General features: G+C 38.4%; 2 protein-coding genes and 1 pseudogene across 2 annotated transcripts; 2 read left to right on the top strand and 1 right to left on the bottom strand.

The window, feature by feature from the left end:
• LOC133773583 (aldo-keto reductase family 1 member C3-like) overlaps positions 1 to 13900 on the top strand; it is a 22244-nt pseudogene extending 8344 nt beyond the window's left edge.
• Positions 13901 to 34611: 20711 nt separating this feature from the next.
• On the top strand, positions 34612 to 59911 carry LOC133773582 (prostaglandin-E(2) 9-reductase-like). Its single transcript, XM_062211006.1, has 9 exons — positions 34612 to 34769; positions 36700 to 36867; positions 48512 to 48628; positions 50211 to 50288; positions 50706 to 50828; positions 52949 to 53058; positions 53325 to 53490; positions 57473 to 57555; positions 59653 to 59911. The coding sequence occupies exons 1-9, from the start codon at positions 34635 to 34637 to the stop codon at positions 59693 to 59695; spliced, it is 1023 nt and encodes a 340-aa protein (XP_062066990.1). The 5' UTR covers positions 34612 to 34634; the 3' UTR covers positions 59696 to 59911.
• An 11404-nt stretch (positions 59912 to 71315) lies between these two features.
• LOC133773892 (mitochondrial import receptor subunit TOM7 homolog) lies at positions 71316 to 71546 on the bottom strand. Its single transcript, XM_062211437.1, has one exon. It carries the CDS (start codon positions 71544 to 71546, stop codon positions 71379 to 71381), a length of 168 nt encoding a protein of 55 aa, XP_062067421.1. The 3' UTR covers positions 71316 to 71378.
• Between the last annotated feature and the right edge of the window lie 543 nt (positions 71547 to 72089).

Here is a 72089-nt window from a genome sequence, read left to right as displayed (position 1 = left end):
GTCAGGTAACAATTGAGCATCACAATGAAAGAGAGAGATCTTGCGACCCTATTAGATAGCATGTGGAAAAATAGTAATTATTAATACACATAATAGAGGAGCAAGGGAGAATGTAATGTATTATTCACTACTTCATATGCAGTGCACATTGCAAATATAACTACGTCAAATGTTGCTCCACATATTTGTTGGAAATTTGTATTCCAACATTGCATACAATGGGTATACTGCTATCATGTGAAGAACTGAATATGGTGATGTACTAAAATTACTGCTTCTATTCTAGCCTGGGTATGAGATTTCTCCAACTGATGAAAATGGAAAAGTAGTATTTGACATTGTGGATCTTTGTGCCACTTGGGAGGTGAGTACTTGGAGGAATGAGTAGAGAGGAAATAGGAAAAGGGAACACTGTGTCACAATTAATCTTAAGAGAATGAGATATTCATTCATGGATGTATATAATGTTGATGTGTTGAAGTATAGGGTAGGAAGATAATACTGGGAAGGAACAGAAAGAAAAAAGAAGAATTAGTGGTAGTGAAGGCAGGCTTATTTTTCTGTGTATTACAATAACCCCTCTGGTTTCCTAAGAAGGATGCAGAATTAATTGTCTTGCTGTCAGTGTGTTCATTTATGCTCTTTTTCAGTTTTTCTCTTTGGTGTCAATCTATGTCCATTAGCTGCATTATAAACTCTTCACAATGTTCCTTTTAACTGTGTCACATGCCTTTATAATATTCTAGCCATTTGTAGAAATATTTATTCACAGTATTTCCCTCTAGGCCATGGAAAAGTGCAAGGATGCAGGATTGGCCAAGTCCATCGGGGTGTCCAACTTCAACCGCAGGCAGTTGGAGATGATTCTGAACAAGCCAGGGCTCAAGTACAAGCCTGTCTGCAACCAGGTGAGGAATCAGCCTCCTCTCCTTCTGTCTGCATTCCCTTCTTCCTGTATTTCTGGCAATAGTCCATCTGTTTTCCACTTTTTTCAGCTTACTGTGTGAAATAGAAGATTCTGCAGGCTTAGTCTCTGTAAGCAAAGAAGGAAGTGCCCTAAGTTACCTCTATGTTTGTCATTGTCCTAGCAGAAATGCAAGGAGAATTTATGCAGCAATATGTATAAGAATAAGGTGGTGGGGTGAATGGCAACAAGGATCAAGAAAGGCAGCAGTCAATCATAGAAGGAACTTTATATGGGAAAGAACTCCATGAACTCCATGAAGACTTGTAATTGGTAGTAGATAAAGACAAGTTGAATGTAAAATACGTGGTAAAGGTTTGTTTGGTGTTCAGCTACCTGAATTCTTCTTTTGGTATCTTTTCTTTCAGGTGTTTTGAACAGAGACCTAGTAAAGGAAAAAAAATAACTGAAAACCATGAATATAATTTGGGGAAGAGGGAGGGAGTTAGCCATTTATGTTGATAGTGTTGTGGCCCATAACAACGTTCAGTAAATTTTAATAGAACTTAAGCTTATCTATCCCTGAGTCCATTTTAGTCTGCATCTCCTCTCTTTTTTTGCCACCAAATCAGCTGTTTAACCACATCTACTCTATGCCTGATTCCATGTTCTAATTTAGCATCTAACAATCTACAGTCACAGAGTAAAGACCTTTAACTGGAAAATATGATTTATAATTCAGATAATGATGCAGCACTCTGATTTTCAAGTCAAAATCTTATAAAATTAATATGACTTTCAATATTATTTTTACTCTAAAATTTTTTATTTGAAGTTTCAAACATTCAAGATATTTGATAATGCAGATTCCATATTTTCCTACCCAAATGTAAATTGGTGACATTTTTATGTGTCTAATGTTAATAGATATATAACAATATGTCATAATACATATGTGCAATATTTTGCTGATCCTCTTGATACTATGGGGTAATAATTACTATTCATCTACACAGACCTCAGAAATAATTTCTATGATGACTATACTATGCCATATAGTTATAGTTTCACAATAGAATTAAAAATTAGGTAAAAATTTTTCCTTTACATCATTTAACCTTGGTCCATATTATAATTTTTCATTGTTTTTTTCAAATATCTTTGAAAGTGCAATAAAATTGTAATTCATAAATAGAAATTCATCATGTTTCACATGCTGGTTTTTTTCCTAGAATGATTGGCACTCTTTTCTTCCTGTGTTATCTAAACAGATTTTATCAGATGTTCTGTTTTTCTCAGATTGTTGTCTTATAATAATGGATCATCTGTTTCCTTAACTTTCTATAAATACGATGTGTTTGAGTGCTTTATTATATTGATTACATATTTTTCAAAAAATATTTCATTGTGATTAACAATAATCAAGTGATAATAATCAACAGAGAATGTGATATTCCTTAACCAATTTTTACGTAGTAGATGAGTAGTCATGGATAATTTTTGTCTTAACTGGTGATTAAACTCTTGTTTTTAAATAATTATTTGCATTTAGCCTACATTTTTTTTGCTTTTCTTACTTGACATTTGCATCTTAAGTCTGTTCAAACTATAATTTTTCCTATAAGACAGAGGTAACTTTAACATCTTCCCTTTAATAAGAAAGAAGTTAATGTAATAACCACAGTCATTGGGGGCAAATTTTTATATGCCCTCCCTCTCTCTTCCCCTTTTTGTATTTTGATAACTATGGACTCAGGGATTTTTACTTACTATTTGTGTTAGAATTATTTTTACTCTTTATTCTTTAGGTACTGAAATCTACCCAAATGTTATGAGTGACATTCCAACTATACTGATTTGTTAGTCCCTCGGAGATGCCCTAATGAGACTTTGACAAATGTTTGCTTTTTGGCATATTCAATGCCAAGGCTCAACGAATGATCCTTATCCCAGAAAAGACGATTGCTTGTCATAGAAACAGTTTTTTCGCTACCCAAGATCTGGACACATAATTGCTTTTCAGCAATGCCATATTTTCACATTTCCACAAGACAAATTATTAAATTTATTGATTTAAAAATTCTTAACTGGGGGCCAGCTCTGTGGTGCAGCATGATAAGCCCAAGCTAGTGACACCTGAATCCCATATTGGAGTGCTGGTGGAATTACGGCAGTACCATTTCCAATCCAGCTCCCTGCTAATGTGCCTGGAAAAGTACTAGATACCTAGAACTAAATCCAACTTTGGCCTTTCCCCCATTTAGGAGACCCAGATGGAGTTTTTGGCTCCAGGCTTCAGCATGGCTCAACCCTAAATGTTATGGTCATTTCAGGGAGTGAACCAGCAGTTGGGTGATCTCTCTCTCTCTCTCTCTCTCTGTTTCTCTCTCTCTCTCTCTCTCTCTCTCTGTTTCTCACTCTCCATCTATATCTATCTCTATCTTTCTATCTCTCTACCTTTCTAATAAAATAAATAAACATTTAAACGAAATAAAAAATCCTTATGTAGTGATATTTCCAATTTAAATTTCATGCTGCATTACTTTTACAATTTCCCTTAAAATTAACATTGACCTTTTATGTAGTCATACTTGTCAATCTGTGCATTCACAGGTGGAATGCCATCCCTATCTCAACCAGAGCAAACTGCTGGAATTCTGCAAGTCCAAAGACATTGTCCTGGTTGCCTACAGTGCCCTGGGATCACAAAGAGATCCTAAATGGTAAGAGAAAAACTGACAATTTTATCTAAATTATCATTATTGATGAAATATTATTAGTTTTGCAGAGTTAACTATCAACTGGCTCAAGGAAAGGGTGGAATTTGCATTTCAAGCAGGGTCTCAGATGATATAGTTTTGGTGGCCCAAAGACACATTTGAAAAACACTTTGGAATGGGTTCCCTGATCTGTTTTTTGATGCCTCTGACAATCTGAAAACTTAGCCTCAGGAGTTCAGCTTTTCTAAATTTCCTTCCAGGGTGGACCAGAACTCCAGTTCTCTTGGAAGATCCAGTTGTTTGTGACTTGGCAAAAAAGCACAAGCGAACTCCAGCCCAGATTGCCCTCCGCTACCAGCTGCAGCGTGGGGTTGTGGTCCTGGCAAAGTTACACTGAGAAGCGGATCAAAGAGAACATGCAGGTGATGAACATGGGGGGCTGTAGGCACCATGGATCCTACACAGTATCTTTCACTGTGTGCTTCTTAGCAAGATGTCAAGACATCTTTAGGCCAAGTCTATTTCCCTGGTTTTGATGATGCATTTGAGATTTGTATATATTTCTGACACATCAAGGCTAGGTAGAATTAATAGTTGAACAGAAGCCGGTGCCGCCGTAGCTCAATAGGCTAATCCTCCGCCTGTGGCACTGGCACACCAGCTGCTAGTCCCGGTTGGGGCGCTGGATTCTGTCCCGGTTGCTCCTCTTCCAGTCCAGCTCTCTGTTGTGGCCTGGGAGGGCAGTGGAGGATGGCCCAAGTGCTTGGGCCCTGCACCCGCATGGGAGACCAGGAGAAGCACCTGGCTCCTGCCTTGGGATCAGCTTGGTGCGCCGGCCTCAGCGCCGGCTGCAGCGGCCATTGGAGGGTGAACCAACGGAAAAGGAAGACCTTTCTCTCTCTCTCTCTCTCACTGTCCACTCTGCCTGTCAAAAAAAAAAAATAGTTGAACAGAAAACAGAGAATAGTGTTTCAGCATTACATTGGAAATACACTCTGCAGTCTATTGCAAAGAGACATCTTGTCTTCCTTTGCTGAAATTAGGGCATCAGATTAGGTGATTTTTGATTTATAAGTTATCATCATTTTATTTTGCAATTCTCCTAATTTGTCTTGTGAAGCAGATATTCAAGTCTTTGTTTAAATAGATCATGTATCTATTTTCAACTGAGACCTTATTTTACCAATAGCTACTGCATTTATAAAACAAATACCTATTACATAAAAGATTATGTAAAATTATTTTTTGTCTTAAAATATTATGGTTGGTAAATTAGCATGGGCTCACCCTGAACACATCCAAGTTGTGTTATATGTTGGGCTCTCTCCTGTACTTGTAAAGAATAATCTCATGCATTTTCACCCCAGGTTCTAGTCCCAGTCAGGGCACCAGATTCTGTCCTGGTTGCCCCTCTTTTTTTTTTAATTTAATGAACATAAATTTCCAAAGTACAGCTTATGGATTACAATAGCTTCCCCCTCCCATAACTTCCCTCCCACCCGCAACCCTCCCATCTCCCACCCCCTTTCCTCTTCCATTCACATCAAGATTAATTTTCAGTTATCTTTATATACAGAAGATCAATTTAGCATATATTAAGGAAAGATTTCAACAGTTTGCACCCACACAGAAACACAAAGTGTAAAATACTATTTGAGTACTAGTTATAGCATTAATTAAACACCTAAGAATAATTGTGTATTAATTACAGAGTTCAACCAATAGTTTTAAGTAGAACATAAAAAATACTAAAAGGGTAAAGTATTAAGTTCTTTTTTTCTTTTTTTTTTGTTTGTTATATAGTTATTATTATTTTTATTTAATAAATTTGAATTTACAAAGTGCAACTTTTGTATTGTTGTGGCTCCCCCCCACAACTCCCTCCCTCCTGTGGCCCTCCCCTCTCCCACACCCTCTCCTATCCCGCCCTTCATCGAGTTTCATTTTCAATTACCTTCATATACTGAAGATCAACTTAGTATATACTAAGCAAGGATTTCAACAAGCTGCACTCACACAACTGCACAAGGTATAGGGTATTGTTCGACTAGTAGTGGTTTTTGTTTTTTTTTTTTTTTTTTTTTTTAGTTTTTTTGACAGGCAGAGTGGACAGTGAGAGAGAGAGACAGAGAGAAAGGTCTTCCTTTTTGCCGTTGGTTCACCCTCCAATGGCCGCCGCGGTTGGCGCGCTGCGACCGGCGCACTGCGCTGATCCGATGGCAGGAGCCAGGTGCTTCTCCTGGTCTTCCATGGGGTGCAGGGCCCAAGCACTTGGGCCATCCTCCACTGCACTCCCTGGCCACAGCAGAGAGCTGGCCTGGAAGAGGGGCAACCTGGACAGAATCCGGTGCCCCGACCGGGACTAGAACCCGGTGTGCCGGCGCCGCAAGGCTGAGGATTAGCCTAGTGAGCCGCGGTGCCGGCCCGACTAGTAGTGTTTTTAAGTTTCATAGTAAAACACATTAAGGACAGAGATCCTACGTGGGGAGCATGTACCCAGTGACTCCCGTTGTTGATTTAACAATTGACACTCTTATTTATGACGTCAGCAATCATCCAAGGCTCTTGCTATGAGCTGTCTAGGCTATGGAAGCCCCTTGAGTTCACCGACTCTGAACTTGTTTAGTCAAGGCCGTATCACAGTGGAGGTTCCTTCCTCCCTTCAGAGAAAGGTGCCTCTCTCCTTGATGGCCTGTTCCTTCTGCTGAGGTCTTGTTCACCAGGGTCTTTCATTTAGATTGTTTTTTGCCACCGTGTCATGGCTTTCCATGCCTGTGAGACTCTCATGGACCTTTTAGCCAGATCCGAATGTCCCAAGGGTTGATTCTGAGGCAGGAGTGCTGTTTTGGGCGTTTGCCGTTCTATGAGTCTGCTGTGTGTCCTGCTTCCCCCGCAGGATCATTCTCTCCCTTTTAATTCTATCCTTCATTATTTGCTTACACTGGTCTTATTTGTGAAATCTCTTCAACACGTACCCTATCTTTTTGATTGGTTGTCTATTTATACTTATCACTTTACCAAGTGTGCTGGCAATGGTACCTGCCTCCTTGGTAAGATTGAGTTGAAATCCCCTGGCACATTTCTAGTTCCACCATTGGAAGTAAGTCCGAGTGAGCATGTGCCAACCTATATATCTCCTCCCTCTCTTATTCCCACTCCTATGTTTACCGGTTGCCCCTCTTCCAGGCCAGCTCTCTGCTATGGCCAGGGAGTGCAGTGGAGGATGGCCCAAGTGCTTGGGTCCTGCACCCGCATGGGAGACCAGGAGAAGCACCTGGCTCCTGCCTTCGGATCGACACGGTGCGCCGGCCGCAGCGCGCCAGCCGCAGCGGTCATTGGGGGGTGAACCAGAGGAAGAGGAAGACCTTTCTCTCTGTCTCTCTCACTGTCCACTCTGCCTGTCAAAAAAACAAAATTTCTTATTTATTTGAAAGACAGAGCTACATAGAGGCAGTGTTGTGAAGTTTCAATATGTCAAGTAATGCTTTTATATTGTTGTCACTATTTATTACTTATTCCCTCTTTAATTTCTATTGTTCTTGATATTTTATTTTTCATTTTAATGAAGTACTAACAAAAAGAAAATATGCTAAGTCAATGCTTATTGATTGCTGTTTTGTTTGAAATCTTGATATTTTGGTAAACATTTCAGGAGTTTTCAGATTGACAGTATAAAAATATACAAATTTCTACTCTAACAGGTTTTCGAATTTCAGTTGTCTTCAGAGGACATGAAAGCTCTAGATGGCCTGAATAGAAATCTTCGCTATGCTAATACTGAATTGTAAGTGGTTTTGCTACAGGCATTGCCTTCATTTATTTCCTGACGTGGAATGTAGGATAGGTATTAGCTTCTATTCTCCAACTTACACTGTGGGGCTCCCTTGTGTAACCTAATTAAATGTCTGCAAAATGATGGCTACTGCCTCTTCCCCCAATCTTTCTCAATTCATATCATATTGAAGGTATTTCCAATAAATCTGTGGTCATAAGCAGAAATCTTTTTTAATTAGCATATTGGTTTATTTCGTTAGGCATGAATATTTGTCTTCAAAGAATTTATAGACTTATATTTGAATAAATCACAACATGCAATTCACATCCTAATTTTTATAAATCATTGGTATGTGCTTGGTATATTTTCAGTTCAAAATTGTCTTGGATCTTCGAGAATTTGGAAAATCTTAGCTTACAATGTTCATCATGTGAATTGCCTCCTATTTGTGGTAGTTGCCTCTGTGACCTCACTCTCTTCCTTTAAATTATTTAGCTACTTATAATTACAGAAAGTAGTTTCATCTATACTTTTAAAGGAAATAAGTACTATTTTCAGAGGTCTTGAAAGTTTATTTATAAACATGTTTTCTTGGGAGAGAAAACAGATGAATGAGTGTTACCATAATGAAGTAAAATTTATTTGGTGATGAATTTCAATACACCACCATTGATAATGGAATCATAAGAAAAAGTAACCCAATGCCACTCCAATGTCTTTGGGTAATGCCATGACAAATACCCAATGGTCCATAAGTATTCGTGATATTCATTACAAATATTACTTCAGGAATGGATCAAAACAAGCTTTATTTGAGACAGTACTTGGTTTTCAGAATACTCTTATTAAAGCTTTTGGTCTATAAAACCTAGATATCTTCCTAATAATAAGTATAGACAGTAATATATATTTAATACATGTGATATTATTTTTAAAGATTTATTTATTTATTTGAAAGTCAGAGTTGCACAGAAAGAAGGAGAGGCAGAGAGAGAGAGAGAGGTCTTCCACATATGTGATATTATTAAAAAAGTACAAACAAGTCAACTTGAGACTTCCAAAGGCAGAAATAGTTATCCCTCCATATGGAGTTGTCTCTGACATACTTGCAAGTTAATGTTTTAGTAGTTTGAAATCTCTCTCTGTCTTTTCATAGTGTTTGATAATGATGCAAACATTAGATTTATCTTGAGGGAGTTTGGCCTTAAAGGTTCATTAAAAACACTTGGATATGATTTTTCTGAAGTATGGTGATCTTGATGCAGAGAATTAAGTCTTAAAGCTAGATTGAAAGCCAAAGAATGAGAATTGAGTCAAAGCACATGAGGGGGAAGAATTTACAGCAAACAATAGAGCTTTACTGCTTTACTCTCCTTTTGTGCTCTAAGGTTATAGAATCTAAGCAAAAATACACTATAAATCAGGATAACAAAAGAGAAAATGAAGTATACATCAGAGAAGTAATGCAAGCATACAGAGTGTCAAATTATAAGTCTTACTGTATTTAAGTATTTTAATAAACATTGATTATTCTCTCTGTATTTTCAGTAGTTCAGAAGACATGCAAATATGCAGATTACATAGAAAGCCTTTAGACATTAAGTCTGTCTTATCAATGATATTCTTTTCATTTCATAATTGAATATACTCTACTATGCATGATAGTCAATGAGTAAATAATTAAAGAGTTAATAAAAAAAAACATAGCTTACTTCCTAGCAACTTGAGAACGTCACCTGAAATATATGTTAGTACTGAATGGTGTATGACTGTGTCCTTATTCAAAAACAGAGAAAATATGTTTCTATTATCTTTGAGAAACTTATAAATGACAACATGCGTTTCACCTTGCATTACTGAAAGACTCAGTTAAGTCAAAGGAATATGTTTGAATTTCTTATTTTACATGTTCTGTATGTTAAGCTGCACATAAAGGTATATAACTTGAAAAAAACATTGGGTATGACTATATTTACAATAAAGTATTACTCATAAGTATATGTCACATTAAAAACCAGAAAGAATATCATCTTTTTCTAAGATGGTTGTTTCACAAAAATCACTTCTTTAGTATATTGAAAATTTGTTTATTGAATTTAAATTGTGCATTTTTCTCATTTTATAATGGCTGAACACCCAAATTATCCGTTTTCTGATGAACATGGAGGCTTTTTTCGACTTCTGCCATAATCAACTGCATATGGATCATGACACAGGAGACGGCTCAGATACTGGTCATTGGCATGTCTCTTCTGCTTAATCTATGCTGCTTAGCAGCACATCCTCAGTTATAACTACTTCCTTAGGGCATGAAGCATTGACAGTCAATTTTTATCACTTTCAAACAAAATTTTAGATGTTGTTTTATTAAAGATTCTTATTTACCACTGACTTGATTATTTCCATGGTTTGTTTCATTCTGATTCCTTAATACCTAAAAGTGATTTTCTTAGAAATTTGGACACCTGTGGTGAGATATGATAGCAGCTAGTCCATAGATGTGACTGGAAAAGAGGTGAAGAATTGTCAGGCTGTAGGACAGTTTAGCAAAGGTTTCCAGTGGTTGTTTCTCTAGTGCATCCAGGAAAGAGAAAACTCACTGCATAGAGCACAGAGGTGAGTCAATACTGCAAGGATGACTGATGGTCCAGGGTTGCCCTTCCAGCAGTTTGTGGTTCAGAGCTATAGGGTACATGTGGGTATTCGGATCCTTGGGGTAGGGTTAGGCACAGGGGTTGGGGGGTGGGAGGAAAAGTGATTATTAGTCAGGTATGAGGAAGATTGAGAAAGAGGAAGATGAGCACATATCTGTTTGGAAATATTGGCAACAATCTTTTGATGAAAATATCTGCAGCTAGAAGGCAACTTTTGACATAATTGATCAGAGACAAGGCTAAGGCTTAGGGGTGGACTTATATGGGTTTCCCTAGAGAAATGTTAAAATTTCTGGTGATGTACTGGTGTAAGAATATCAGAGAGAGAATAACAAAGGAAGGAGGGGGAAGAGTTGGAGCATAGGCTGGAGGGTGGGAAGGGTGGGAAGTATCACTATATTCTAAATCTGTATATATGAATCACTTGAAGATTTTTTACCTTAAATAAAAAAGAAAAAACAACAAAGAAATAATCAAATGATAAGATACTCCAGGGTACTGACTCCATATTTCTCAAAATTTTTAGGATTTAAAATAAATTTGAATTCTTCCATTTTAGCCCTTTAAAAGCCATGAACATAAAACTAAGCAAAACAAAAAATATAAAACACAAAACATTCCAAAACTATTAAACATATCAAATATATGTTAAAATGCCAAAATATACATAGAATCAACTAGGTTTACAAATTCTTTTGAAAAGAGTATATGTGACATAGCAAAAGGTTTTAAAATGTGTTCACTGTGTCCTTTTAGGATTTCAATGAGTTTCTAATAGGTTCAATATAGCTTGTACATACAATTTTAAGAATATGGTGATAATCTTTCCCTCTCTCCATCACCCTCTCCCTGTGTACCCTCCCTTCATCTTGCTTTCTTGCTTCTTTTTTTAAAAATTTTCATCCATTTAAATTTGAAAAGAAACATTAACAGCATGGTGTAAAATGACGCCATTCCCAGATCAGAACTGGGCATCGAGACCGGAAAGATGAGAATATTCCATCTTGTGGTTCACTCTCCACATGGTTGCCATCTTTGGTCAAGGATGGAACCAGGAGCCAGGAGCTTCTTCTGGTTCTCACACATGGGTAACACAGGCCCAGGCACTTGGACCTTCATCTGCTGCTTTTCCCAGGCCAAATGTAGGGGTTGCTTGTTTAGAAGTGGAGCAGCCGGGACAGGAACTGGTGCCCATATGTGGTGCCAGCATTGTGGCTTTACCCACTATGCCACAGTGCTGGCCTGTATAACATTCTTAACCAGTGATTTAACAAAAGTATAAAACAAAGTTTTACAAAGTCATTGCATTTTGAAATTAATTTCATTTCCTTTTTAGAAACTTATTTAACTTTAAAGAAGCATCCAAGAATGATACATCTTTCACAAGCATTTAGACAATTATAACTCAAGAGACATAAGAATGTTGTCCACTTAATATATTAAAAGAAAGTAAGTTCTTGAGAATGAGTTTGATCATTAAGGAAAAATCTTAGAAAACAAGCAATGGAGTTGGACATTTAGGCATAACTAAAACTTATTAGACAAAAGAATATCTTCCACTTAATACACTAAAATGAAATAAATCTTTGAGAATAACTTTTACTGTTAACTCTCATAATACAACTCTTTGAGGGCAGAGGTCCTGCCTGAGAAGTTAGTGAACAGTGACTCCTGTTGTTAATTTAATAATTAACACTCTTATGTATGATGTCAGTGATCACCCCAGGCTCTTGGCATGAACTGCCTAGGCCTTTTGAATCCACAAACTCCATCAGGATTTAGATAATGGAATAAGCAAAGTGGAAGTTCTCCCTTGTGAAAAAAGCACCTCCTTCTTTGAGGAACACTTCTTTCCCTTTGATTTCTTTTTATAACCTAATGGCCCTGGCTAAAACTTCCAGGACTATATTAAATAGCAATGGTGAGAATAGGCATCCTTATCTAGTTCCAGATCTTAGAGAGGATACTTCCAGCTTTCCCCATTCAATAGGATGCTGGCTGTGGATTTATCATAAATTGCTGTGATTGTGTTGAGGAATGTTCCTTCTATACCCAATTTACTTAGAGTTTTCATCATAAAAGGATGTTGTATTTATTTTTTTTTTTTTGACAGGCAGAGTTAGTGAGAGAGAGAGAGACAGAGAGGAAGTCTTCCTTTTTCCGTTGGTTCACCCCCCCAAATGGTCTCCAAGGCCAGCATGCTGCGGTTGGCACGCTGCAACGATCTAAAGTCAGGAGCCATGTGCTTCCTCCTGGTCTTCCATGCGGGTGCAGGGCCCAAGCACTTGGGCCATCCTCCACTGCCTTCCCGGGCCATAGCAGAAAGCTGGATTGGAAGAGGAGCAACAGGGACAGAATCCAGCACCCCAACCGGGACTAGAACCCAGAGCGCTGGTGCCACAGGCGGAGGATTAGCCAAGTGAGCCACAGTACCACGTTTTCTCTACATCTATTGAGATAACCATACAGTTTTTGTTCTTCAGTTTGTTAATGTGATGTATCACCTTTATTGATTTGTGAATGTTGAACCAACCCTGAATACCAGGGATAAATCCCACTTGGTCAGGATGAGTGATCTTTCCAATGTGTTGTTGGATTTGAATGGCTGATATTTTGTTGAGGATTTTTGCAACTGTGTTCATCAGGGATATGGATCTATAGTTCTCTTTCTCTGTTGTATCTCTTTCTGGCTTAGGAGTTAAGATGATGCAGACTTAATAGATGGAGTTTGGGAGGATTCTCTCCCTTTCAATTATTTTGAATAACTTGAGAAGAATTGGTATTGGTTCTTCTTTTAATGTCTGGTAGAATTCAGCAATGAAGTCATTCAAGCTTGGGCTTCTTTGTTGCGGGGGAGGGGTGCTTACAGATACAATTTCTGTCTTGTATTTTGTTTTGTTTAGATTTTCTATGTCTCATGACTCAATCTTTGTAGATTCTATGTGCCTAGGAATTATCCATTTCTTCTAGGTTTCCCAATTTGATGGCATACAGCTCTTTGGCATGATTCCTGATTATTCTTTTTTTTTATTTTTTAAAGATTTTATTTATTTATTTGATAGGTAGAGTTACAGACAGTGAGAGAGAGACAGAGAGAAAGGTCTTTCTTCCATTGGCTCACTCCCCAAATGGCAGCAACGGCTGGAGCTACGCCCATCCGAAGCCAGGAACCAGGTGCTTCTTCCTGGTCTTCCATGCAGGTGCAGGGGCCCAAGCACTTGGGCCATCCTCCACTGCCTTCCTGGGCCACAGCAGAGAGCTGGACTGAAAGAGGAGCAACCGGGACTAGAACTGGTGCCCATATGGGATGCCGGCACTGCAGGTGGAGGATTAACCTAGTGCGCCACGGCACCGGCCCCCGATGACTCTTTTTATTTCGTAGTATCTGCTATATTTCCTTTTACTTCTCTGTTTATATTGACTTAGGTCTTCTTCTTCTTTTTTTTGATTTGTTGGCCCAATGGTGTCTCAATTTTGCTTATTTTTTCAAAAAACCTGCTCTTCATTTCACTAATCTTTTATTTTTAAAATTTTGTTTATTTCATTTTTGTTTATTTTTTCTTGAATTGTAATTATTTCTTTCTCCTACTAATTTTGGATTTAGATTTTTTTTTTCTAGGTACTTGAGATGCACTGAGAGCTCATTTATTTGGTACCTTTCCAATTTCTTTATTTAGGCACCAATTACATTAAACTTCCCTCTTAACACAGCTGTGTATTTTCTTATCTATTTGAAAGTTTGATTTTCAAGTCTTCTGAATCTTGTACATATGTGGCCCTATTGTTTTTAAATAATGTCAGTTTTGTTCTGTAGTTAACTTTGAGATATTTTTTTCTGTTGGGTTGTTTAGTTTCAATAAATCATAACTAGTAATGTACTTCGGTTTATTTTCACTCATTATTTATTATTGATTATTTCAGTATTTTATTTGATGTCTCAAAATAATTGGAACTATTCAGGACTTTCCACAATGACAAATGTGCACTATAAAACAATAAGATCTGAAACCAAAGAAAGATGTCTACTTTCAGCAGTCATAGTCAACATAGTCCTAAAAGTTTGAGCCTATTAATATGAAAGAGAAAATCTAAAATTCATAAGGAAACACAAAAGATCCCTAGTGCCCAAAGCAATCTTAAGCTAAGGAAACAAAGCCAGAGAATCACAATGGCAGATTTTAAGACATTCTGTAGAGCTATTGTAACTCAAATAGCATGGTACTGGCATAAAAACAAATAAATCAAGGGAACAGAAAAAAAAAAAAAAAACTTATCTTTGACCAAGGTACAAAAGCACTTCCTGGAGAAAGGACAGTATCTTCAACAAGTGATATTCAGAATTTCTACATGAAGATGAAGAAGTTGGAAACCAAAGGCCTACCTTACACCCTATATAAGATACAACTCAAAATGCATCAAATATATAAATGTAGGACCTAAAACTATGACACTAGTAGAGGATTCCGTATTAAAAACACTACAGGACATTGTAATAGACAAAAAAATTTTGAAGTCCTCAAAACCACAGGAAACAAAAGAAAAAACAGACAAATGGATTATATTAAACTAAAAAGCTTCTTCATAACAAATGAAATACTTATCAGATTAAAGAAGCAATTGAAAAATATTACAAACTATACATCAATGAAGTGTTAATATGCAGAATATGTAAGTTCAGAAAATTTGACAACTATAAAGCAATCAAGTTAAGAAATAGAAAAATGATCTGAAATCCAAATGAAACAACAGAGGAGGAAATGCTCACTATTTTTAGTTATCAGGAAATGCAAAAGAAAAAAAATGAGTTATCATCGCACTCCAGTTAAACAGGTATGATCATAAAGTCAAGAAATAACAAATATTGCAGAGGACTTGGATACAAAGCAACTTTAGTACATTGTTAGTAGGAACGCAATTAGTATGGCCATTTTGGAGAACAGAATGAAATTTCATCAAAATACCTAACATAGATCTACCGACTACCCAGCTTTCCCACTTCAAAGCAAATTACGTCAGCATATGAAAGAGATACCTTCACTATCATGTTTATTGTAGCACTATCCACAAGAGCAGAGATATGGAATCACTAAATGTCAATAAATGAATGGATAAGAATGTGGTATTAGGCACAATGTAATTTTATTCAGTGAAATAAAGAATGAAATACTGACACATGTAAAAAAATGTTTGGTTTTGGTAATCATTGTGCTAAGTGAAATAGGCCAGACACAGAAATATACATATTATTTGTTTTCTTTTATATGTGGAAATATATATGTATAAATATGTGGATAAAAAAAGCTTTCAAAAAGTTGTCACAAAATTATACCTTTATATAATAATATACACTTCTTTTCTTACATTATGATTTAAGTCATAAGCTTTACTTTATGTGGTATTAGTACATCCACCCTGATTTTAGAAAAGTAGTTTGTATGTAGTTGTATGTAATGTTTATATATGAAGCAAATATAGTAAAATGTTAAAATTGTTGAAACTATGTAAGCCCTGTGATGTTTTCTTTGTACTTTTCTGTATTATTTGAGATGTGTTTATAAAAAAAGGAAGAAGTTGGAATATTACCTCCTACAACACATAAAGTCAAAATGCATCAAAGACATAAATATAAGGCTAAAAGCATAAAAGTCTTGCTAAAAGTCTTGTGACATTGGATTTAGCCATTATTTTATGGATGTAAAATCAAGAGCAACAGTAACCACACAAAACATGTGAATTGTTCTTGTTGAAAATTTAAAACTATTGTGTCAAGGGAAAGTAGAGATGGTGTGGAGAGAGAGCAAACCACAGAATGGGTAAAAATATTCACAAGTCACATTTCTGAAAAAATTGAATACAATGAAATTCTGGGTGATTCTCAAAACATAAATTTTATCTCAAACTATCTTGGATCCACACACAGTACATTGCTTTCTTTCTGTTAATTGTGTTTATTTTATTCGAATTAAGGTCTCCTTTATTAGCTTTTTTGATGCAAAATTTGAATTGTATCTCTGGTATCTTTTTTTTTTTTTAATTCACCTCCGGTTTCTACATTAGACAGATGTACTTCTACTAACATTCTTCTTTGAATGTTTTCTGAAGTCTTTGGATTTGGCCTACTTGAAAATACTGCTTTTGTCAAAATGTCTCCTAAAATGGCCAAGATGTAAAGCAATCATATCAGGCAATTCATTGCTTCTGTTACTCTTCTGTTTATTTGACTCATGTTCTGTGGATAGAATTAAAAAATCCTGAAGCAAGTTGTGGGCAGTACGGGCTCCGCTGCTGTGTGAAAGTGGCCAAGGCGACACTGTTGTTTCCCTGAGATATTCTACATTCCTAATCATTACACTCTAGTCTTCCTATGCTATTATGCTCCACAAGAAAGAAGACTTCCAAAAGGAATGATCTTTCTACATTCACACTTACAGTCTTTAAGGGTTGGAAATGAACTGGAAGACTAATTTACACCACAGAGTGAGTGAAAGCATCAGATGTGAAGAGGAATAAAATGTTGTCAAGATAAAAATATCTTAATCACAAAAGGAGTTTATACTGATATACAAGAAGTTACTCCATTTCACATTATAAAACAAAGCCTCAAAGCAATTCTTTCACATCCATGCATTCTAATAAATGCTGGGACTTTATCCAATTTGTATTCAGTGTGAGAAATTGCATCTCTTTCTGTAGCAAATAGCTCCATTGTTCTTGCTCTGATAGCTGGAGAACCATTGTCTCCATATTATGCATATTTCGATCCAGAAATTCAGACAAGAAAGAAGGAAGAACAATTCTTTGCCTTTTGGAATTGTGCTAATTAAAATTTGAGCTGTATACATGGAGAGTATTGGTAGAAGAGTCAATTGTCTCACAGATATTGAATGAGCACCCTTTGTTGACCCCACTACTTATCATTTGCTGTTTTCACTTTGATATTCATTGTCCCAAATGTTTGCCTCTATTCAGGCTACACACATCTATGAATATCAGCTAGGTGCCCATGGGAAAAGAGATGGTTTCTACTTTTGAGGACAAAAAATTTATATGGTGATATTAGAACAATGAATTTATAGATCATACCATAATACAGATCATATATCATAATTTGTAAATTACCGGATAATCTATAAATGGAAGAATTGATGGATTCTTTATTTAATTCTGCTGGGAGAAATGACTCTACTATCTAAAGATTATTTTCTTACTTTCCAGACTATAGAATTTTTTTTCCAGACAAATACTGACTGCATTACAGAAATTTTTGTTATTCACAACAGAAACACATCATAATTGTCAAGTATACTGAAATTTAGTTAAACTGGTCACAAACCTTGGTGATTCCTTATGACAAGATCATGATTTTCCTATCTGGAGCACCTTGCTTTGTCCTTCCTTTCAACAATGCTCATATAGGGCTTTCCAAGTATAGATCAGTATAGCTCAGTAGATCTGAGAGAAGCTGCTTATAACTCACAATCCAGCAAACACCTGCTTTCATATCACATTTCTACCATAGCTAAAGAAAAAATGTCATTTTAAGTAATTTAGAAGTAACTGTGTCTTAGAGAAGAAAGAAAAAGAAAAGACTAATAGAGACTTTAATCATCTTTTCCTTTCACCGATAGTTAAAATAATAGCCACCATCCCTTCTTAATTATGAAAATGCGACCACGACTCAGATCTGTGACAGAAAATAGAAAAATAGAAGTAAATATAATACTTGTCTCCCTCACTCAAAGGTATTTATTATGTTTATAGTAGTGATGACATCAATGCTCTTAGGTAACAGCTTGATTACTATTCATTACACAGAATACTCACAAACTCTCTCTGAAATGAGTTTAACTATCAGATTATTTTATAGATAAGGGAACTGATAATTTGTGTGATAATTTGTTGTGATAATTTCTTCTTCATTTTCTTTTCTGATTGCCACAAAGCCACCTGCACTTTGAGGCGCTTGCTCATCTTGTCTTCCTACCCTGCAAACTTGTTTTTCCCTTACTCTGACAATCGTTGTAGTAGACAGATAAATTTTGGTATTGGCTCCAAGAGAAATCTTCTTGTGTTATGTTTGCATTATAGAGAAATGGGGTATATACTAGGAAGAAATAAGATTTTTGGACCTCCAGCTTTCTACCTTTTCCTAAAACCACCTCATGGGTCAAGTGTCCCACCAATTCTAAGAGTATCTATTGACTTCCACAGTCACATAAAAGAAGAACTAAAATATTTTGATACATTGCACAATTACTGGTGTAGTTCTTCTCTTATGTCACAATATTCTCTTCATCAACATATAAAGACCTTGTTGAGAGTCACCAACCTGGAGGTTCTAAGGGTCACTCAATTCCTGTATTGGAGATCATGCAGTATTTGGTGACCACAGAGATGACCTGGAATTGATGGTGTTCTGGACTTGCCCCAGGGTTCATTAATATAGACCATAACTTGATGGAACTGAAATCAAGATCATATTAGTTAGTAGCTAAAGAATGCCTTTCTTGAAGCGTTCTCTGATTGTGGACATTTTTGCAAGTCATCTCCTGACTTTTCTTTCCTAGAATTTATTTTTCTAGCCTTGATGTATATTAAAACAATTAAGTTTATTTTTCTGAGCAGTATTTCCTAGGGAGAATACATGTGGTTTTGGGTGCAAAGCTCCTTTCTCCTTTTAAGTTGTTAGACCTAATATCATACACATAATCTTCATCAATTAAGGAAAGTAAAACTAGACCCATGTAGGTAGTATTATGGTGTAGTTCTCTCTCTCTCTCTCTCTCTCTCTGTCTCTCTCTCTTTTAATTTTTTGCCAGGCAAAGTTAGACAGTGAGAGAGAGAGAGACAGAGAGAGAGTTATAGACAGTGAAGAGAGAGACAGAGAGAAAGGTCTTCCTTCCATTGGTTCACTCCCCTAATGACCGCTACGGCTGGCGCTGCGCCGATCCAAAGCCAGAAGCCGGGTACCTCCTCTGGGTCTCCCATGCGGGTACAGGGACCCAAGCATTTGGGCCATCCTCCGCTGCCCTCCCAGGCCACAGCAGAGAGCTGGACTGGAAGAGGAGTAACTGGGACTAGTACCCGGCACCCCAACTGGGACTAGAACCTGGGGTGCCAGTGCCGCAGGCGGAGGATTAGCCTAGTGAGCCAAGGTGCCGGCCAAGTGCAGTTCTCTTAATTGGTGATTTGGGTCACATCCCAAATAGTGTTTTGTTTCTCTGTTTTAGAATGTGATACTCAGAATGTTTTATGACCAGCACAAAGATTGGAATAAGAAAGTGGATAGTTTGCATTCCCAGATAATTATTTATAATAGTAAATAATTTGGCCGGTGCCGCAGTTCACTAGGCTAACCCTCCACCTGCGGCGCAGGCACCTGGGTTCTAGTCTCAGTTGGGGCGCTGGATTCTGTCCTTGTTGCTCCTTTTCCAGGCCAGCTCTCTGCTGTGGCCCTGGAAGGCAGTGGAGGATGGTCCAAGTGCTTGGAACCTGCACCTCAGTGGAAGACCGGGAGGAAGCACTTGGCTCCTAGCTTCGGATCAGCGCAGCGCACCGGCCGTAGCGGCCATTTGGGAAGTGAAGCAATGGAAGGAAGATCTTTCTCTCTGTCTCTCTCTCACTGTCTAACTCTGCCTGGTAAAAAAAAATAGTAAATAATTTATAAAGAGAAAAATAGTTAATGCATTATAAATAGGGTCTACTAAGTATTATTTTATGCTTTCCAAGAGAAACCATAAATCATTTTTTAAAGATTTTTATTTATTTATTTATTTGAGAGGTAGAGTTACAGACAGAGAGAGGGAGAAACAGAGAGAAAGGTCTTCCTTCCACTGATGCGCTCCCCTACTGGCCGCAATGGCCGAAGCTTAGCCTATCCGAAGGCAGGAGTCAGAAGCCTCTTCCATGTCTCCCAAGTGGATGCAGGGGGCCCAAGGACTTGGGCCATCTTCTGCTTTCCCAGGCCATAGAAGAGAAGAGGAGCAGCTGGGACTAGAACTGGCACCCATGTGGGATGCCAGCATTGCAGGCAGAAGATTAACCCACTGTGCCATAGTGTCAACCCCAGAGACACCATAAATCTTAAATAAAGTCTTTAAAAGTTATTTCCAAGTTCAAAAACTATAGAACTACTGACTTCAAATCAGCCTTGAATATTGGTTCACTTTTTCAAACAAATTTGTTTCTTTTTTAAAAAGAAGATTTATTTATGGCCGGCGCCGTGGCTTAACAGGCTAATCCTCTGCCTTGTGGCGCCGGCACACCGGGTTCTAGTCCCGGTCGGGGCGCCAGATTCTGTCCCAGTTGCCCCTCTTCCAGGCCAGCTCTCTGCTATGGCCCGGGAAGGCAGTGGAGGATGGCCCAAGTGCTTGGGCCCTGCACCCGCATGGGAGACCAGGAGAAGCACCTGGCTCCTGCCATCGGATCAGCGCGGTACGCCGGCCGCAGCGTGCTGGCCGCGGCGGCCATTGGAGGGTGAACGAATGGCAAAGGAAGACCTTTCTCTCTGTCTCTCTCTCTCTCTCACTATCCACTCTGCCTGTCAAAAAAAAAAAAATTATTTATTTCAAGGGCAGAGTTATAGAGAGGCAGAGAGAGAGAGAGAGAGAGGTCTTCCATCCACAGGTTTACACTACAAATGACCGCAATAGCCAGAGCTGGGCCCATCCGAAGCCAGGAACCAAGGGCTTCTTCTAGGTCTTCCCCATGGTTACAAGGACCCAAGCACTTGGACCATCTTCTACTGCTTTTACAAGCCTCAGCAGAGAGCTGGATCGGAAGTGGAGCAGCTGGGATTCGAACCAGCACCCAAATGGGATGCTGGCACTCCAGGCAGCAGCTTTATCCACTATGCCACAGGATCAGCCACCAAAATTTGTTTCTAGTTGACAAATAACAGCTGGATTTGTCATAATATAAAATGTGGCATGTTGATCCAGGCCTATGTTCTAACAAGATTCAGTCATGTGAATTAGTATATCCATACTTCTGTAGCTTTTTATTCATAAAGAGACCAAAAAGTACAGAATCTAGGGTCCATAGGCCACTTGAGGCAAACAGGGAAAAACTGACTGGTCTGCACTGGGATAATAAGAGTTGTTTGTGGATTTGGCTCCAGTGTGATCCTGACCTGGTGGATACCAGGGCTTGGGAGGGGTGAGGTGGCATATAACCTGGTTTATCTGAAGCTACTCAAGAGGCCAGGATCTAGGGTCGGATCTCTACCCACTATTTTCTCTCAGTTTGATAAACTTCACTCTGACCATGACTGTGCTGTATTGACTTCACCTTCACAAACATGCTGGTCCTGTGCATATGACAAACTAGAGAAAAAGCAAGACCTTTTACAAGTTAGTAAATAAGACACTCAGAACTACTTGGAAAGCTCTTAAAGCTTAATAATAGTTTAGCTTTACTACAGTTCAAATGAAATTAGATCTTGAATAGAACTCAGCTTTAGATAAAAAGATCTGTAAAAATAAAAGCAAGGGTTTGTTTGGTAGCCTATTAATCTGTCCTCTATTGTTGATACAAGGCCAACCTCATCAAACATAGGACTTAAATTATATCACATAAATTTAGACAACTAATTTTGACTAGATGCCAAAAATATACAAGAGGAAAAGGGTAATGATTTCAATAAATAGTGTTGGCCAAATGAAACCACAAAACTAATAGAAGAAAACATAAAAGAATCACTTAAATACATTGGTATAGAAGTGATGTTTTGGACTACACACTGAAAGTACAGAGAAAAAATACATGACACATATGCTTATATAAAACTCAGGAATTCTGTATAGTAAAATAAACAATAAATAGAGTGAAAAGACATCTGACAGAATGAGAAAATATTTAAAGCTTCTTTTCCAACAAATGATTATATCCTGAATATACTGGGAACTCAAAAACACTCAACAACAAAAAAACCATTCCAGTTATAAATGAACAAAGGATCTGAATAGAGAGATCTCAGAAGAAGAAAGGCAAAAGATCAACAAATTTAAGAAGAAAAAAAAAAAAACTGACTCCTAACCGTTTTTCCAGGCTAGTTCCTCATTCACATTCTTGGCCAGCACTCCTTGAAGGAAACTATTCCTCAGTTGCTTGCAGTCCTTATCTTTGAGCTGCTGGTAGGGAGCCTCTGAAGTATTGGTTGTCTTTGGAATATGTTCCTTATTTTACTAACTAAACACAATGTTTTTTCCTATTCTCTAATGATTAGAGAGAAAAACTGGTAAATATCTGTTCTCTCTCTCTTCACAGAAATATCAATGAAATAGCTGTTACTATTTTCCACTACCAATCTACATGCTTCTATAAAAATCATTTTTGTCCTAATGAGTCAAAAACAACCAAACCATACAGTAGGTCCATTGGTAGGTAATGATCTTTAGAGAAACCAACAGTCTGTTGTTTTTCAGAAAACTATGAAAATGTAGTGCCTTTGCTTTCTGCCCTGTGGACATAGGTATAACTGAGTGTAAGTTGCTAAGCAGTATCATGGATTAACCAGAAGAGATGTCTCTCCCATGCGGATGCCCACATAGAAGTATCTGGTAAGAATCATGACAAAAGTCTTCATGCTAATGTTCATCAGAAAATGGATGGAATGTGTTTCCAGAAACAGTAAAATTTGAAGGAAATGTATACAATCTATGCTCAATGACTCCATTTGTAGGATAGTAAAAAAGTTAGTTCTAAGAAGCTATTAGTAGGATGGAAATGACTACAGAAATTTTCCTACTAATTGTAGAAATTTTCTTCCTTAGTTTTGCAACTATGAATTTATAATAAACATTTATTGATAATAATTAAATTATTCAAATTATATTCTGTTGCAGAACATTTATACAAAGCACAAATAGTCAAGGATTCAAACATAATCCTCTCCCTCAGCTAAAATTATCAACTTTGAAGCTTGAGGAGCACTGATTATGGAGGGTGAGTGGGAAGAAACATTTATTAAGCAAAAAGAGAAAGAAAACTTTATTGAAACAATGGAAACCACCTGCAGCGGAAAGGGCTACTGTACAGGAATCCATTGGGGGAGGTTGCCTCATGGTTTATCCTTTGGGCTAGGGGAAGTTTGCACAGGCTTTTGCACTCAGATCAGTTAGTCAGCAGTCACCTTCTCTTGCAGGGGAGTTGGTATTGAGCTCGATGGGTCCAGCTGTAACCACATCCTTTTATATTATTTTATTTTTTTTAGCTTTTTAATCTTGTTTCTAATAATGAGGCATTTAAACTCAAGGATGAACTTCTGTATGTTAGCCTTGCATTTTCTTATGTACATCAGTCTTGAGTCTCCCTCTGGGGGTCAGACTTGAGTCACTGGAGCACTTTGTCTCCTGCTACTTCATTCAGACCTCAGCTAAGTGTCTTCTATATCAGTAACAGGATAACTACAAATTTTTTTTTTTAGCACAAATGACTTTTAATTGTCTGTTCAGTTTTCACATTACCATTATTGTAGTATTTCTATACATGTTTTTAAAGATCTGTTTATTTATTTGAAAGGCCAAGTTACAAAAGCAGAGGCAGAGAGAGAGGTATTTCATCTCCTGGTTCACTTCCCAAAGGGCTGCAATGGCCAGAGCTGTGCCGATCTGAAGCCAGGAGCCAGGAGCTTCTTTGGGGTCTCTCACATGGGTACAGGGGCCCAGAGACTTGGATCATCTTCCATTGTTCTCCCAGGCCATAGCAGAGAGCAGGATGGGAAGTGGAGCAGCAGGGACTCGAACTAGTGCCAATGTAGCATACTGGCATTGCAGGTGATGGCTTTACTTGCTATGCCACAGTGCTGGCACCGAAATATCTCCTTTTCTAAAACCTCTTCATCCTGAGCATTCAATCCTCCACATTTCAGAAAAACTCCAGAGGTTCTCAAGTGTTACAGACCAGGAATCTAGAATATCCCCAAGGTCATAATTTCCCTCTATGACAAAGGGTGAGGCCTAAGTCACACAAACCTATTGAAATGCTGAGAAGAGGTAAAAAGCAAATGAAGTATTTCTAAAGAAATCATTTTTTATAATTCTCTTCCACTGTAAGAATCTCCTGAACTTTCAAATAAAAGTCTTAATTCTACTGTGCACATAAAGCAGAGTCATGCTGACAGCAGCAGTGGAATAGTTCTGATAACACACATGGCTTAGCTTCTGAGTCATTGGGAAATAAGTCAATACAGAGGTCAACAACCAACTGAAATTTTCAGGGATCTTTCCAAGGCTGATCAGATCAACCTAGGGTAAAGGAAAGTGGAGCAGAGATAAAGACAATAGAGAATGAAATTTGGTAGTAACACTTCAGTCATATTTTTTTCACCTAATAGAGAGGTATTTTGCTAAAGTTTTCAAACTGCTACTTCTAGTTAAAAACAAACAAACAAACAAAAAACCCACAAAAACAAAAAAACACAAAAAACAACATACTTCTTGATTTCTTTTGCCCTAACCCATCTAGCCTGTTCATATCTAATTCCTCCACCTTTTACATGGAGGATATATTATCCCAACACATCAAACGTATAATTGAATCTATGTTCTTTCTTATACATATTGTCATAGAATTTCACTACTATAACTAAAATACCTCACTTAAGCCTGAAAAAGGCTTATTTTGTCCTAGAGTTTGGAGATTCACAATCTAAGAATGACTGTCCATTTATCAGAAGCTGATGGCAGAATATGGAAAGAGGATCATAGCAGGAGTCAGGAAGCCAAGTGACAGGAATTATGGTCATCCTACAAATACATGTGTTTGTCTTTAAAAAATCATGATTCAATCATGCATCATGACATTCCATCTTGGTAACATTATTCAGTGAAATTACTTCTCAAACACTCCAGCTTCAGATCCCATAATGAGACTAAAGCTCCACCCTAATCTGTTGACTGTTAGCATTAACCCATTCACCCTTTTTTTTAAAGATTTATTTATTTATTTGAAAGTCAGAGTTACACAGAAAAAGAAGGAGAGGCAGAAAGAGAGGTCTTCCATCCACTGGTTCACTCCCCAATTGGCCACAATGGCTGGAGCTACACCAATCTGAAGTCAGGAGCCAGGAGCTTCTTCCAGATCTCCCAGGTGGGTGCAGGGGTCCAAAGACTTGAGCCATCTTCTACTGCTTTCCCAGACCATAGCAGAGAGCTGGATGGAAAGTGGAACAGACAGTCCCCAACCGGCACCCATATGGGATGCGAGTGCTGCAGGCGGTGGCTTTACCCGCTGTGCCACAGCACAGGTCCAAAACTCATTCACTCTTGACATAAGACTGCAAGATTTAAATATCTACATTAATCTGGAAATCCAAATACCATATTTTATGCATATATATACATATATATACCCATTATATGGTTGGGTTTATAATTTAGGCATAATAATAATATTAATAATAATAGAACAATCAGAATACTACAGAAGTAAAATGTTTTGAATACGTTTTTTTTTTTAATTTATTTGACAGGTATAGATAGTGAGAGAGAGACAGAGGGAAAGGTCTTCCTTCTGTTGGTTCACTCCTCAAATGGCCGCTATGGCCGGCACTGCGCTGATCTGAAGCCAGGAGCCAGGTGCTTCTTCCTGGTCTTCCATGCAGGTGCAGGGGCCCAAGCACTTGGGCCATCCTCCACTGCCTTCCTGGGCCACAGCAGAGAGCTGGACTGGAAGAGGAGCAACCAGGACTAGAACCCAGCGCCCATATGGGATGCTGGCACCACAGGCAGAGGATTAACCAAGTGAGCCATGGCGCCGGCCCCTTGTATACAGTTTTATCTCAAAATATCTTGGGCAATTAAGCTGACTCTATGTGGAAATCATAAATTTGGACACCCTAAAGATGAGGATGCTCTCATTTTTCTCAGTTTTGTACTCAGTTTTAAGACAATAAGAGGATACCTAAAATGTGGCACTAAGAGCACAATTAAAAACCACTGACTGAATCATACAATTTTCATCTCCATAAAATTACATTAAATAAAGATGAACATAACTACAGTGTATACCTGATATTTTTGATGTGTCAGAGCATCATCTGCAATCCTTCTTCAGACAGTCAGTCTAACCTTCTCTTCATAATGTTACAAATCAATGAATCGGTATTTCAGAATTCTGCTCTATGGCTTATAAAACTAGTTTATACCTTTGTCAAGCCAATTGTTAAGAATGTGATACTACTAAAAATGTATTTTTACAAAAAAGGATAAAGTGACAGCTATAAACAATAATAAAAAGAAATAAAAACAAGACTGCATTTTTTTACATATTCACTAATACTCTATTCATTATCCTTATGATTTTTGGCCTAAATTAAAAATGATCACTTTGGGGACCAGTGTTGAGGTGCAGTGGGTTTAAACCTCCACCTGTTACAAAGGCATCCAATATTAGCACAGCTGGAGACAACCTGTTTTTTCTGATTTCGCTCTTTGCTAATGTGCCTAAGAAAGCAGTGGAAGATGGGTCGATTGCTTGGTCAACTGCCAACCATATGTGAGACCTAGAAGAAGTTCCAGGCTCCTGACTTTGGATTATCCAACCCTGACGCTTACGGCCAGTGCACAAGTAGATCGAAATTCTGTGTGTCTTTCTGTTTCTGTCTCTGTTTCTCTGTTTCTCTCAGTATATTCTCTCTTCCTTTATGTCTGTGACTCTGCTTTCAAACAAATAAAACATATGCTAAATCAATTTATAATTTGTATGGATGTGAAAAGTTTCATGGGCCATAGACAGTGTGCCTTCTGTGTTTAATGGGTAAGTGGTGCCTAAATGAAGTCCCTCAGTCAAAAGTAGTAAGAGTGTGAGAAGTTAGAAGGGCTAAGAGGGAGTTAGGAAAGGGCCTTGTGGAAAGGAACCAGGTATTTGTAGAAAACCTGGCATCTGCTGATTAGACAAAAGACATTGTCTCAAGAACGAAAAGATTGATAAGGAACACAATGGGTGCCCTACCCATATGAGAAACTAAGTTCTGACATCATACCAGAACATACCACAGAGCAGTGTGTCTCAATGTTTCGCAATCCATCAGGTAGACATAAACTGCCCTAACTGGCCAACGGTATGTCTCAACTGTCACATCTCCCTCTAGATGGACATGGAAACATTTGTTAGGAACCATGACCACTTTGTAAGAGACAGAAAAAAATAAAGCTGACCCTTGATGTATTGAAATTATGTGGAAGAATTGATCAATTGATATACACCCCCATATATGCTCCCAGAACCCAAATCTTGATGGACCTCTGCCTTGGGAATCCATCTTGATAAGCAGGAGCCTCTGTTTCTCAATAAAATCTACTGCCACTTGCCTTGCTCAACCCCTTTATTGTCTGCATGGTAATACATCATCATCATGAGACAAAGAACTGACTCCAAACTGCTGTAAAACAAACATAAGTGGAGTGGATTTGCAATAAGGCAAACAGCAATATTCATGATGGTGTTTCTTGAGTACTACTCATATTTCTCTTGGATCAGGGGTAGAACTCAATAAAGCATTGACTTTCTGGTCTATAGGAAAGCTCTTGTTTCACACCTCTGTCCAGAATCAAGCCAGTATTCCTTGTTTAGGGCATCTTGGCTTTCATGTGAACCTTCTTGCTACAGAGTACCAACAAACAAGTTACAAGTCAGTTAATATTGTACTTAGGCATAGAAGAAATTTCTGTTGAGACTTTAATTTTTTTATTACTGTCCTATGCAAGCAATTCAAGGTCCAAAACCTTAAAGAGAGATAAGAATGACATTGAGTTTTTCTCAGTGGAAGCTGTTTCCTACCTGAGAATATCAAGATTTGATAGAGTGGACAATAAGGAAAGACCTTTGTCATCATCACCTGGGTGCACTTTGCCTGATAACTCTTACCTTATTTCTGCCGTTTATTTTCTACCCCTTTACTACTCTACTCCACTTCAAGAAAGATAAACAACTCAAACATCTGAAATCTTTCTAAGTGAATTCCTTGAGATATAAAAACAAATACAAACCAATCGTCCTTTTCAAATTTGGGGACCCTTGGATAATAATGAGCTAAGTGCACAAAGTGAGTAGTAATGTGCCTTGTTCAAATTTGAATCAACGTTTCCTTCCCCTCAGGCCCCAGGAACTAGATTTACCCTCAAAGAGCAACAGGATTAAACAGACTTCTTCAGAAACAGGCCCTTTCAGAATTCAATGAAATTTGGAAAATCTTCCTCATCATGCTATCAACTCATTTATTTTGTCGCCTTTTTCTTTTATCACTTACTCTTCTATATAAAAGATAATTCCCCTACACTTTATCCTTAATTTGCTTGAAGATTCTAAGCTTATGGGGTTTCCTTGTGGCAGTGGCAATTCTGAATAAAGTTTGACTTTCTAATACCTTTTTTTTTTTAATATTTGCCAAGACATACTCTTTTATACAGAATCTTCTAATAGGACAGTGCAATGTTCTCCCATAAAGTGTATTAAAGGAGATGATCATTATTTCATCCAGTAGACAATATCATAAATGTAATTAGTACTCTATCTCAATTTTTTAAAAAGTTTTATTTATGTATTTAAAAAGCAGAGTTACAAAGACAAATTGAGATACAGAGAGAAAAGCTTAACATGTTTTGCCACTATGCTGGTCCCTTATATCTGTATCTATCCATCCCACGAATGGTAGACTCTCAATTGATTGTTCTACTTCTTAATGCCTGCAATCCGTAAATATTATTTTGGAAAAATACTTTTGAGATAGTTAAGAGTATTCTGATGAAGAAGTTAAGCTGGATTATGTATGTGAACTCCAAATTCAATGACAAGATTTCTATCAGAGTGATGACAACGAGATTTAACAGACAGCAACATGAACAAGGTCATGCGTGTTTCACTGCTGTGGCTACTTGTCAAGGAACCGGCACAGCCACCAGAAGTTGAAAGAGGCTTAAAATGGTTGCTCTCATAGTGTTCTTCAAATGAGCATGCCTTGCCAGATTGCTGACTTGGAGACAATAAATTCCTGTTGCAAGCCATCAAATTTGGAGAATTTACCAGAAAGGCAGCAATGAGGAACAAAATATAACAGTCATGAAAAATTTACTGACTTGAATTTAAAAATAAAAGTTAAGAGAAGGTATTTCACATGGCACATAAGCTGCTCTTTGGGATGCCTATCTCTCATACGCAGAGCCTGGGTTTAAGTTCTTGAAAATCACCTCAGGTTCCCTTCTTGGGTTTGTTTTCTTTTATAGTGCCGACAGAAAATTTCAGTGAAATAAGAGATGGAAGAAAAGCACAGCTCATTGCTGGAGGTTGTAGACATCATAAAGTGAATTGCATGGTGTGCTTTGTGTGCACAAAATGATTCTCAACTTCATCCAAGCCACTCAAGCAGAGACTTAGATGTACTATATCATGTGCAAGTAGACCAAGAGATCAGGATTAATTCAAGGCTTAAATCCAAAGAGTGATCAAATATTCAGAGACTAAGAGAGAGGAGAGGCTAATATCCAGGAGATTAAATATTGTCAAATTAGGAGATATCAGAATTCAGAATAATATTTCATTCATAAACTTCTGTAAAAGTCCAGTTATGAATAAAAAATGACACAAAAAAGGCACAAAATTGATTCTGCAACATTGGACAAGGGCTGTTTGTCACAGAGTTTGAAATGTCATAGATCTGCTTGGATATTGCATTGTAATCAAACTGTCAGTGGCAGATCAGCTCCAATTTTAAAAAACATTTTCTCAATAAGAAAAATGAATAAGAAAAAATCAACAATAAGAAAACATTAAATATAGACTATTTGGAAAGAATACATAGAAGATTTTAAAATCATGCCTAGTCCTGTTTTTCAGAAATAATGCCTTTAGCAATGTGCTATATGGCTATCTTTTTAATGCATATTCTATGACAATATGAGATTACTTATTGTGATACAGTTTATACTCTTTACACTTAACAAGCGGAAATCCTCAATCTTACACTAAAACATTGTTGGTTAATATGTATTCTACTTTTACTTGTTTTAGAATATATAATTTTTAATATATCAAAGTTTAACCAAGTACTGTAAAATTCATAATTATTGAATATATTCTCACATTTTATAGAGTATTATTGAATGAGGTAATAAATCATTCAAAAATTTTTGCATTTTGCTATACTTAATAATAGTTTTCTAAAGTTATACAATATGTGAAAAATACCATGAATTCTAAGCCTTTCTTTGAATATCGTAGAGTGACATCTAACATCTGTTAATTCTTTACCCACCACTAAGCAGCATAATGTCACATGTCACATGGCAGTTTTCTTTTTTAAAAAAGATTTATTTATTTATTTATTTGAAAGTCAGAGTTAGAGAGAGAAGGAAAGGAAGAGAGAAGTCTTCCATCCATTGGTTCACTCCCCAATTGGCTGCAATGCCCAGAGCTGCACTGATCTGAAGCCAGGAGCCAGGAGCTTCTTCCAGGTCTCCCATGCAGGTGCAGGGGCCCAAGGACTTGGGCCATCTTCTACTGCATTCTCGGGTCATAGCAGAGAGCTGGATCAGAAATGGAGCAGCAAGAATTCGAACTGGCACCTATATGGGATGCTGGCCCTGCAGGCAATGGCTTTACCCGCTATGCCACAACACCAGTCCCCAGCAGTTTTTAGTCTTGCTTTTCATTATTGTTCCTAGGATTGTATGTCAACACATTTGTGCATTCTTATTATGAGGCAAAGAATGAAGCTACAGAAAATATTTTGCCAATGGTAAAGTTAATAATGTTTTCTTTTGATTATTTAAAAAACATCTAAATTTTTGCATATATACACACAGTATTTTCTTGAAAAAAGATATTCAAATGGTTCAAGGAATTCCTGACAATTATCAAAATGTGAAGGAAAGAAGAATGTATTATCATTTACATGGTGTGATTTAGTTAAGCCATTGGTTCTGGAATCTTATCCAAGACTATTGTGCTTAGGCCAATGTCTTGTAGTGTTTCCTCCTAAGTTTTCCTCAAGTAACAACCTGATAGTGGTTAAAAAAAAATAGATATGTAGACCAATGGAACAGAAATTGAATTTCCACATACAAAAATTTGAAACAAGACCCCTACCTTATACTCCATAAAAGACTCAACTCTCAGGGATCTAAACTTAAGACTTTTGAATGTAATTATTTTACCTTTATTTGTGATTGAAAGTGAGAGCTTTGCTCTGTTTAGTACTCTGGGTTGGCAGTTTTTTCTTTCTTTCTTTTAGAACTGCAGTGATATCTCTACATTCTTTCCTGACTTATAGAGTTGCTGTTGAGAAATCTATTGTCAAAGTATGAGAATTCCTTTTAAAAATGACCTAGCATTCCTCTCTTACAAATTTTTAGCATACTCTGTTTATGTTTTACTTTTGAGTTTGACTATAATTTGTGATTGTGAGGCTCTTTCCTAATTGTGATTTTATATGCTTCTTGTATTTAGATCTCATCTTTCTCTAAATTGGAAATTTTTTTCTGCTAATATTTCATTGACTAAATTTCTTAACCATTTCATTATTTTGGGTATTGCTAAGACTCATTTGAGTATCCCATATATCTTAAACAGTGTTTCCTTCTTTCTACTTCTTTCTAATTTTTTCTTTTTTTTCCTTACTGAGATATTTCAAAAGACATGCCTTCTAGATCAGTTATTTTTTCTGCTGCTTCATTGTGTCTGTTGTTTTAATTTTTTATTTGACTTATTGTGTATTTCATTTTTTATTTTTTAATTTTCAGTATCTGTATCTCTGCTGAATTTCTAATCCATGTCATTGCTGATTTCCTAATTTCATTTAACTGATTCTTTGTATTTTTGAGTAACCTTAATATCATTCTTTAGAATTCTTTTTCAGGCTTTTTATCAATCTCTGTTCTCTCCAGTTCAGTATTCATGTATTATTGTGTTCCTTTTGAGGAATCATATTCTTTCTGGGTACACATTTCTTGTGTTTCCACTTGAATTTTGTGCATCTGGGGAATCACTTGTTTTTATCACATCTGTAGAATGGCTTTTTTTAAAGTTTTTTTAAAGCTTATATTTAATAAATATAAATTTCAAAAGTACAACTTTTGGATTATAGTGGTCTTTCCCCCCATAACCTCCCTACCACCTGCAACCATCCCATCTCCCACTCCCTCTCCCATCCCACCCCTCATAAAGATTCATTTTTAACTATCTTTATATACAGAAGATTAACTTAGTATATACTAAGTAAACAGTTTGCACCCACACAAATACATAAAGTATAAAGTACTGTTTGAATACTAGTTTTACTGTTAATTCACATAGTACAACACATTAAGGACAGAGATCCTACATGGGGAGTAAGTGCACAGTGACTCCTGTTGTTGATTTAACAATTGACACTCTTGTTTATGGCATCGGTAATCACCGGAGGCTCTTGTCCTGAGCTGCCAAAGCTATGGAAGCCTCTTGAGTTCACCAACTCTGACCTTATTTAGACAAGGCCATAATCAAAGTGGAAGTTCTCTCCTCCCTTCAGAGAAAGGTACTGCCTTCTTTGATGGCCCGTTCTTTTTGCTGGGATCTCACTCACAGAGATCTTTCATTTAGGTCATTTTTTTTTTTTGCCACAGTGTCTTGGCTTTCCATGCCTGATAAACTCTCATGGGCTTTTTAGCCAGATCCAAATGCCTTAAGGGCTGATTCTGAGGCCAGAGTGCTATTTAAGACATCTGCCATAGAATGGCTTTTGTTGGTTGAAGATTTCAATCCTGGAGATGTACCTCTGCATTAGATTTGGTAGAGTGCTTTATCATTAGTTCCAGTTAGATTTTCTAGTATAGTTTTCCTATGCCTTTATTCACTCAATGGATGGTACCTGTATTTGGGATCTGAGCTTTTCATGCAGCTCATTGTTGTTACTGAGATTCCTGTTATGCAGGTCTCTATAAGTCTCTTGAAGGAAGGGTTGGTATGATGAGCTACTCAGGTGTTGGGATCAGGCCTTGCTAGTGTTATGGGTCTGGCATTGGAGTTGTAAGACCAAACCTGGCTGTAGCAGCTGGATTGGCATAGGGAATACTAATTGTTGCATACATCCTGATGCATGGTGTGTGGTAATGCTGAGTGGAAGAGGTGGTATAATCCCTGCCCAAGAGAGTGTAACAGTGATTTTGACTTTGTAACAGAGGGATAAGCTGTCCTAGGCTATTGCCTGTATGCTGTTTAGGCTCAGCACAAACAGCTCCTTTGAAAGTCCCTGGGAAGTATGCCTGGGTGCAGCCAGGCAGCTCTAGCCAAAGTTCATGGGTGAAACAATCAATAGTCCAGAGTTCTACCTGATAAAGGAGTGGTGGAGCACCTCTGGCTAGCGTCAGTTGAGGGAGGGGATGTTGAAGCTTACTGGTTTGTTGAGTCACTTCTCCCACCCAGATGTGAACACTACTCAGAGCACTGAATCACTGCGTATTGCACCCTCTGATCCCACTGAGAGCTCTGTCCTGTGTGTGCCGGGAGCTCTGAACCTTTCTATTCAGATTGGGCAGGTACATGTGTACCCAGCACAACTTGCAATTTTTCATGTGGTTGAAGGTGGGAAATATGTGGGCAAGAGTAAGATCCACAATTATGATGGAGCATTTCTTCTTATATTCAGAGTCCTAGGGGCTGCCTATCCAAGCTGCTCTGCACCTACTGTCCACCGAAGTGGAGAGGGCTGTATTGGACTGGTTCTGTGGCCACCACCATTCTGTTGGACCCAGTTGGACCCAGTTGGACCCATGAGGCTCACTTGGCCCTGTTAGAATGCAGCAATGACTTTCTTGATTGGATTTGTAGCAAGTCAGGACTGTGGAATTCTTTGCAGTCAGGGTCCATGGTTCCTTTGCTGCTTAGGGTTGCAGTAGTGCCTTCTTACTTTTTAAAATTTTCCCTTCAAAATGGCCTTACCAACCCGAGACAGATGAGGTAGGAGCTGTAACCACTTATGACAGCACACTGGCATTGAGTCTGTACTCTTCCTCTTCTGGATTTTGTAGATTCTGTGCTGTTCCTTCACTATATTACTTGCTTTCTTAGCTCATAGGAAGGTGGTTTGTTATGTGAATATCTGTTGAAATTGGTGTTTGTGGAGGTCAATCACTGGCGTTTTCTCTGCAGCTAACATCTTGTTGCTACCTCTTCAGTTTTAACTTCTGATCATTCATTGAGGGTAAATGTTGGAAAATTGCTCAGTATTCATTTGTTTAATTCCCTGCATGTGTTTTGTGTGTGTAGTGTAGGACAACTAATTGTTTTGAACAATGCATGATTAGAAGGGATTTCCTCATGAAAAAATAAATAAGAAAATAGATGTCAGATAGCTTGTTGTCTAAAAAATACAATAGGTGTTTGATCAATATCTTGCAATTTTTTAATAATATGTGAGAGATCTAATGGGAAAATTTATAGATTTAATTGTATCTTTTTATCTGCAATAAAAAAATTCTCTTTCCTATAAAAGAGTGAACTGTTTCCAAGTGTTTGTTTAAATGAGGAGTATTGCTTTAAATTCACTCCTCTCATAATTTATTGGCCTTTAGACAGGCAGTTTAGTGTTTGGACTTCCTGTTAACCCCATGAAGGCAGCAGATATAAACAGAGTGCACTTGGCCAGCAGAGTGAAAGCAATGGATCCCAAACATCAGCGTGTGGCATTAAATGATGGTCACTCCATTCCTGTACTGGGATTTGGAACCTATGCACCAGATGAGGTAATCTGATTTGCTTTGTACAAACAGGACAAAAGAAGATAGATCTTGGGTGGGCGGAAGGTGACCTCGATTTTAAAGTCAGCCAGTTCCTGTGTTACTACAGTTTTCACTTTAGTCTCCAGTTCTCCAGGCTAGAGCTATTTCATGCAGAATAATGAATTTATTCACACTTTGTTCTGCCTGAGAGTGAGCTCCTGTTGTCCCTTGCAGTTAATCTTGGGTACTCGTTTGGCTTTCGGTTTCAGTTTATTCACTTTGGTAACGAAAACCAATCCTCAACAAGACTGCTTGTTAACTTGCCTGCCTGGTATTTGATTGCAGTTGTATTGGTTGCTCTGCTTTTTTTCTTTTCTTTTTTTTTTTTTAATTTTTTTTTGACAGGCAGAGTGGACAGTGAGAGAGAGAGAGAGACAGAGAGAAAGGTCTTCCTTTACCATTGGTTCACCCTCCAATGGCCGCTGCGGCTGGTGCTTCCCGCTGATCTGAAGCCAGGAGGCAGGTGCTTCCTCTTGGTCTCCCATGCAGGTGCAGGGCCCAAGCACTTGGGCCATCCTCCACTGCACTCCCGGGCCACAGCAGAGAGCTGGCCTAGAAGAGGGGCAACCGGGACAGAATCCGGCACCCCGACCGGGACTAGAACCCGGTGTGCTGGCACCGCAGGCAGAGGATTAGCCTATTGCGCCTTGGTGCCGGCCTCTGCTTTTTTCTTAAATCAAGAAAAATTTCCACTTCCCCAGAAATAATGTAGCAAGGAAAGGAAATGCACAGAACATGAAAGAGAACAATGCTCTTCTGCCCAAGGGTTAACCTAAGCAGCACGCAATAATTATAGGACTTGGGTAAAGCACAATTTTCCTTTATACTAGCCTCACTTCTGAGAAATTTGCCTGCCTGAAAATACAATGTCATGTTAGGGGAAAACCAGAATCTAATAAAAGCAGGGGTAAATTCTTCACTCTTGTTAACAAACACAGAACTTAAAGGAATATGGTGTATGGTCATATTCAATTAAACTGAACATCATGAAGGGAATTTCACACACTGATATTATCCTCTGATTATGTAATTGTATGACAAGAAACTGTTTACCCCAAATTTGAACTTCTATTTAATTCTTATATAAAATGTAAGGAAATCAATGAGGAATATTTTGAAGACACGTGCCAAGACTTAGTTACTTTTCAGAGTGAGGTGGCATGAGGAGAGAGAAGGATCAAGGACACCAGGCAAAGTTTTTGCCTTTGTAAATGTCTCATTGTCCTCACACCTAGGAAAATCATTGGGCTGGTTTCAGGAGAGGGCAGCAGGATCTAGTGTCTATGCATTGTTATTGCATTGATTAATGTCAGCCTCACAATTTCTTCAAATAAATGGAAAAGAGTTTGTTTCATTTACTTGCTGTCCATTTTACTAACTGCCTATTTTCAATCTTGCCCCTAATTGGTATCAGGGAACACATATTTGCCCTATTCTCTAACATATTTGGGGGGATAATTGCTGGAGTGTCCTTGCTTTTTGTTTAGGGACTAGAAAATATGTATGGGCTAGTGGAGGAGATCTCTGCAACACAATCTCCATGAAGAATCTTAGGAATGGAGACTAACTAAACAGCTTTCTTTACAGATACTTTTGCAAAGATTTTCAAATTCAGTTTTTACAGAATTGAATGTGTTCTGTTATTTCACTGGGAGAGGATGATTAGAAGCTTGTCCTCATTTTTTCTATATTTTATCCCACTTAATTTCCTCCAGTGAACTTTGCTTTGTGAATTCACTGTATAGATAGCAACCTCAATTCCCAAATGCAGACTTACTCAAGACATGAGAAAAAAAAAAAAAAAAAAACTTGATTGTTGTGCGAATTACTGATGATGCCTGAACTAATTCTAATCACATGGATCTCCAAATAACACTTTTGGTTGCTTTTCTAGGTTCCAAAGAGTGAAGCTGGGGAGGCCACCAAAATAGCTATAGATGTTGGTTTCCGCCATATTGATACTGCTCATGCATACCAAAATGAAGAGGAAGTGGGTCTGGGCATCCAGAGCAAGATTGCAGATGGCACTGTGAAGAGAGAAGATGTATTCTGCACGACAAAGGTATTGAATATTTGACGTGTAAGTGTGTCAATTAGTGAAATGTGGTCTGTGTGAATGTAATCATGATTTGGTAATTAGCTGTTAATAAGTAGTTATTTCTCTACTTAAATCACACATTTCTTTTTTATTACTTCTTAAATTTAATTTTGGGTTTTAACAATTTAACCATTTTTCCTAAATCACCTCATATGTAGATACATGCATACACATATACACTATTTTTTTCTTGAAAATGATAATAAAAATATTACCAGATGTGGGATTCATAGAAAAGATCACGTAATGAAGAAAACAGGGTATATTGTCATGTAGATGCTAAAATTCAGTGATGTCATGTAATGTTGTGTGTATTTATCTATACATTAACCACCACGTGAAAGAGAAACCTGTGGCAGATGTCTTTCTGTGTTGAGCTTATTTCACTTTGTATATGAACTTCAATTTCATCAATTTTGTTGCAGTGTCAGAATTTTAATATTCTTTATGGTTAAGTAAATTTTTCATCATTTCTATAAACTACAGTTTGTTTATCTAGTCCTGAGTTCAGTCCAGTCCTGACATTTATGTTGACTATTATTTTTTGCTCTTGTGAATTGGGCTGCTATAACATGTGAGTGCCAATATGTTTTTCATATGCTGATTTTACTTTCCTAAGATATGTTTCCAGAAGTGTGACAGCTGACTCAAATGGTGGATCCATTTTAGTTTTTTGAAGAATATCCATATTATTTTCCATAATAGTTGTAATAATTTCATTCCCACAAATTAAAGTATCCCTTTCTACACAACTTTTCCAGCTTTTTATTACTATTATTTTTAATTTGTTAATAGCCATTCTAACTGTAGTGAGATAATAATTCATTGTAACTTTTATTTCCATGATGTCCAGGGAATTTGAATTTTTTGTGTGTGTCATTTGGCCATTTATTTTTCCTCTTTAAAAAATATTTATTCAAATGCTTTGAGTATTTCTTTTTTTTAAACTTTTATTTAATAAATATAAATTTCCAGTGTACAGCTTATGGATTACAATGGCTTCCCCCTCCCATAACTTCACTCCCACCCGCAACCCTCCCCTCTCCTGCCCCCTCTCACCTTCCATTCACCTCAAGATTCATTTTCAATTCTCATTATATGCAGAAGATCAATTTAGTATACATTAAGTAAAGATTTCAACAGTTTGCACCCACATAGAAACACAAAGTGAAACATACTGTTTGAGTAATAGTTATAGCATTAAATCACAATGTACACCACATTAAGGACAGAGATCCCACATGAGGAGCAAGTGCACAGTGACTCCTGTTGTTGACCCAACACATTGACACTCTAGTTTATGGCACCAGTAACCACCCTAGGCTCTCGTCATGAGTTGCCAAGGCTATGGAAGCCTTCCAAGTTTGCCGACTATGATCATATTTAGACAAGGTCATAAAAGACAGAGTGAGGATAGTAACCAGTGATCCTAAGAGTGGCATTTACCAGGTCTGAACAAGTATACAGCATTAAGTGGGGAAGAGGACCATCAGGACACACAGGTTGGGAGTAGAGCCATTGGTGGTAGAGTAGAGGTCATGATTACAAAGGAATGAGGCCCAAGTGCGCTAGACAGGGTCTAGAACAAAGGACAGAGTCATTATTAGAGGAGCTAAGAAAGGTGCTGTCTAAGCTACAATTGAGTTTTCTGATTGAGAGGCAAATAGAACCTGACAGAAGGGGCTTGATAATAATCTGGTGGGCTTTAGGCCTTGTAAGTTAAGAGGCCCAGACCTATCTATCTGTTCACATGGGGTACATCCTAAGGGAGGTGTGAACCTCCTAGGGGAAGGCACTCTGTTGACTTTCATTACTTGGCTGGCCTGGGAGGAGAGCTGGTCAGGTAAAGGCAGGTGGCATCTCTAACAAGAAATTTACAGTCTGCCTGCAATGTTGCTGACCCTACTTGATCATACCCTCAGCTGTGGTGGTCACTTTGGAAGTTGGGCTGAGTGAAGGGCTTTTCAGCTTAGAGCCAATAAGATCTGTGGCTCTGACCTGGGCATCCTTCGACTCCAGGGCAGGTCCATTTCCAGTGATCCAACTCTTGGCAGAGCTGCCAGGGCTCTTCACAAGCTGACTTCTGCTGAAGCCCAGGCTTACCACATTGAAAGCCACTGCAGTGGACTGGCCTGTTGGGTCTCCTTGAGGGCAGATCACTGTACAGATCAGCCATTAATAGGCCTGCCACCCATTGCTTCTGATGCCTAGCTTTCTTTTCCTCCTGGTTTGTGTTAAAGCAGACCAGAGGATGCAAGTCAAGGGAGTGCCCGTGTCCCATCTCTAATCTTTGGTGGCCTGAACTACAAGTCTATAGTCACAGGCATGTTCTGTAGTAGTTTTTCTAAGGTAGACAATGCCCATGAGGAAAATTATATTCTCACTTTAAAATTTTCTTTCCCTTTGGTCTGAAAGGGAGGTTTTTTCTACTTACTCTTTACTTCGCTGATGGCGAAGTAAATCTAGCTATGAGATTATTATTTAAGTTCTTATTTTGGCTATGCTATTACAGAAAAATGTTAACCATCTCTTTTATAAGGTCTAGAGATTAAATTTTGTGTCCTACATATTCCTTCATGATAGAATTAGTTTCCTACCTTGAAGAGAATAGAGAAATGAAAGAACAAGTCGGGCTTAGAATAGAGAAATGAGGGAGCAAGTCCTAGATGGCTTGCTGACAATAGCAATATTACATGAATACTTAGCAAACAGTTTCAACCATTAGATAACAACTTAGGAAAACATTTACCAGAAGGTCCAATGCCTTCTATATATTTTAAGAATCATGTATTTGAAAACACCTCTTAAATATCTAACATGGTGTAGTTTGTTTAGCCAGTAAACTTAAGCACAACCATCTAAAATGATTTTAGTTTCTTTCTACCAACAAGTTTAAAATATATGATATACAGATTCAGGTCACACAAATTAAAATGTATCTTTGATTAATTTTAGCGGCTTAAATTTATGGACAATCTTATCTATAAGCCAATTAAAATAAAACTCAATAAAATACTCCCATGTGGACATACAATATGTACACACATATAACATAGCATAATAGACCAATATAGCAATTTTAATAATAGCTTTTAAAATCTTTAACTCTTTTTGTAGATTGCCAATTGATTTGAATTGCTTTTTGTTTTTAGTAACCTCAGTTAACCATACTTTCTCTCAGTTGGTACTGTTAATACATTATTGGCTTCAGCTGTTCACAGAGCCATCCCAAAGTACTGAATACAATAGAAGGGGCTGGGAAAAGTCCATAGGAACCTATAGGAGGACAGCTAAACACAGAGCCAACAACACTTTAGTTTTATGAGCAGCAAATCATATATAACTGTGGATGACAAAAGACTTTAAGTTGCCATGTTTAAAATTATAAACTCATCAATCAACAAGAGGCACTTGCTTACTTCACAGTATTTTTGAAAGCACCTGTAGGATTTTACAAGTATTTAACCCTTTAGGCCTCTGGGGCTTTCTCATTAAGATAACTATCATGTCTAGTAACACAAGATCCTTAGACTTTTTAATTCTCAAACATTTGTATTAATAGCATTTTCCATTACAGAAACTTAAAATTTGGTACCACGTCACATCTTGACAGTCCTTCTAATATAATCCAAATAGACTGATTAGTTGGTGTCTCTATAAGATGAGAGACATAGGTCCTTCGATTTTTTCAGTTGGGCCCAAACTGGAGAAACCAAAGTCCAAGATTTACTGGAAATTTTAGAGTCCAGATTGTTTGAAACTTTGATTTTTTGAATGCCTGTCAAGAACACCAAGAAGGCTCAAAATCCAAAATATCTGGTTGAAATAAGATTCCTTAAAATCATGATATAACATAGACCAAATTTGATCACTGTTACAAGGTGATTATTCAAATCTTTGAAAATAAGCACATATTTAAATAACCCATAGCTCTTAATAAAAATTCAGCTGTTTTTGAACAATTAGAATTTAACAGACTTCAAGAGAACATAATAGATTACTTTAACACATTGCTTTAACAGAGCATCAGAGTTTAATTCTATGTCAAAGAGACATTGAGCTTCCTGTGATCTTTTGCTGTGAGGTTTCCTTCCTTTACCTTCTTTCATATTGATGACCATGTTTCTGTGTTTCTGTGTGTAACACATCTTCATGCATCTTTTGCAGGGCTGGACAAGCGGCAACAAATTCTTTCAATTTCTGTTTGCTATGAAAAGTCTTTATTTCACCTTCATTCACAAATGAGAGCTTTGCAGGATATAGTATTCTGGGCTGGCAGTTTTTCTCTCTTAGTACCTGGGCTATGTCTCGCCATTCCCTTCTAGCTTGTAGGGTTTCTGATGAGAAGTCTGCTGTGAGTCTAATTGGAGATCCTCTGAGAGTAATCTGACGTTTCTCTCTTGCACATTTTAGGATCTTTTCTTTATGTTTCACTGTGGTGAGTTTGATTACAACATGTAGTGGTGGGGATCTCTTTTGGTCATATTTATTAGGGGTTCTATAAGCTTCCTGTACTAAGATGCCTCTGTCCTTCTCCAAACCTGGGAAATTTTCTGCTAGTATCTCACTAAAAAGGCCTTCTAATCCTTTCTCCCTCTCCATGCCTTCAGGAACTCCTAGAACCTGAATGTTGGGTTTTTTAATAGTATCCTGTAGATTCCTGACAATATTTTTTAGATTTCTAATTTCCTCTTCTATTCTTTGGTTTGCCTGTTTCCTTTCCTGTTCTCTGTCTTCTAAGTCTGATATTCTCTCTTCTGCTTCATCCATTCTGTTTTTAAGGCTCTCTAATGTGTTTGTCATTTGAACTATTGAATTCTTCATTTCATTATGATTTCTAGTCACTATCAGAGTTTCTTGTTCCACTAGTTGTTTCATTTCATTTTGATTCCTCCTTAATATTTCATCTTCATGAGAGAGATTTTCTATCTTGTCCATGAAGGATTTCTGTAGTTCAAGAATTTGTTTTTGAGAACTTCTTAATGTTCTTATCAATTTTTGAGATCTGCTTCTTGCATTTCTTCTATCTCATCATCTTCATAATCTTGAATTGGGGTGTCTTTTTCATTTGGGGGTGTCATAGTGTCTTCCTTGTTCTTGTTACCTCGGGTTTTGCGTTTGTTGTTTGGCATGTTGGAGATATTTGGTTTCTTCACTGTGGTGTAATTTCTTTATACACTATGGCTCTATATGAAGTGGACTGTCTGCTTTTGGTGGAGCCTTAGAGGCTTGAGATGAGTGTGGCCTGAGAGCTCTGTTTGGTTCCTCAGGTTTGAGGGTGTGTCAAAGATGACACTCCCAGGTTAGGCGTAGTAAATCTCTCTTTCTTTCTTTCTTTTTTTTTTTGATTCAAAAGGGAAGTAATTCTGCACAGCTGAACGTAATTGGAGGTAGTTAGGTAGTTAGCAGGCGAATGATATACCCACAGGAGCCAGAGATTGGAAGCTCTTTCCCAAGGACCACACAGGGACTCTGTGCTGCCCTCAGTGTAGGCTCCAATTCTCCTGCAGTCTCCCACTGGGTTGCCAAGTTAGATCCTAATCTCCTGTTATTTCACCCCTCCCCCCAGAGTCAGGTTTTTCTGCTAGGCTCAGGGCCGGTGCAGACCTGAGGTCACCCTGCTTATGATATATGTCCAAAATGGCGCCTGCTCTGTCTTGCTAGCCTTTGCGGGGTGAGCAGAGAGAAACTCGTGTCCATATCGGTCACTTTTTTTTTTCCTCTCTCTCTTCTAGTTAGCCTGGTGAACTTTTCCCCACGGAGTTTCAAGCCTTGTTCCCTCTAGTCTCCTCTTTCTGCTTGCCTGCTGGTGTCTCGGGCTATTGAGGTTCGGCTCACCTCGTGTTCCAGCGCTGGTGTGTTGAGTCTGCCGCTGGTGTCCTGAACTTAGGCTCCCACGCTCTCCACGCAGGTCCACTGTGAATCACTAGTTCCAGAAGCGTTTCCTCTGCTGTTTCTTCCCCTACTCTTCCTTGACCCTGCAGTATCTCCACTTTTATTAAACTGTCTCTCCCCGGACTATCAATGTGCTCCCTTCATATTCCACCATCTTGCTTTGAGTATTTCTTAACAGGAGTATTTTGCTGTTGTTTTTGTTGATCTTGTACAATTTGGTTATTATTTTTTTATCATATGGATAGTTGAATATATTTTCTCCTATTCTGTTGATTTTTTCTTGATTTTTTAAATTGTTTCTTGGCTGTGCAGAAGTTTCTCTGCTTGATAAAAATCCAAATTGTTTGTTTTAGCTTTTATTCCTGTGTTTTTGAAGTCTTGCATAAATAATCATTTTCTAGGACAATTTCTTCCAGTATTTTCACTGTTTTCATCAAGTAGTTTGTTAATTTCAGGTCTTAAAATTAGATACTTGATCCATTTTCAGATTTTTTTTTCTATAGTCTATAATTAAGGTAAGAGTCTTACTTCAAACTTCTGCAATAAAAAATATTTGTTGAATACACTGTCCTTTCTCTATGAATTTTTTATCAAGTTTGTTAAAGATTAATTGATTACAGAATTGTGTATTGATTTTGGAGGATTCTATTATGGTCCAATGGTCTACATTTCTATTTTGTTCCAATACCATAATGTTTTGGTTACAGTAGCCTTGTAGTATGGCTTAAAATCTGTTATTGTGATGCCTCTGGCTTTGTTTTTAGTTTAGGATTGCTTTGCATATTCATGGATTTTGTGTATCCAAAGTAACTATTTTAAAGTTTGTTTGTTTGTTTGTTATTTGCAATGTAGAATGACAGAGAGAGGGCAAGACGAAGAGAAAAAGACCTTCCATCCACTGGTTCATTCTAATATCCTCCATGGTCCAGGCTGTGAGAGGCCAAATGAGGATTCAGGAACTCCATTCAGGTCTCCCATGATGGCGATAGAGATCCATGTACTTGTGCCGCATGTTTTGTCTTCCCATGCACATTTCAGGTGGCTAGATCAGAAGCAGAACAGCTGGAACTTGAATGGGCATTTTAATAAAGGCTGCCAGCACTGCACAAGGCTTAATGTGCTGTGCCCCAATGCCTCCTATCCTTATGAATTCTGGTTCTGTGAAGATTGTTCTTAATCTTTTAAAGATTTATTTTGTTTTATTTGAAAGGCAGATGTAGAGAGAGAGAATTGTCTTCCATCTGCTGATTCACTCCCAAAATGGCTGCAACTGCTGGATCTGCGCTGATCTGAAGCCAGATGCTTCTTCTAGGTCTCCCACATGGGTTCAGGGGCACAAGCACTTGGGGCATCCCCCATTGCCCTCCAGGGCCACAGGTAGATAGAGTTATATAGACAGTAAGAGAGAGAAAGAGAGAAAGGTCGTCCTTCTGTTGGTTCACTCCCCAAATGGCTGCTTCTGTCGATGCTGCGCTGATCCGAAGCCAGGAGCCAGGTGCTTCTTCCTGGTCTCCCATGCGGGTGCAGGGCCCAAGGACTTCGGCCATCCTCCACTGCCTTCCTGGGCCACAGCAGAGAGCTGGCCTGGAAGAGGAGCAACCGGGACTAGAACCTGGCACCCATATGAGATGCCAGCATGGCAGGTGGAGGATTAACCAAGTGAGCCACGGCGCTTGCTTATTGATTCCTTATTGAATACATTCTCATTTTTTTTCATTTATTAAACTTTTATTTAATGAATATAAATTTCCAAAGTATAGCTTATGGATTACAATGGCTTCCCCCCTCCCAAAACTTCCCTCCCACCCGCAACCCTCCCCTTTCCCGCTCCCTCTCCCCTTCCATTCACATCAAGATTCATTTTCAATTCTCTTTATATACAGAAGATCAGTTTAGTATATATTAGGTAACGATTTCAACAGTTTGCCCCCATATAGCAATACAAAGTGAAAAAAATACTGTTGGAGTACTAGTTATAGCATTAAATAACAGTGTATAGCACATTAAAGACAGAGATCCTACATAATATTTTTTTAAAAAATTAATTCATTTTCTATGCCATTTCCAATTTAACACCAGGGTTTTTTTTCATTTCCAATTATCTTTATATACAGAAGATCGATTCAGTATATAATTATTAAATATTTCATCAGTTTGTACCCACACAGAAACACAAAGTGTAAAAATACTGTTTCAGTACTAGTTATAGCATCACTACACATTAGACAACACATTAAGGACAGATTCCACATGGGATGTAAGTACACAGTGACTCCTGTTGCTGACTTAACAATTTGACACTCCTGTTCATGGCGTCAGTAATCTCCCTAGGCTCTAGTCATGAGTTGCCAAGGACATTCTCATTTTTTTAATGCAGGCACTTCTTGCTGTAATAAACATTGTTTTAGATGTATCTGTTTTGACAACCTGTGTTTTCATTTTCATTAGCATTAAGAACATAGTACTCTTTAATGTTCCTTTTGACTTTCTGTATGAGTTAATGTTGCTTCACTAGCATGTGGATCAGTTTCCATGTGTTTGCATAATTTTCAAAATTTCTTTTGTTGTTAATTTCCAGTTTGAAAAGGACACGACAGACATCTAGGATGAATCTCAATGTAGATGTCCACTGACTGATAATTGGATAAAGGAAATGTGACATGTATACATGATGGAATATACTCAGCCATAAAAAAAAATTGAAATTCTGACATTTGTGTCAAAATGAATAGGACTGGAGATTATTATGATAAATGAAATAAGGCAATCTCAGAATAACAAACATCACATGTATATCTTATTTGTGGAATTTGGTGTGGTGCATAACAATTATAGTGATATATCATTTTGTGTATAGCTTTAAATATTGCTTCATAAGAATCATACTATGTAGGAGACAATCTGTCCTTCTCTCCCCATGTTATGAACATTGTCATAAATCCTTCACTTTGTGATATTAATATTGTATTAATCATAAAATTAATTTAAATTTAAAAAGGAAGTTATTAAAAATAAATAAAAGATATATGATTTCATTTGAAAGATAAATGATATGATTCGTATGAGACTTGTTTTATGGCCTAATATTTGGTGTATCCTAGAGAATTTTTCTGTGTCCTTGTGAAAATAATGTGTATTCTCCTTTATTTCAAATTTTATTTAAGGCATACAAACTTCATGCATTTCATATATATAGATTTAGGGACATAGTGATCCTCCTCATCCTACCCTTCCTCCCCTACCATGGTCCCCCCTCCTCTCTCTCCTATTCCCATTCTTAATTTTACAAAGATTTATTTTTAACTTACTTTATTCTCATAAGATTAACCCTACAGTAAGTAAAGAGTTCAGTAAATAGTATGAGGGAAAAAAAAAAAAAAAAAAACACTGTTCCTCAACAGTAGAGAGAAAGTCTGTAAACAATCATCGAATTTCAAAATGTCAATTTCACTCCTGCAGATTACATTTTAGGTGCTCTATTAGTTACCACAGATCAGGGAAAACATATGGTATTTCTCCTGGGACTGGCTTATTTCACTAAAGTATAATAGTTTCCAGTTGCATCCATTTTGTTGAAAAAGACAGGATTTCATTTTTTTCTGCTGAGTAGTATTCCATAGTGTATATATGCCATAATTTTTTCTAGCTGTGGGATGGTATGTTCTATAGGTGTCTGATAGGTCTATTTGGTTGTTAGTATAGATTATCTCTGTTGATTTTTTTACTAGTTGATCTGCCCATTGATGAAAACTCTGTGTTAATATCCACCAGTATTATTGCATTTTGACTTTAGATACATTATTTCTTTTTAATAAAACTAGATGCCCTCACATTTGTTGTAAATATATCTACAATAGTCCTATCTTATAGTTGAATAGATTCCTTGATCAATCAGTTCTTTCTTTGTTTTATTTAAGCTTTTCTTTTGCAATCAATTTTGTCTGATACATATAGCTAATCCTGCTGTATTTGGTTTCTTTTTGCATGAAATATCTTTATCCATCCTTTCACTTTCATTATCTTTGTGCCTTTAATGGTAAGATTGTTTCTTATATTCAGAATACAGTTGAGTTTTGTTTTCTTATCCCTTCAGCCAGTTTGTAGCTTTTTATGGGAGAATCCAGGCTGTTTACATTCAAGCTTGTCGTTCATAAGGATTTACTTGGTCCTGCCTTTTTCTCATAATATTCTTCAATTTTTATTTATTTTTTTATTTTTTTATTTTTGACAGGCAGAGTGGATAGTGAGAGAGAGACAGAGAGAAAGGTCTTCCTTTTGCCGTTGGTTCACCCTCCAACGGCCGCTGCGGTAGGCGCGCTGCGGCCAGCGCACCGCGCTGATCCGATGGCAGGAGCCAGGTGCTTCTCCTGGTCTCCCATGGGGTGCAGGGCCCAAGCACTTGGGCCATCCTCCACTGCACTCCCTGGCCACAGCAGAGAGCTGGCCTGGAAGAGGGGCAACCGAGACAGGATCGGTGCCCCGACCGGGACTAGAACCCGGTGTGCCGGCGCCGCAAGGCGGAGGATTAGCTAGTGAGCCGGGGCGCCAGCCTCATAATATTCTTACAGTTAGTTTTGAGTATCCTTTATTCTTTCAACTAATTGGTTTTCTACCTTCACATTCTTTGTGCTGCTGCTGCTTCTTCATAAATATATATGCTTCATAATATATACATAAGGATCATTTCAATGTTGATTAATGATGAATTTTTTTAATGTTTTGATAATTTCCTTGGAAGGTCTTTATTTTACCTTCACTAGTGAATGAGAGATTCTCTGTGTAAAGTATTGTGGGATGACAGGTTTTTTTTTTGTTTGTTTGTTTGGTTTTTGTTTTGTTTTGTTTTGTTTTGTTTTGTTTTCAGAACTTAAATTATCTCCCCATTCTATCCTAGCCTTTAGGGCTTTTATTGAGAAATCCTTTTATCAATCTCATGGGATTTCCTTTCAAAGTGACCTTGTGCTTTTCTCTTGAAAATGGACACTCCTTTTATGTTTTCCTTTTCAAACTTTAAGTATAATGTGCCATGGTGAGGATCTCTTCTGATCATACCTATTTGGGGTTCAATGAGTTATACGTATTTAGATGTCCATAACTTTCTCCAAATATGGGACATTTTCTGCTGTTATTATATTTGGCTAGGTTTTTCAGCCATTCTTGTTTTCCATTCCTTCAAGAGTTCCAAGTAGTCTTATAATGATATTCTAGAGAACCTTGGTATTATTTTTTCATTTAAAAAACGTTTTTGTTTTATTTTTGAGTCTGAGATATTTGAAAGGACCTCTCATTAAGATGTATATTCTTTCTTGTATTTCTCTTGTCTGCTGCTAGGGTTTTCCATTGTGTTCTTTACTAGATTTAGTGAATTCTCCACTTATACTATTTCTGCTTATTTCTTTTCAATATCTTTATCTCTTTGCCTTGTAAACTCTTTCAAACATAATCCAAATAATGACCATTATTATAATTGATGGCATATTTAACTCTGGTGTAATATCCACCGTGGATTAGTGAGTTTGTGAGTAATATCCAAACAAATGATAGAGTAGTTTTAATGCTATTTCAGGGCACATGAAAGCCCAAAAGAAGGGCTCGTTTTCCTTCTGTATTCATCACTTTTAACTAGCAAAATACATCTTAACATTAGATGAAAGAAATCAAGACATTTGGCCAATGTATTCATTCAACACAATTCCCACTCTAATCCCTGCAGCTTTGGTGCACTTTTTTTCGACCAGAGCTGGTCCGAAAAGGCTTGGAGCAGTCACTGAAAAAACTTCAACTGGACTATGTTGATCTGTACCTTATGCATTATCCAATAGCGATGAAGGTAGGTGGTTAACAACATGACATTTATTTCACATTTGCAGTCACTGTGGCCATAATTCTCAAGGATGAGTAAATGATACTGATACATTTGTAGAAGCTTAATATAGGGCAGGTATAGAAACTGCTCAAACGTTTTTTGGCAATATTTATTGGATTATGTAAATGAGGAGCCTAAATCTTGAGTAATGTACACATTTGAAGTAACTTTAGGAAATATCTTTGTATCTATAATTATCCACAATACTACAACAAGTTTAATTGGTTTTTGTCTCAGCCTTTTCATTGGTGGCATAGATGGCTATGGGACAATTTTTTTTTTATTTCTTTTTTGATAGGCAGAGTTAGTGAGACAGAGAGAGAGACACAGAGAGAGAGTTATAGACAGTGAGAGACAGAGAGAAAGGTCTTACTTCCGTTGATTCACTTCCCTAATGGCCGCCACAGCCGGTGCTGCACAGATCGCCAATCCAAAGCCAGGAACCAGGTGCTTCTTCCAGGTCTCACATGCAGGTGAAGGGGCCTAAGCACTTGAGCCATCCTCCACTGCCCTCCCAGGCCACAGCAGAGAGCTGGCCTGGAAGAGGAGCAACCAGGACTAGTACCCGGCACCCCAACTGGGACTAGAACTTGGGGTGCCGGTGCTGCAGGCAGAGGATTAGCCAAGTGAGCCATGGCGCTGGACAATTTTTTTTAATTGTTTATTTATTCATTTATTTATTTACTTGAAAGTCAGAGTTACACAAAGAGAAGGAGAGGCAGAGAGAGAAAGAGAGAGAGAGAGAGAGGTCTTCCATCTGCTGGTTCACTCCCCAGATGGCCACAACGGCTGGAGCTACACTGATCTGGAGCCAGGAGCCAGGAGCTTTTTCCAGGTCTGCCACATGGGTGCAGGGGCCCAAGCACTTGGGCCATCTTCTGCTGCTTCCCCAGGCCATAGCAGAGAGCTGGATTGAAAGAGGAGCATCCAGGACTAGAACTGGCGCCCATATGGGATACCGGCGTTTCAGGCCAGGGCATTATACCACTGCGCCACAGCGCTGCCCCTGGGACAATTCTAAACTCATGGCTATTAACATTTGATAGCTGATCTGAGGCTTCTAGTATTAAAGTTATTATAGAGCAGAACTTTGATCCGTTATCTGTGGTACAAGCACGTGCCATTTGATCCACTTGTTCTCAGGGAAATAGGGAAAACTGACTGTTTAGCCTGGCTGAAGATTACAATCCATTATTGGTGAAGATCAAGGTCATGTAACTATTGGATTTCACAGTGAAAGAGCGACTTTTCCCTAAACAAAAGAACAGAAGCACATAAAGTAATATAAATCCATGTGACACAATTAGGGTTTTGAAAATAGTATTCATTAATATATACATAATAGATGTGAAAAGGAAGTCTACAGTATAATGACGTTCTTTACCACTTTATATGTGATACGCTTTTTGAAAATATGTCTGCGGAAGGTAGCTCCACATAGTTCATTGAAGTTTAGTGTTCCCACACTAAATACATTTGGGTATGCTGCTAGGGTGTCCATACCTGAATCTGGTGACATAGTGAAAAATGACTGCTTCTATTGTAGCCTGGGGAGGAGATGTTCCCAACAGATGAACATGGGAAAACAATATCTGACACAGTGGATATCTGTGCAACATGGGAGGTGAGTACTTGGAGGAGTAAGTACAAAAAAAACTAAAGAGGAGGCATCAGCTTACAATTCAATTTAAGGAATGGGTTACACATTCTTGAATATAAAAATTCATGCCATTGTTAAGGCATGAATGTGCTGTAGTGGTGGGGGAGTAAGACAAAACTAGGTAGTCACAGATAGAGGATTAGGGGCAAAGAGAGCATTTTTCCATTCAGTAATTCCTCTGGTTTTAAAGAGGACACAGAAATTTGTTTTGTTAATGTCACCATCACCCCCCTCTAGTATTTGTGCCTTTTTCTCCTAAATCATTCAGTGCTCATTATCTTCATGATAATCTCTTGACAGTGTCCTTTTTAATGGTGTAATCATGCTTTTGTATTACTCTAGAGACTTGTGGATATGTTTTTTCACAATATTTTCTCATAGGCCATGGAAAAGTGTAAGGATGCAGGACTGGCCAAGTCCATCGGGGTGTCCAACTTCAACCACAAGCAGTTGGAGAAAATTCTGAACAAGCCAGGGCTCAAGTACAAGCCTGTCTGCAACCAGGTGAGGACTCTCAGCCTCCTCTCCCTCTGCTTTTCATTCCCTTCTACCTGTTCCATGCAGGAGCCCATTTTCCCCCATTCCTGTTCAGTCTATGCTTTGGAGCAGACTATTCTGCAGGCAGAGCCTCTGTGTTGAACGACAAGTGGGGCCCTCCATTGACTCTGTGGTTAGTGATGTCTTATTAAAAAGGTGAGAAGACTAGTGTTGAAATATGTGTAAGAATCTGGGGAGGTAAAAATGATCAAGAAAGGAGCAGTCAAGAATCAAACCTCAGTGAGAAGACGGATTTATCCCAGACCCATGAAGAATAGGTAGGAAGATCCAGAGAACCACTGATTGCTCAAGGGCTTGTAGAAGGCATTGTACATATGAAAGAATGCCATGGGAACATCTATTGGACAGTAAATAAAGACAGAGTAAATGTAGGAGAAGATAGGTGGTAAGAGTTTGGTGTTCAGTTATCTGAATGCTTCCCTCCTTTTGGTATCTATACTTTAAGATGTCTTGAGCAGAGTCCTAGGTACGGAAAAAAAATAATAACTGGACACTATGAAAATAATCTGGGGAAGAGAGAGAAAGTTACCTATTTAGGGTGATAGTGTTGTGACCCATAACAACACTCAGTAAATTTTAGTAAAACAAGCTGGTCTTACCACTGAGCCCATTTTAACTGCTATCTCCTCTCTGCTTTCTGCCGTCAAATCAACTGTTTACGCACATCTATTCTGTATCTGGCTCCATGTTCTAACTTAGAATCTAACAACCTAGAGTCACCCAGAAAAGACCTTTCACTGCAAAATATGGCTTATAAAATCTATGACTTTGTTATCTAGTGATGCATCACTCTTCTTTTCAAGTAAAAGTATCACAAAATTAATACAACTTTCAATATTGGTTTCATTCCAGTTTTTTTTTTATTTTAACATCTTTTATATACTCAGAAATTTTGATAATGCAGATATTCTGTATTTTCTCTCCTATACTCAGATTGTTAAACTTTTCATATGTCCAAAGATAATAGATGTATAAGTTTAATACATATGTGTAGTATTTTGCTGAACCTCTTGATACAATGAGTTAAATGTGATTGTTCATCCTTTCAATACTCACAAATGTCTCCTATGATAGAAGACACTTATAGTTTTCATAATTGACTCTAAAGTAGTTTATAATTTCTTCCTCCTGTCATTAAACATCGGTCCATATTATAATTTCCTGTTGTTATCTCCAAATGTTTTCTCTTTTAAGATCAACAAAATAGTAGTTCACATGTAGAATTTTGTCATGCTTCTCAGGTTTTTCTCCTAGAAAAGTCAGAAATCTGTTCTTTTCTGCGATATCTAGACACTTTTTGTCAGTTGTTCTAAATTTCTCAGAGTATTGTCATGATTATAATATAGATCATTTGTTTCTCTACTTTGATTTTCTGTAAGTTAGAAGTTACATTTGGATGGTGTATTATATTAAGATTAAACATCTTTGTCATGAAGATATCCTTAGAATTCCATGTTCATCAAAACGTATCCCAAAGAGAAAGCATAGGATGATTGGTTGTCTCATAGAGCAGTGTTTCAAGTTGTTGCTGCTCAAATTCTGATATAGTCTCTGGTAATGCACTTAGGAAAGTACAAAGCGGCTTTCAAAAAATCTTTACTTGGGGGCTGTATATGTGGTACAGTATGGTAAGCCACACTTCTCACATCTGCATCCCATATTGGAACACCAATTCAAGGCCTGGTTGCCCTGCTAATGCACCTTGACATGCAGAAGATTGCTAAACCCTTGGGCCCTCATTACCCACAAGACAGATCCAGATGAAATTTTGGGCTCCAGACTTTGTCCTAGTCCAGTCCTGGTATTTGTGGTCATTTTGCAAAGTGATCTGGTCATTAGAATCTCTTTCTTTCTCTTGGTCTCCCTCTCTGTTAGTCTCTCATGTATGTCTGTCTGTCTGTCTCTCTCAAATACAATAAATGAGACTTTAAAGCAAAATTAAAAGCCCTTAAATTTAAATTTCATGTTTAATTTCTAAATTCAGCTATATTTACTTTTTAAATTTCCCTTTATTTTAGTATTAGCATTTTTTGTAGTCTGATATTTTCATTCTTGTCCATCTACAGGTGGAATGTCATCCCTATCTCAACCAGAGCAAACTGCTGGATTTCTGCAAGTCCAAAGACATTGTTCTGGTTGCCTACAGTGCTCTGGGATCAAGTCGAGATCCAAAATGGTAAAAGAAAAACAGAAAGCTCACAAAAACCCACTGTTGATAAAATACTATTGGTTTACAACATGTAGTTTACAGAGTTATCTCTCAATTGGTCCAGAGACAGGGGATAATCTGCATGTGTAGAAACATCTTAGATGATACTAATGCTGCTGGACCAGGGACCAGCTTTGAGAAGCACTGGAACAGAGTATATCCCCTAGTCAGTTTTGGTTTTTTCTTAATAAACTGAATGCTCAGAACTTTAGCTTTTCTACCTCTCCTTCTAGGGTGGACCAGAGCTCACCAGTTCTCCTGGAAGATCCAGTGATTGGTGCCTTGGCAAAAAAGCACAAGCAAAGTCCAGCCCTGATTGCCCTTCGCTACCAGCTGCAACGTGGGGTTGTGGTCCTGGCCAAGAGTTTCATTGAGAGGGAGATCAAAGAGAACATTAAGGTGATGAACATGTGGGGCTCTAGGCACCATAGATCCTACACAGTATCCTCTACATTCCTTCTTTGCTAGATGTCAAGACATCTGTGCACCAAGGCTTTACCCATACATTCAAGATATGTGTATTACTCAAATGTAATGGGTAGATGTAAATTTGATTGAACAGAAAACAGAGAATCAGTATTCAGCAGCCAACTGACAATTTGCTCTGTAGCTTTATGCAAAATACATCTTCATTATTTTAAATTAGAGCATTTTAAGAAGTGATTTTTGGTTTATAAATTATTATATTTTACAGTGTTAGAATTCATATAGCTTAATATTCATAAGTTTTATTTTCATTTTGGTTTTCCTGTCTAGTGACGCAACATTTCAAATCTTTGTTCATTTAAATAGATTGGCTATGACTGTGTTTTCAGTTGAGACCACTATTTTACTATCGTAGTTACAAAACAAAACATCTCTACACAGATGATTGGATGAAACTAATTTTTAACATCATTATGTGGGTTGAGAGTTAGCCTGGGCTTAGCCTGAACTTGCTCCTCCACCTTGCATTGTATGTTGAGCTCTCTCATGTACTTGAAATCCTCTCCCTCATGCATTCTTAAATGAGGCAGCTCCCTTCCAGGATGCTGATTGGGCATTGCATGGGATGCCTCAGTGCTCCTCCATGTACTTTTTCATCCTCCAGCTAAGTATCCTAGGTCTCACCTCATTACATAGCAGAATCCAAAGGCAATGATTGGATACATGCAAAGCCTGCTCAGAACTACCTAACAATTGCTTCTGGCAAGTTCTATGACCATTGAATAGGCCAGGCCACACTGAAGTGATGGGAAAATAGACAATGGATCCAGAGAGCATCAAGTACTAGGAGATATTTCTCTAAACAATCTATCATGTTTGTGTATTCTGGACCTTACTTTTGTATGAGATGCAATTGGTAAAATGTGTTCTCAGATCCTACATTGTGGGGATGCAGGTTAAGCCACTGTCTGCAACACCAGCATGCCATATGGGAGCTGGTTTGAGTCCCAATTGCTCCACTTCCAATCCAGCTCCCTGCTGAAGTGCCTGAGAAAGAAGTATCGGTTATATCAGTATTTTTCTTCTCTTCATGGCATAATTTCATGATCAAAAATTCCTAGTCTTTGTCGTTAAATCTTTACTTGTTTGTAACTGATGCACTGTATGTTTTTCTAAAGGGAGAACTGGATAATGTTTTACCACACTACTTATACATTTTTATCATCTTTTTTCTAAATTAGATTTTTAATTCAACTCATTTATTAAATACTGTGTGAAATACACAGAACAGTCCATTGACCTGCATATGTACTTTTAAAAAGAATACCAAGGAAAGGAATTTGGGATGCTGTTTGGGATGTGCATAGCCCAAACTCAAATGCCTAGATTTGAGCCACTGTTCTACTTCTGATCTACTTGCTGCTAATGAACTCCATGAGAAGCCACAAGTTATGACCTAATTATTTGGATATATGTGACCCTTGTTAGTGATCCAGATTAATTTCCAGACCTGGCTTCTGCTTGATCCATTGTGGACATGTGGTACATGAACTGGCAGATGAGAGGTATCTGTCTCTTTGTCTCTCACTCTATCTCTGTCTCTCACTGTGACACTCTGACACTTTCACATCAAAGATTCCCCACCAAAAATACATTTCTGCATTTACTCCTCTCTTCAATGGATTGTTTTCTTTTCTGTACTGTCTTCATTACACTGGAAAAATAAAGCTCTTGTTTTCCAGTATAGTGTTACATTTTTTAACACCTCATATATAAAAATGGCTTAGTTGCTCTTTACCAAATAATGTTATACAAAATTGGTAATCACTTCTCAACTTTCAAATAGAATAAAAATTGGAGTCATTACTTGCTATTGTGTTGAAACTCTTCATTGATTTCCAGAGAATTTTTTAAAGATTATTTTATTTATTTGAAAGGTAAAGTTACAGAGCGAAAGAGGGAGAGAAAGAAAGAAAGAAAGAAAGAAAGAAAGAAAGAAAGAAGAGAAAGAAAGAAAGAAAGAAAGAAAGAAAGAAAGAAAGAAAGAAAGAAAGAAAGAAGAAGGAAGGAAGGAAGGAAGGAAGGAAGGAAGGAAGGAAGGAAGGAAGGAAGGAATCTTCCATCTATCTGTTCACTCCCCAAATAACTCCTCCAATGGCTGAGGTTGGGCCAGGCCAAACTTCCTCTGGGTCCCTAGTGGGTGCAGGGGCCCAAGCACGTGGGCCATCCTGTGTTGTCCTCCAAGACACACCAATAGGGAGCTGGATCAGAAGTGGAGCAGCTGGAACTTGGACTGGCACTCATATGGGTGTCAGTGTTGCAGACAACAGCCTTACCTGCTCTGCCACAGTGTCAGCTCCTTAAGAGAACTTTATAAAGTACATTTTTCTTTTTCAAATTGTCTACATTTCCTTTTCTTCATTGATGGGATATAAACATGCAACTGCATCAAGGAACTCTACTAAATCATATATGTATATTATACATTACATATATTATATATATATATATATTATATATATATTTCAAAGTTTGCCTTCAGATTTTGCTAGTTCTTGTACATACATGACCCTGTCTTCTTTAAATAGTTTGAACTTTCTTTGACAGCTAACATTGATTCTCTGTTTGTAGTGTTGTGAGGTTTCAATATGGTGTATCTAGGAGTGGACTTTCATTTATTTTTTTTACCCAGTGTTTTTTTTTTTAAGATTTTAGTTATTCATTTGCAAGGCAGAATTACAGAGAAAGAGGGAGGGCAGGAGAGAGGGAGGTAGGGAGAGAGGGAGGGAGAGAGAGAGATTGCCCCATCTACTACTTCACTCCCCAAATGGTCTCAATGGTGACTGGGACTGGATCAGGCTAAAACCAGGAACTTTGAAAATCATCTGTGTCTCCCACATGAATGGCAGGGATCCAAGTATTTGGGCTGTCTTCTGCTTTCCCAGGTGTATTAGCAAGGACCTGGATCAGAAGTAGAACAGCTGGGACTCCAACTTGTGCCCTCACGGGATGACTGCATTGCAGGTGGCAGATTAACCCTGTGTGCCACAACAATGAATCCTTACATGCTATTTATCTTATTTTATTTTTCATCATTAATATAAAGAGAGTAGATTCACATATTTCGTAGATACAATTCAAAGAACACAATGGTATTTCCCTCTTTCCCTCTATCCCTCCCTCCCTCCTCCTTTTTTTCTTTTAAAATTTTGTGATAACTTTCAATTTATTTTATAGTCACAGGCTTAAAGTTCAAATACATATAGTATTTGACAAGTAAAAAGTAGAAAACCATGGTTCCACAGGAGTATGAAAAAGAGCTATAAACAATTATCAAATCGCAGGATGTCAATGTCTTATACATTCAGCTTTTGTTATTTAAAACTATATATTAGTTACCACAAACCAGAGAAAACGTGATATTTGTCTTTTTGGGTCTAGCTTATTTCACTAAGCATGATTATCTCCAGTTGATTCTATTTTGCTAGAAAGGTCAGGATTGCTTTCATTTCTATGGCTGAGTGGTATTCCATCATGCGTATAACTCACATTTTCTTTATCCAGTCATCAGTTGATGGACATCTGAGGCGATTCCATATCTTAGCTATTGTGAATTAACCTGCTAGAAACATGGGGGAACAGATAACACTTTCTATGCTGATTTCATTCCCTTTGAGTAAATTCCCAGGAGAGGGATGGTTGGGTCAACAGTGGAACTATTTCTGAGGACATCTCCATACTGTCTTCCATAATGGTTATACCAGTTTACATTCTCACAAACACCCCATGGTTATTGATGAGTGGTTTTTGTTTTTTGTTTTTTGTTTTTGTTTTTGTTTTGTTTTGTTTTGTTTTGTTTTTTTTTGATGTCTCAAAATCTTTGGAAACTTTTCAGGATTTTCCAGATTGCAAATATTCAGTATAAAAATAATAACATTTTGAACTTCTCTAATAGGTATTCGGATTTCAGTTGTCTTCAGAGGATATGAAAGCTCTAGATGGCCTGAACCAAAACCTTCGATATTGTCCTGCTCATTTGTAAGTGGCTTTTGTAAACTAGTTGCCTCCAGGTATTTTCTGAGAAGGAATACAGGATGAGTGTTAGCCTCCATTCTCCCAATGCAGACCAATTCAGTATTCATAAGATGATGCTTCTTCTCCCAGAGTTTCTCAGTTCTTATCAAAGATATTTCCAACAACCCTGTGTTTGTAGGCGATGGTCCTTTTCTTTAATCAGCATGTTTATTTATACCATAATCATTAAGATAATCTGCCTTCCAAGATTTCACAAACTTGTAAATAAGTAAATGATTTCAGTAAATGTAAATTAAGATGAATCCTCATTTTTATAAATGATTGATTTTGGAAGATTTTCTGTGCAATGTAGTCTTGAATCTTGGAGAGTTTGGAAAAACTTAACTTATGCTGCTAAACATGTGAATTGTCTCCAGTTAATGTTAGTGGGCTTGTTTGAAATCATTTTCCACTCCCAACTTATATATTTAAGAATATAAAAATTAGATAAGACATTTCACTGTATTTTTTGAGCTAATTTCAGAGGTCCTAAAAGTTTACTTATAAAAACCTTTTCCTGGGGAAAGAAAGATAAACGAGTATTACCACAACAAAGGAAAATTCATTTGGAAATGAGTACACCACAATACTAGCGAGATCATGAGGAAAAGAAATCCACTATTACTCAGATGGCTTTGGGTTATGCTAACAGCAATATCCAATGGTCCTTAAGTGTTGATAATATCCATCTCAGACATAACTTCAGGAATAGATCAAAATAAGTCTTATTTGAAACAGTTTTAAAAAGTAGCTTTTTATTTTTAGAATAATCTTGATAACACTCCAGTCTTTTAAGCATACATATCTGTTAATAAAAAAATTATGGAAAGTAATATATATGTGAAAATATTAAGAGAAGTATAAAAGAATTTCACCCTGGGACATCTATACACAGAAATACATATCCCTTCCAAACGCAGTTGTCCCATAGATCCTTGCAAATTATTGTTTCAATGGTTTTGAAATTTCTGCCAATCTTTTCAATGTGTGTTTGTTAATGACTCAACACGGCATTTACCTTGAGAAGTGCTGGCCATAGAAGGTTAATAGACATACTTGGTTATGACTTTCTGAAGTATGTAATCTCAAAGAAGAGAATGAAACCTTAAAAGTAAATTTCAAACCAAAGAATAACAGTCAAAAATTCCATGATGGAAGAGAATTTACAGCCAACAAAAGATCTTTATTTTTGTCCTCCAAGGTTACAGGAGCTAAGCAAATATATGCTATAAATGAGGTTAACTAGGATTATATACTCCTTCTACAAATAGGATTTTTAATTTGTGATGGAAAAAAGTGATAATGTATGAAAGCAATTAGCATAATGAAAAATTATATGTATCCAAATTTGATAGCTGTGTTATAAATGCAAATGTTTGATTATTATGCAAAAATGAGTACTACAGTAGACACATAATACTATCTTTATATGTAGAGAGTGGCAAGCAATGCACAATTCCTACTACTCTTAGAATTTTAATAAGTATTGATTGTTATTCCTTTATATTTTCAGTACTTAGGAAAATACAGAAATATACAAATTATACAGGAAGCATTTGGACTGAACACTGTCTTTTCAATGAAATTAATTGCATAATGTAATATAGTATGCCATGCATGATGGGCAGTTGAAGATATGTCAAATTGCTAGCAATAACCTATACTCCCTGAAATGTTTTTTAGCATTAAATAGTATGTGGATGTGTCCTTGTTCAAAATAAAGTATATCTCTATGGTCCTTTAAAAACTGTTGTGAAATATAACTGGGTATCATCTTACATTATTGACAGATGCAGTTATGTGAAAGGAGAATGTTTGAATTTTTTATTCTGTATGTTCTGTATGCTAACCTCCAGATACAGGAGTATAATTTGAAAAGTTTGATTTTGATTAAAGATATTTATCATAAAGTCATGCTCATGAATATAAATCAGATTTTACAGCCAGAAAGAAAACAAACTTATTCTATTTTTCTGTAATGGTAGCATCACAGAAACCACACCTTTAATACTCCAGAAATGTGATCACTGATGTTTACATTGTGCATTATTGTCTTTTTAGTTATATTGGACACCCACATTACCCATTTTCTGATGAATATTAACATGAAGAACTTTCTCATGACTTCTGCTACAAGCTCCTGAAAGTGGATCATGGTGCAGGAGACATCTCAGATGCTGGCGACTGGGCAGCTCTCTTCTGGCTAATCTACACTGCTTAGCAATCACACTCAGCTGGAGCTATATCCAAAAGGAATAAAGCAACAGCTACAAATTTTGTCATTACATAAAAAATTTGTTTATTAAAGATTTTTAAACTAGTGCTGATTTTATTACTCGCCTGCTTTGTTTTGTTCTGGCTCCTTAGTGCCTCGAACTGATTTGCCTAAACGTTTGGAGATCTGTGATGAGAGATAACAGTCCACAGTTGTTGCTGGATACAGGGTTTTCTGTCTGTAGAGCAGTTTGCAAAGATTTTTCATTCATTGTTTCTCCAGTGTTTCCAGGAACAAGAAATTCCACTGCATAAATCTCAGAAGGTAAAGCAGTACTGCAAGGGTAACCAACATTATAGGGGCTCCCATCCAGTGGCTTAAAATCAGAGCTGCAGACACCAGGGTACCTGAAGTCACAGTAGGTGGTAGGTGGAGTGGATGCAGCCATGAAGAGTGCTTAGGAGTTAGGTATGAGAGAGGTCGACAGAGAGGGCCCAGGACGGATTTCTTTTAGCGACCATTTCAAATTTGTCATCTTTTTAACTCTGCAATTGAGAACTCAGGTTTTTGTTTTGTTTTGTTTTGTTTTTACAAACACTTTTTTAAATGAAATTTCTTTGTAGTTACTGTATATGTACCCAGAAAGATATAACTTACAGTTTGGTTGGTTATTTTCATTTTGTTTGTTTTACATTTTTTTGAAATTGTTTGTTAATTTTTCTAACTTTACCAGAGATTGCAGCTTATACCTCAAATCACATAACTGAAAACATAATATCAAAATGAAACCTGATCCATCATGTTACTTGTTCAACGGTTCACAATAGCCAAGATATGGAATGAACCAAGATGTTCATCTTCAGATGAATGGATAAGGAAAATGTGACATACATACACACACACACACACACAATGAAATGAAATTCAGCAATAAAATGAATGGAATTCTCTCACTTAACAGTGTAATCCAAGGAACTGGAAGACATCATATTAAATGAAATAAGTATGATGCAGAAACATAAACACCAAATGTAATCCCTCACTTCGGAGTCAAAAAAAAAAAAAAATACCCCAATCTGAACTCGAAACTTGGAGAGTTTGAGAAAAGAGAGGATGGATTAAAAACTAGGGTGTGCTGGGTGTGCTTCATTACTTGTGACAAACACATCACAGTAATATCAGGTAATAATAGGGGAAACTGAGTGTAAAATATAGGGGAACTATTTGTACTATTTCATAATTTTTGTTTTGTAAATTTAGGACTGTTCTGGGTTTTTTTGTTTTGTTTTGTTTGGCAGGCAGAGTGGACAGTGAGAGAGAGACAGAGAGAAAGGTCTTCCTTTTGCCGTTGGTTCACCCTCCAATGGCCACCGCGGTAGCGCACTGCGGCCGGCGCATCGTGCTGATCCGATGGCAGGAGCCAGGTGCTTCTCCTGGTCTCCCATGGGGTGCAGGGCCCAAGCACTTGGGCCATCCTCCACTGCACTCCCTGGCCACAGCAGAGAGCTGGCCTGGAAGAGGGGCAACCGGGACAGGATCGGTGCCCCGACTGGGACTAGAACCAGGTGTGCCGGCGCCGCAAGGTGGAGGATTAGCCTAGTGAGCCACGGCGCCGGCCTGTTCTGGGTTTTTTAAAAATTATTTTATAAAGGTAGTTTAAAGTGAGTATTTCATTAAGATGTTAAGTTATATTTAAATATCTAATGAAACTATTATGAGAAATAAAGGCTGATACTTCAAGCAAAAGAAACAATCAAAAATTGGACATGTGGGATACATCAAATTTAAAACCTTTTATGAATTCAAGGAGAGGGTCAATAGAATGAAAAGGCTTTTTAGCCAGATCTGAATGCCATAAGGGCTGATTCTGAGGCCAGAGTGCTGTTTAGAGCATTTGCCATTTATGAGTCTGCTGTCTATCCTGTTTCCCATGTTGGATCATTCTCTCCTTTTTAATTCTATCAATTATTAGTTGCAGACACTGGTCTTATTTATGTAATCCCTTTGACACTTAATCCTGTCTTTTTGATAAACTATGAACTTAAACTGATCACTTTAACAAGTAAGATGAATATGGCCTTGTCTAAACAAGATCGGTGTTGGTGAACTCAAGAGGCTTCCACAGCCTTGACAGCTCATGACGAGAGCCTCCGGTGATTACTGATGCCATAAATAAGAGTGCCAATTGTTAAATCAACAATGGGAGTCACTGTGCACCTGCTCCACATGTAGGACCTCTGTCCTTAATGTGTTATACTAGGCGAATTAATGTTAAAACTACTATTCAAACAGTACTCTATACTTTGTGTGGGTACAGTCTGTTAAAATCTTTACTTAGGGGGCCGGTGCTGTGGCTCACTTGGCTAATCCTCCACCTGTGGCACTGGCATCCCATATGGACTCCAGGTTCTAGTCCTGGTTGCTCCTCTTCTAGTCCAGCTCTCTGCTGTGGCATGGGAAGGCAGTGGAGGATGGCCCAAGTGCTCGGGCCCCTGCATCCGTGTGGGAGACTAAGAGGAAGCACCTGCCTCCTGACTTTGGATCAGCGCAGCCCAGCCATGGCAGCCATTTGAGGGGTGAACCAACAGAAGGAAGACCTTTCTCTCTGTCTCTTTCTCTCTTGCTGTCTAACTCTAATCTGTCAAATAAAAAAAAATAGAAATCTCTACTTAGTATATACTAAGTTGTTCTTCTGTATATAAAGATAACTGAAAATGAATCTTGATGAAGAATGGAATGGGAGAGGGAGTAGGAGATGGGGTGGTTGCAGGTAGGAGGGAGGTTATAGAGGGAAAAGCTGCTATAATTCAAAAATTGTACTTTGGAAATTTATATATATCAAATAAAAGTTGAAAAAAATAGAATGAAAAGGAAGTCAATATACTATGAGAAAATATTTACCCAGCATATACATGATAAGGGGTTCATATTCCGAATATAAAAAGGGGCTTCCCCAGAACAACAAAACCTACAAATAATCAAATCAAAATAGACAGGGAACTGAATAGACATTTGCCAGAGATGGCATACAAATGGCTTACATCATACAAAGAAATGGTTAACATCACAACATCACTAGTCATCTGAGAAATGCAAATAAAAATCATGATGGAATATCACTTTAAATTCATCATACTTACTAGAATGATGACTATCAAAATACAAAGAAATACTGAGCATTTGTGAGGATTTAAGGCATTAAAACCCTTGTACACTATTGGTGATAATGAACAATAGTACAAATGTCATGTAAAGCAATATGATGTTTCAAAAAAGTTAAAAATAAAATTAGCATATTATTCAATAATTTCTGTTCTCTCTATATATTTACAAATGCTTGAAAATAGCATCACCAATGAATACTTGCTCATCCAAGTTTATAATGTACCCTTCACAATAGACAAGAAGTGAAAGTGATCTAAATGTTCATCTACAGATGAACAGATATACAAAACGTATTATATACACACAATGAATATTATTTATTTTAATGAATTAAGAAAATCCCTTCACGTGCTATAATGTGGATGCACTGGAAGACATTAAACTCAGTAAGCCAGTCCCTAAAAGACAAATAGTGCATGATGCCACTGATATGTTACCTAAATCATTCAAACTCTCAGAGAAATTAGGATAGTGACTAGTAGGGACTGGTGGAAGGTGAAAATGGGGAGTTGTTTAATAGATATGCATTCATATTTGCATGATGAAAACATTATGAAAATATTCCACAATAATGTAAATCCAGTTAACACTATGAAACTTTACCCTAAAAGTGTCTAGCAAGGTAAATTTTATATTGTATGTACAGATCTTTAATCCATCAGTTAAATTTATTCCTAAATATTTCCTTTTTTTAAAGGTGCTACAAATGGGATCACACAATTAATTTCATTTTTTATTTGACAGGCAGAGTTAGTGAGAGAGAGAGAGAGAGAGAGAGAGAGAGAGAGAAAGGTCTTCCTTGTGTTGGTTCAACCCCCAAATGGCCGCTACTGCTGGTGCGCTGCACCTATCCGAAGCCAGGAGCCAGGTGCTTCTTCCTGGTCTCCTATACAGGTGCAGGGCCCAAGCACTTGGGCCATCCTCCACTGCCTTCCCAGGCCACAGCAAAGAGCTGGACTGGAAGAGGAGCAGCCGGGACAAAATCCTGCACCCCGACTGGGACTAGAACCTGGGGTGCCAGCGCCGCAGGCGGAGGATTAGCCTAGTGAGCCGCGGTGGCGGCCAATTAATTTCATCTTTAAATAATCCATTATTCCTTTATAGAAATTCTACTGAATTTTGTGCTTTTATTTTGTTTCTTGCCAATATAGTGCATTTATTTGTTTTGTTGTGTTTTTTGGAATCTCCAGTGTTTTGCACTTATTATATCAGGTAATTTTCAGAGATAATTTAACTTAGTCCTTTGCAATTTGAATGCTGTTTATTTCTTTCTCTTGCATATTTGCTCTGGTGATGGTCTTCAGTACAATGTTGAATAGAATTGATCAGAGTAGACATTCTTGTCTGTATCTCAGAGGAAACTCTTCCCAATTTTTCTATCTTTTCCAGTAAGTATGATTGGTTGTGGGTTTTTCATATATGACCATTGCTATATTGTTGTAAATTTTTTCCTTACCTAATTTGTTAAGAGTTTTTATCAAGAAAGTATGTTGAATTTTGACAAACAATTTTCTATATTTAGATGATCATATCTCTTTTGTCTTCATTCTATTAAGGTAGTGTAATTTTAATAAAGGCATCTTTCTTTTCTTTCTGTCCTTTTCTTATTTTATATGACATTTTTATATAGCTACTGATATTGTGAATTATCTGTGCCTAGTCTGGGGAATAGTAATGTTTGCATAAGTATATCAGAAGCCCCCTGAGAAGAGGTGATTTGCATTAGCAGGCTTTGATACTGCTAACAAAGGAGACTCTACCCAACTGATGCTGAGCCCCATTGTCAAGAGGCCTTCAATTGGCTGAAGCTCTGGACTTCCCCATAGGAGCTGATGGACCCTCATTAGAACAAAGCCTGAACATCTACATAATTGTCAATTGAATAGGCTCACTGTTTTATTTCTAATCTTACCCTGCATCTAATCCTTTCCCTTTAACAATTCCTCTTGCAGGCTTGTGGATGGGAAAAGCAAAATTTCAATCAAGAAATCTCTCTTTCCCCAAAATGCTGGCTTCTTGAAATAAACTCTTTCCTCTTACCGACACTGGTGAATCAGCTATCCAAATTGGGAGCAGAATTGGTCTGATTACTATCACACATTTTGGTTTGTGTATGTTGAGTAATATAATACTTGCATACATACCAAGAATAAATCCCACTTGATCACAATGAAGGGCCCTTTTGTTGCCAAACAACACCCAAACTAGGTGGAGGCATTGCTGTAGGAGCCCCATACTGGGTCCACTCACCCAATGCACAGAAAGCCAATCACTGACATCTGGGGTGGTGGAAGAAAGTATATATTTACTGCAAAGTGCAGAGCAAGGATCCAGGCAGCTTTGCTTACATTCCAGGCTTGTAGAGGAGTTAGGGATGAGGGTTCTTATAGATTGAAACTGGGGCTGAGAGGTGCATGATCAGCTCAGCTAGTGTCCATTTTCCTGGTTGGTCAGTAGCGCTCATGACTTTCTTTTGATTGGTCAGTGATGAAGGTGGTTTGTATAGGGGAATTCCAGGTCTGGGCAGAATGTAACTACCAGCTTCATGTTATTCTCAGACCAATTGGAGCCCACCTGGCTATCATAAATTCCCTAAATAATGCTTCATCACTGATAGTAAAATGGCAAAGTCCTGACACCATCCTAGGCTCTAGTGCCCGCTGCCATTGCGGGAGGTCAGGTGGCCACAAGGCCCAACCACTGCTGTCAGCCCCACCCCCATACTAATGGGATTCGCTGCTCCTACTTCCCTGCCTCCCCCCCCCTGCCCCCGCAAAGTTTTAAAAGGACCTGTTCCTGACATGTAGCTCTCTTTCTCTCCATCTCCTGATCTCTCTGTCTCTTTCTCTCTCAATCTCTCTTACACCCCCCTTCTCCCTCTTTTCCTTCTTCGCCCCTTCCCTCCAGTCTGTCGAGTTTCCCCCAGATAAACTCTTTTCCTTATTCTGGTGTTTGGTGTGTTTTGAGGCGGCCTTACAATCACTGACCATAGTAGACACCTGGATTGGAAGTGGAGCAGCCGTAACTTGAACCAGTGCCCTTATGGGATGCTGGAACTGCAGGCCGTGGCTTTGCCTGCTATGACACAGGACTGGTTCCAACTCCTTAGATTTTAAGTTGAATTTGAGCCTAGTTTTTTTTTGTTTTTTTTTTTTTGTTTGTTTGTTTTTTTTTTTTTTAACCCAACAAACACCTTAGGCAACAGCATCTGAATCAACAGTCAACTGATGGGACTGGTGCTGTGGCGTAGTGGGTAACACCGCTGCCTGCAGTGCCAGCACCCTATATGGGCCCCAATTCGAGTCCTTGCGCTCCACTTCCCATCCAGTTCTCTGCTATGGCTTGGGAAAGCAGTAGAGGATGGCTCAAGTGCTTGAGCACCTGCACCGTGTGGGAGACCTGGAAGAAATTCCTGGATCCGGATCAGCTCAGCTCCAGCCGATGCGACAATTAGGGAGTGAACCAGCAGATGGAAGACTTTTCCCCACCTCTCTCTCTGCCTCTCCTTCTCTCTTTTTGTAACTCTGCCTTTCAAATAAAAATAAATAAATCTTAAAAAAGATTTTGAGGCTGTTTCTGAGATAACTAAGTTTTCAGGCAGCTTTAGAACAGTTCTCAAGAGTGACTGTGGTGGCCGGCGCCGTGGCTTAACAGGCTAATCCTCCACCTTGCAGCGCCGGCACACCAGGTTCTAGTCCCGGTTGGGGCGCCGGATTCTATCCTGGTTGCCCCTCTTCCAGACCAGCTCTCTGCTATGGCCCGGGAAGGCAGTGAAGGATGGCCCAAGTGCTTGGGCCCTGCACCCCATGGGAGACCAGGAGAAGCCCCTGGCTCCTGCCATCGGAACAGCGCGGTGTGCCAGCCGCAGCGCGCTACCGCGGCGGCCATTGGAGGGTGAACCAACGGCAAAAGGAAGACCTTTCTCTCTGTCTCTCTCTCACTGTCCACTCTGCCTGTCAAAAATAAAAAAAATAAAAATAAAATAAAAAAAAATAAAAAAACTCAATTTTTCTAGGGTCTCCCTGAGTAGATCAAGGTCTAAGGGTCAAGTGAATTCCCAGTGTCCTGGCAGCCTTCTATGGGTGCCTTTCCTTTACTGGAAATATTCAAGCCCTGGGCCATGGGAACATTGGGTCATTGAGCCCAAGTGAGGGAGAGATCAGCAGCAGGTAGGAATGGACACATTTACCTACACTCAGCCAACTCTCCAGTGTCCATGGGATGTCTTGACTCCTGTTGAGCAGATTGTCAGTTGTATTAAATTCTTGTGCACAGGAAAAGTACTTATAAAAGATATCTCTTTGACAAAATAATGTTAAAGGAGGGAAAGGTAAGGGAGTGACCAGAGAGTTACCCTACTGTAGGTCACCAAAGAGTAACACTGGGGGAGCAATTCCTCTGGAAGGCAATGGAAGAAATGACTGAGAAGCCCCATCAAAAAAAAAAAAAAAAAAAGCTGGCTCAATAGGCTAATCCTCCACCTGAGGCACCGGCACACCTGGTTCTAGTCCCGGTCGGGGCGCCGGATTCTGTCCCGGTTGCTCCTCTTCCAGTCCAGCTCTCTTCTGTGGCCCAGGAGTGCAGTGGAGGATGGCCCAAGTCCTTGGGCCCTGCACCCATGTGGGAGACCAGGAGAGGCACCTGGTTCCTGCTTCAGATCAGCGCTGTGCGCCAGCTGCAGCGCACTGGCCACAGTGGCCATTAGGGGAGTGAACCAACGGAAAAGGAAGATCTTACTCTCTGTCTCTCTCTCCTACTGTCCACTCTGCCTGTCAAAAAAAAAAAAAGAAAAAAAAAAAAAGAACTGATTTATTTAAGTAGAAAAGTGACTGCTGTCCATAGAGCTAGGTCTCTGGGTATCTATGCAGCTACTACTGGGAGGTGGAAATGAAGTGAAGGGTAGGCTAAGCCAACAGAGTAGGAAGAGGGAGGGGAAGGATGGTGAAGGATTTGAGGGGAAGAAACCTCTGACCATTTGCCATTTCTCTGTGTAAAGTTATTAAGGTCACAGATAATTTGGAGATCGAAAGTATTGATCTTTTTGATCAAGAGATCTTTTTGATCAAGAGATCTCCAAATTCTGGCCATTTAGAACGATTGTCCAATTCATATTGAAGCCAAGCTGCAATGCAGAAGGAAATGAATTGTTTCAGACTGATCTACTCTTTTAGACCCAACCCGTGCAGGTTTTTTAAGAGACAGGTCAGAAAGGAGTCAGGAGGAATGTGAGAAAGTTCAGAATTCTTGGATTAAGAAGAATAAGGTCTGAAGGAAGTAGGCTTGGCTCGCACAAGGCATCCCTTGTGGAGAAGCTACCCCAACCAAGAACCTTCTCACAGTAGAATTCTGAGTCCTCACAGGAGAAGACAGAAAGAGTCCCCAGACTTAGATAAAGTGTCCCCAGCTCTAAGTCATGGTGGATGGTTGTTCCCCCACACATCTGGGAGAGAACTCCTTTGATTCTGGAACAAAGGAGGGAGAAACCAACTGAACAATCTAGATCTTTGAGGGAAGAGGCAACAGCTATGAGGATCTGCCCCAGTACACCCGGAAGGAGATAGAGGTGGATTTCTTACCAATCTGTTGGGTTGAGAATAAAGTTTGTTGTTGTATGAGGTTGTGAGAGCTGGCAAAAGATTTCTGGCTGGAGCCCAATCAGGGAGATAGAATTAGGCTCATGAGCTGGAGGCCACAGCGCATTGCCCATTTGGTGAGCTCACCTGTATTCACCAACCTGTCAATCAGACTACATAACCACTCCCCTTTTGGAAGTGGATAAGAGGCTGGAGTGCATTGAGCCAGTGCCATTTTGCTGTTTTTGCTTGCCTGCTAGCCACTCTCCCACCCACATGCCCTCTCTTACTTGCAACCTCTGGCCTACTCCTTGGAAAACGCTAGTATGGAACTTTCCATTTACTTTTTTCTGATCCACTCTAGCTTAATAAAGCCCTCATGTTCCTATGTATTTCTCCAAATAAATCTTGAACTTTACCATATTGCCTGTCTTGTTTGTGCCTGTGTTTAGAATTCTTAGCTAAAGCCAAGAATCTGAAATATTAAATTTTGGCATAAGATAAACCCATAACAACAGAAGGGAGTAGACAAGAGAGCAGGACGGTTCTCAACTTGTCTGGGGATCTGGAGAGGCATTTCCCATATCTGCCTGAGCCACTCCAAGGATAGTCGAGATGAACCTAGGAATTTCAACCTCCCCCCACTGAGGAGAGGCATTTAGTCAGAAAAGACTGTAAAGGAGGGAAGTCAGTGCTCAGATACCCTATTAGGCATCTGGTGTCCGCTTTTCACCTGGGGAAGTTTGGGTCACACTGAGGAGTAGCCTCGGCTTGAAACCATCAGACTTCCACCAGGTTATTCCCAGTCACACGCATCCATGGCATTGTTCCAGGAAGGAAATTGGAGATAATAGTGTTACTGGTGAAACAGTGGTGAAAAAAATCTGACCTTGATTCTTTCTCTTGTGTGAAAGAAGAATTTCCATGTGGACCAGGAAGAAAGAAAAGCAAGATTTATCTAAAAGTCAGAAGTGGCTTGGAGGGGCTTCTCCAAGACCAGGAGACGTAAAAGGCTGGTAGCAGTGGGATTTTTAAGCACAATTTTAAGTCCAACAATCAGTTAGAAGGCAGGAACCAAAACCATCACATGGCCAGCTTTGCAATCTTATTTGCCTTGTGTAGCTTGCTTATGATTAAAAGGTCATCAGAAAGGTGGGGATAGGTAATTTCTTTCTGTTCTCATGATAAAACTAGAAACTCAGAAGGGTGGGATGTCGTTTGTCTTGCTGAAAGCAGCTTTTGGGGAGAAACATGCAGTGGGATTCAGCACCTTGATCTTGATAACTTTTGGGGGAAGCAAGCATTTTGCACTCTCTTAGAGGGACTCCCTTTCTCATTTTCCACTGGGACCAATCTAACTTCCTATTTACCCACCTGACTCCTCCCAATAGGAAAGAGCAAGTAGGAGCTGGGCAGGAATAAGCTGTATGAGAACAATGTGTGCTGGGGGTTCCCTTAGAGGTGAAGGGGTACACGAGGACTGGATACTAAGTGGTCACCTTGTGGTCTTCACCCTCAGTTTGCCACGGAGAGGAAACAAGACTTTGGAGGAACAGGAAGTCATGGTTCTCTCCCAGAGGGTATCAGAGCTCCTAGCACAGGGCAGGTTGATATACACCCCTCCCCAGATGGGAGGAGAGATGTAAGCTCCAAAGATTGCCTAACAGCCATATCATCTTCCGAAGGCCACAGTGGGCAAGGAGGCTGATCTCTTGCACCCCTCTTCACATGGAGCACCAAATTGTAAAGAAAGATGAACAGTACAAAGTAGAGGCAAGATGTGAACCCACAGCCAGAACAAGTTTATTCAGGGAATAAACTGGAGATGTGGCTTATCACCTGCATGCACACAGGGTGAACCTATGGCAGAGACCAACAACTCTCCTACAGGCTATGTTTATACAGCATAAGGCAGCTGAGGGTCATGAGGGAGCAGACGACAGGATGGGTTGAACAAGTCTGTGTGGGCTCTTTTCTCTGTGGGCTAATGGCTGAAGGATTGAGCCAGGTGAGGGGAAGGTATGGGAGAAGTGAGTTCAAGGTGTTTGAGGAGAAAACATCTCAGTGGGCTAGGGGTTGGGGTCTGCTTAGTCATGTAGGCCAGAGGCTAAAATAGATCTAAGGCTTTTGTCCTTCCTCCATCAATCCATCATTGCCTATCCATAAAATATTAGGTTTTTTATTACTTTAACTGAAATACCTAAGATAAGCTAATTTGAGGGAAGAAGGTTTATTTTATCTTACAGTTTGGAGGTTCCTTTTCAAAGAAAGAGTGGACTCATTTGTCAGCATCTGATGACAGAACATGTGTGGAGAGATGGTAAAACGGGGAGGCAGGATGTAGAGTAACAAGAATTTTGGTCTTCCTCCATGTCCATGTGTTTTTCTTTGTGAATCATCATGATTTGACCATGGATCACTGAACTCCATTCTGGTCACCTAATCCAATTAAATTATTTCCCAAAAGCCCCAACTTCAGATTCCATAATTGCATTACATAATGTAATGTAAACATGTGCTTATATCTAGGAAGCCATATAAAATTCCAGGAATCTAGGTTGATGCATAAGAAACAACTGCCTCTTGTATGGGATTTAGTAAAGTGATATAAGTATTGAATATTTTTTTAGCATTGATAAAAATATTTATTTTGATCAATCTATCATACACTAGTCAGTAGAGGTTCCACTCTGCCACAGATGCATCCGAGAAGAGCCCTGTGCTGCCCAACGGTGATTGAGTGATGTAGCAGGTCTCGTCCCAGCCAGAGCACGCGTGTTCCACGCTGCCCTCGTCCAATGACTGTTTCCAAGTCCAGATGACCAAACAGTCCTTTACCCCCAGAGCAGGCTCAAAACAGTTGGTTCAGGCATTCCGGGATCTGCACCCCTCTTAAAACTCAGGTAAATCACGAAAGGGATAAAGCCCCAGCGAATGGCAAACTGGCCACCCTTGAAGAGCTGCTGCTGCCTCTGCTTGGCTTCTTTGCTCAGCTTCACCATGACGACGGCTGGGTGGCGCACAGCAGACACCACAGGAGCAACCAAGTATTGAATATTAAAACCTCTTTTACAGAAGTTATAGTTAGTGTTTGTTATTAAAATCAAAAACATATTAAAATTGTGTTCTTTGTTTATGTCCTCCAAAATACGTGTCGGAAATGAAAATCCAATGCAACAGTATCGGGAAGTGAGGCCTATTTTCTTGTGATAAAGCTTTTTCCCATATCAGTGTTATAGTAATACAAAGAGAAAAGATTCATTGTAGAACATAGATAAAGCTATAACAATACAATGATGATAATCCCTCCCTCCCTCCCACCTTCACTTCCTCCATCCTTCCCTCCCTCCACTTTCCTTCCTTCTTTTCTTTTTTCTTTCCTTTTTCCTTCCTTTATACTTGTATTTGTTTATTTGAAAGGCAGAGTGATTGAGAGAGGCAGAGAGATAGAGAGAAAGAGAGAGAGAGACAGAGAGATGGAGAGAGAGAGAGAGATTTTCCATCCACTGATTCACTCTTTAGATGGCTGTAAAGACCTCTGTGGC

Source organism: Lepus europaeus, chromosome 14 (genome assembly GCF_033115175.1).
Source record: "Lepus europaeus isolate LE1 chromosome 14, mLepTim1.pri, whole genome shotgun sequence".
NCBI lineage: Eukaryota > Metazoa > Chordata > Mammalia > Lagomorpha > Leporidae > Lepus > Lepus europaeus.
Note: the sequence above shows the minus strand (reverse complement) of the source record. Positions and strands in the feature narration are given on the sequence as shown.

Excerpts from the sequence above, each read along its gene's own strand:
- LOC133773582 (XM_062211006.1), top strand. The coding sequence starts at position 34,635 with ATGAAGGCAGCAGATATAAACAGAGTGCACTTGGCCAGCAGAGTGAAA. Across the intron at positions 50,829-52,948 it reads ACAAGCCTGTCTGCAACCAG|GTGGAATGTCATCCCTATCT; the intron begins GTGAGGACTCTC and ends GTCCATCTACAG. Across the intron at positions 57,556-59,652 it reads CGATATTGTCCTGCTCATTT|TTATATTGGACACCCACATT; the intron begins GTAAGTGGCTTT and ends TTGTCTTTTTAG.
- LOC133773892 (XM_062211437.1), bottom strand. The coding sequence starts at position 71,546 with ATGGTGAAGCTGAGCAAAGAAGCCAAGCAGAGGCAGCAGCAGCTCTTC.